General features: G+C 44.6%; 1 protein-coding gene across 3 annotated transcripts; it reads left to right on the top strand.

Moving 5' to 3' along the window:
• Nucleotides 1-9,577: 9,577 nt before the first annotated feature.
• Nucleotides 9,578-64,404, top strand: PAK6 (p21 (RAC1) activated kinase 6). Of its 3 annotated transcripts, XM_048852626.2 has the most exons (11): nucleotides 9,578-11,240; nucleotides 33,637-33,961; nucleotides 35,076-35,150; nucleotides 48,296-48,504; nucleotides 51,909-52,532; nucleotides 56,467-56,958; nucleotides 57,282-57,415; nucleotides 58,519-58,645; nucleotides 58,949-59,074; nucleotides 60,001-60,135; nucleotides 62,487-64,404. In XM_048852626.2, exons 4-11 carry the CDS (start codon nucleotides 48,301-48,303, stop codon nucleotides 62,652-62,654), a joined length of 2,010 nt encoding a protein of 669 aa, XP_048708583.2. In that variant the 5' UTR covers nucleotides 9,578-11,240; nucleotides 33,637-33,961; nucleotides 35,076-35,150; nucleotides 48,296-48,300; the 3' UTR covers nucleotides 62,655-64,404. The 3 variants fall into 3 exon arrangements, with proteins under 3 accessions (XP_048708583.2, XP_048708584.2, XP_048708582.2); XM_048852627.2 differs by lacking the exon at nucleotides 33,637-33,961; XM_048852625.2 differs by lacking the exons at nucleotides 9,578-11,240; nucleotides 33,637-33,961; nucleotides 35,076-35,150 and having other exon boundaries at nucleotides 48,279-48,504.
• Nucleotides 64,405-65,420: the final 1,016 nt, after the last annotated feature.

The following is a 65,420-nucleotide window of genomic DNA, read 5'->3' as shown; positions in this document are numbered from 1 at the left end:
GGGCAGCCACTTGGAGCTCAGACCATACCTTTATCAAGCATTATGCCCTGGATTTGGTGACGAGTTTGGCGACCAAATTCAGGAGAGCACTTTTGCAGTCCATATTTAGCTAATTGTAGCTCAACCCCTTTGTTGATTAGGGAACTGCTAGCTAGTCACCCAAAGTGGGATCCACATAGACAAAGACCGAAGAAAACATTTACTCCTCAGTAATCATGGTTCTCTGAGATGTTTTGTCCGTGTGGATCCCATGACCCACCCTCCATCCCTGTTCCTTCAGAGTCCCTCTCTGCAGTGATTCTGAATTAATGAGGGAACTAAATTTGAGCCATTCTACCCTTTATGTCCTTAGTGGGAGGGCACAAGGACAGGCAGAGGCAGGCACAGCCCCAATAGGCACTGCAGTTCAAAAGATTCCTATCGAGAGTGCCTAAAGCATATATGCCCCATAAGTCGGATCCACATAGACAAAACACCTCCAACTGTTATTGCAAGGCAAAAACTGTTCTTCAAAACTTTCTTCTTTGGTGGATTTGAACAAGGCTTTAAAGAGCTGGTGCCAAGTCTTTAAGAAAGAGTACAAAATAACTTCAGTATTTAAAACCACAAGGATGTTTGTTCTTTCCTGGAACTTTGATGCTTTAGTAAGGTCCTTGAAACTACATGACTGCCACAGTCTCGATACCATATCGCTGAGCTAGTTGTCTTGCAGCTGTTGCTTCCTCTTGAAAACTGATTTGGACTCTGTGCTCTGAATCTGCTCAGCTATTGTTTAAGAGTTGGTCCTAAATTTAGGCAGTTGCAACTGAGTTAAAAGGTGCTGCTTTCACCCTTTCTAGGACCTATCAAGGTTATAGCCTTGTATTTGCAACCAGGTGAAATGATGTTGAAAAGATTAGCTTGCCAACATACAAATATTGCAGAAAATCCCAGTATGGTATTATGTATTTATGACTTCCAACTGATAATCTCAGTATGAATGAGTAAAAACATGGACAGTTACTGAGGAGCAGAACAGAAAAGAGATTAAAAGGAGCTGTATTAAGCCAACAGGGTGGGAGAGCTGAGAAATCGTCTAACAGAAAGTTTGCTTATAAGAGCGCTGAAATGGATCTTTTCAAAGACAGCCTGCAAGCAACCCCAGAAACTAGATTGTTAATACTTCATATCCCAGAAGCCTTCAAACACAAAAATCTGGTTTAGCTAGTAGTACTCATCTGTTGCGTGGTTTGAAAAGAGATTGTATAGTTCAAATGTGTAATACACACACCAAAAACTCAGATCTCGATAAAGCTGCAAATTCTGTCCCTCTGTCATATGCACAAACTCAGTGATCTAAAAGCATTGGTGTTTGAGATCTTCAGTAGATTTAGGAGTATAAGGTAATGAAGCAATTCAGCAGCAGAAACATGCAGCTATTGCTTGGTACTTTGTCAGGTGTGGCCGTGCTTGGTATTGTGGAATAAATCAGATTAGTTACCAAACAAGCTTTAGAAAAGGTTAGGAAAACTAGACTCAGTGCCTATTCGCCTATGTTACCTAAATCGTTGTCTAGTATATAAATTCTATTGATTGATAAGGAGACGGCATTTTATGAGGGTTGATGCATAAAATCCCATGTCACATATGTACAGTCTCTTTTTATAGAATGATGTAATTGTATACACTCTGTTACAGATTCTTGTAACTCCAGTAGTCTATTCAGTAAAAATTTAAAATACCTTTATCTGTTGCTAACTTAATTTAATTCGGTTGACTAAATTGTAAGAATATACTAAATATATATACGAAATATACGTATATACTTATGAAATATACGAAGGTGATCAGTAAAATCATTTCAAGCCAAGAACCAAAGACGACCGCTATGCTCATTGTTCTCTCAGGCCTCAATCCTGCAAAGATTGAAGAACCTGTGTAACTTTACACACATTTAAGACTTAGCAGGATCAGGGCCTCAATGAGTACCTTTTGGATAAATCTACTAGTGGCAGCTTTCTATTGTTTTAAAAGAGACACATTCTGGATATCACAAATACTGGTACTTATTTGAGTCTGTGTGGTAAAAAGGTTTTGAGTTCAATAGAAAGACATTATTCCCTCTAAGACAACAATTTTATATCTCTAACTATTAATTGGTTCCTTATTTTTCCATTTCCTACCTATTGAGTTTCATTTACCCAGATAAGCTATTACCAGCAGGACAGTGGGGTGGGAGGGGGTATTGTTTCATGGTCTCTGTGTGTATATAATGTCTACTGCAGTTTCCACGGTATGCATCCGATGAAGTGAGCTGTAGCTCACGAAAGCTCATGCTCAAATAAATTGGTTAGTCTCTAAGGTGCCACAAGTACTCCTTTTCTTTTTGCAAACTGTACAATAATTGTCTTTTTGTATGAGCACAGTCTATTCATCAGCACCACTGAATTTTTGCTATCTTAATTGCAGGAATACAGTAAAGATAAAAACCTTTAAAAAAAATTAGGTGGGTTACTAGTCTCATTTTTAGATTAAAGCTAAAACCAATTGTAAAATTTACTTTTCATCCATTACATTGTCTATTTACATTTTGCATGTCACTCAGTTTGGTCAATGAAACTAGACTGGCCCTTTTAATTGTGGTGGTGGTTTGCATGCCCTCTGCATATTTCCATTCATGGGATGTGCAGCCTACATAAGGGAACATTCTTATAGTAGTGCTGTTAGAACACTCACTCACACCTCTTACCCCTCCATTCTGAGAGTGTAGCTATAAAGGGGAGTGTCAGCATAGCACTCCCTGTCATCTCACTTCCTTCCAACCACAACAGCACATGGGCACAAGCCTGTTTAGATCTTATCCTTTGCTTAGTAGTGCCTTAGCTTAGTATGCTTCCAAGAAGGGGTGAAGAGTGTATCTGAACAGTCTATCCGTTTGAGATCATTGACATTTTCTAAGAAAGGCACTATATATGAATGTACCAGAGTTGAGTGGTCTCCCTAGCTCTTAAATATTTCCTATTTCACATTCAGAACAAAGCAGTGCAGGTCATCACAGACATCCTGGTTGCAGTGGGCACTACCTAAACAAGCAGGAAGGAGCTCATTCATCCCAGCTGTGCAAGGAAGCAATAGCTATATGGAATTAGTGTATCCACTACACTATCATCCCAATTGTCCTGCATTTAGCGGGCAAGGACAACATAGTAGATCATGTCATCAGAGATCTCCTACAATTACATGTATGGTCTCTAAAGGAGTCAGTGATATAAAACACTTTCATCCTGTGTGGGTTTCTGGACATAGAACTCTTCACAACCACATAGAATGTGAAGTGTCTCTATTTTTTACTTTGGGGGATAGAGACGCTTAGTCCACACTGGATGCTTTCCTAAGTTGGGGAATGGGGCTGTCTATGCCCCATGACTAGATGGTGGAGTACTGCTTGCCAAACCATCCCAGGAGTAGGAATACGCAGAAGGTACTTGAAGAAAAGCTAGAGGTTACTTGCTTGTAACCAGAGTTCTTTAAGATGAATTCTGCATATTCCCACTCCCCTGCTCACCTTCTCTTTTATTCAGAGTTCTTTAAAATCCTGACTGAGGAAGTGGTGAAAGGAACTGAGGTGTCAGGGAGCATCACAGCGCTTCTTATAGCTTTGCTGTCAGGGCGTTGAGGAATGCCAAAGGAAGGAGCAGGAGGGATGCATGAGCACTCTTAACAGGCACTGCTACAAGAATGTTCCACGGCTTAGGCAGCAGAGCCCATCTTGAAGCAGACTGGTTACAAGTAAGTAACCTCCATTTCTCATGCGTTAGCACTGCTCTGTTTTGGTTCATTACACTATCACGGTGTGTTTACAATAATATGGTTTCCCTGAACTTTAAAAAAACAAAACAAAACCCTACTATGAATATATTAAAAAAAAAATACCAAAAAAAATCTAACCATAGGACCTAAATCAAATGGTTTCTTTAGTTTATAAAATTATGAAAACTATAAAATGGGGCGGGGGCTTTACCTCCCATGCAATGCTCTTCTGTCCCTGCCTGTGCAACTATCTAAAGATTCTAAGCCTATCCTCAGCGCTACAGCTGATTTCCCAAATAATAAATAGGCCTAACTGGCTTTGGGCTAAGCTCCAACCTTTGATGCGTAGCACTCTATGCTACAACACTAAGACCGGGCCTACACTACGTGGTTAGGTCAACACAAGGCAGCTTACGTCAACCTAGCTGTGCATGTGCTGACACTCATTGGTCTCCCAGTGCTGTAACCACCCCGCTATGCCCACATAGTAATGCCATGGTCAATGTACTTAGGTTGATGCAGTGTGAGTGTAAACACAAGGTTAGTTATGGCGCCCTGTCTTCCAGCAGCTATGCCACAGTGCCCTACACTGACCGCTCTGGTCACAGAACCCCACAGCCCCCAGGGCTCTCAGAGACTGGAAGCCCCCCCCACTCCATTTAAAACCCTGTGAATTTTTGAAATTTCTTTTCCTGATTGCCCAGCTTGGTGAGCACCTCTAGCAGCTCTCCATTGTTTGGTGCAACTGCCCAGCTGAGCACTCCGGCTACACACTCCAGCTGCTCTTCTGCCTGGAGTAGACAGGAGATATTGGTTCTCCTGGTCTGTGGGGAAAATAGGCGTGCAGGCACAGCTCCTATCCAGCCATAGAAACGTCAACATCTCTGAGCAGATTGCTCAGTGGGTGCAGGAGAGAGGCTATGACAGGGACCAGCAGTAGTGCAGCGTGAAAGCCAAGGCGCTGCGGCAGGTATACCAGAAGTCCAGAGTGATCTGGTGCTGAGCCACAAACCTGCCGCTTTTACAAAGAGCCTCATGCCATCCTGAGTGGAGACCCCACTCCAACATGAATATTTCCTGAGGACCCCAAGTCACAAGCCTCTGCTATGAACGAGGAAGAGGAAGAGTATGGGGGACAGGCAACTGGGGAATTCAACTGTACAGCGAGCCAGGACCTGTTTTTGATTCCAGTCAGTCCCACCAGTCAAGCACAGGAGTGCCTGATTCAGGGGAAGGAACCTCAGGTAAGTGTGTAGATACATTTTCAATTCCAGGGATGGCATCCCCGACGTAGTAGGACACAGTCTTTTGACTTTTCATTAATTTACTCATGCTAGACAAGGTAGTTGTACAACCAAGAGAGGCAGAGCTGCTTTTCATTCCCCTCTGGAGTTAGAAGGTGGAGGGATGCAGAGCAGCGTGTTTATAGACAAATGTTCCTTGTGTCCTCCTGAGATCTCATGGAGCTACTCTACATTCCTCTGCCAAAGGTTTCTAGGGAGGGCTGCCTTATTTCTTTTTCTGTGGTAGGATGCTTTCCCGCGCCACTCAGCGATAACTTCAGCAGGCACCATTGCAGCACACAGGCTAGCAGCATATGGGCCTGGATGACTTCAGAATGCCAGCTACAGCTGTATTGTCTTTGCCTTTGTTACCCTCAAGAGTGAGATATCAGCTAAAATAACCACCGCTTGTGGAAAACGGTGCCAATATTCAGTGACAGTGCCCTATATTAGTAGAATCCTGCAACTGAGCAACTCCCTCCTCATTTCCTCAACCGTTGGTGGGCCATATTCACCATGGCTGATGCTGTGACTGGCAGTGTGCTGCAAATGCTAAAACTGGAAAGGTGTCATCTACTCTTACCAACAAGGAGTCCAAGCAATTGGACATGTTTGGCAGGAAGGCATAATCCTCTGAGGTCTGCTAACTAATAGGCTGTTATGGGCAAGCATAACTTTTCATTATAATCTCGGATGACCTTTTGGGCCCGATTCATCCCAGAGGACATTTTCAAGGAGGGCTGAGAGGTCTCTAAGCATTTCCTGAGGGTCTCCTATGATGTATCTGATATAGGTCTTTGCAGCTATGACCTTTAGCAAACAGTTTTGACTGTGGAGCTCAGGCCTCTTTATCGAGGGCTCCTGCTGAAGTGCAATACTGGGCTAGATCCTCAGTCCCATTAAGGTTGCTTTGCACTCCTCCAGGAAAGCAGCCTTAAAGTTGGCTTAACTGACCAGTGGAGGGCTCCCTTGTTCAGTGGGCATAGCTTTGGGAACGGGCTCTTATTTTAGGAGCTCCTAGGCCGTGGCAATCCTTGGCTGCCAGAACAGCCCTTTAAGGCTGCTCTCCATTATGCCAGTGGACTAGATTGGTAGGTTAACGCAAAGACTGAACCCCACAAACCAGGCCATTGTACGAGCAGCAGTACCCTTAGTGATTTATAGCATCAGCACAGAGCAGTGCTGCTCTGATTGTCCCTGTTGTAACTGGGTTAAACCTGAAGGCAATTAACTTTCTATGGCTTTTCGTTCTCTATGCTACCACTTTCCAAGGAACAAGCCATCCCTTCTCATTCGTTCAGTTGCAGGAAGAGATGGAACTTTCTCTTTCTGTAGGCTGCCATAGTCTCAAATATAACTGGATCCCTGAATAATATTATGAACTGGTAATAAGAGCTGTCATGTTACACTGGAAGAAATAGTGTTTGTGGTCACTGAAGGAGATTTGCAATTTTTAAAACACCATGAACATTCTTCCAAGGCTAAAAGAGACTTTCATGTTTTTCTGTGACCTTGTTTTAGCTTTCATACCTGTCCTTGAGTGCTCAGTGTGTAGTTGTCTTTAAGTTTTTGACCTGAATATTGGGGTAGGTTGTAATTTAGAATAATAGAATATCAGTGTTGGAAGGGACTTCAGGAGGTCATCTAGTCCAACCCCCAGCTCAAAGCAGGACCAATCCCCAACAGTGGATTGCAGTGCCTTGGCTCCACCCACCACTTCTTGCTGGCCCCCACAGCTGAGCTGATACAGAGGGGTATCATAAACCGCTGCTGGAACAGGTTAGCAGCAAATTACTACCTTCCACTAGGCTAGAACAAAAAGGAACTGGACTCAAAGGTGTGTATCTGAGTACAGTGCTGCCTGGGGTGGTGCAGCTTATGTGCCATCCCTAGCTCAAGGCTGTGCCAAAAGAAAAACTCTAACCCATTATTTGAATCGTATATGTATCTTTTATTCTTATAATCTATTTATTATTTAGATAGCACATTGTGAATACTACTGCAGTTCCTTTCCAAATAAAGGAAGGCAAAGCCCTGCCCTAAGAGCTTACAGTTGCTTTGTGTCTAGAACATACCCAGTTTTGGCTACTTTGTAACATGAAACATCTTGAGATAAAGGGCCATGGTCTTTTTTTTTTTTTTTTTTTTTTAAGTAAAGGAATAAACCTATTATCTGAAGCACGGACAGACTACTATACAACAGACAGACAATACTAGGGAACATTCCAGACACACATCCGTTGTAAACTCTTAGGGACAGGGATTTCTGCGGATTGAACCTGTGGTATAAATGACATACATGAAATTTTAATTTGAAAAACTCAACTTTAAGAAGTAGCTAGAAACCGCGTCATACCCTCTTCATATGATCAGGCAACAAGAGTTGGGAATATTCACCCAGAATCACCTTGATGTTTCATTGATTGGAAGAGCTCTCATTGGATATCGGAGTGTTTTGGAAGAGCCCACCTAACGTCTGCAGCACATTGAGTTAAACTCTTATTGGGAGGTAACATAGTCCAATGGATAGGGCACTGGATTAGGAATTGGGAGACCTTGGTTCTTTTACCAGCTCTGACTCTCTGTAACACAGGGCAAGTCATTTAACCTCTTGGTTTTCTTACGTGTGAATCTGGAATAGTAATGCTTACCCACCTTTGTGAAGTGCTTCGACCTCAGTGGATAAAAAGTGTACATGCTCATTTTCTAGTCCTCCTCTGGCCTCTTGGTTTCTGCTGCTCCTAACACTACAGAACCGCTGAATAATTAGCATGTGCAGTGCATTCAGTGACATTTCACAACCAGCCATGTGTTTTGCTTGTGATGTTACTTAGCATCCAGAGAAGAAATTCCAAGGTTTAACAGTCTGTCGCCCTCTGTCGCACCCATTTGTTGTGTTGGTATCTGAACCTTGCTTTTTTTGTGAATAAAGGTATCTGAATGACCGTCAAGTGGTCCAGTAACATCAAGCCAGGCCACCCCAGCTTTGTACACTTTATCCCAGGGCCCTGAAATTAAGTTGATTTCATTCATTTATTGGAATTTGACTTCTAAAATTCATCTATTCCACATGTATAGATGTTACATAATGGAACAAATCACTCAACAATTGGAAACTCTTAATTTAGACTGACATTTGATAGCACCTGCTCATTAGATCAAGTGCTTTTTTTCTTTGGGAGGCTGAATGGTATCCCTAAGTTGGATGGGGCTGTCACCTCCTCCGTCCCGCCACCAAAGAGGTGGAGGGGTGTGTATGAGAGTGGAAAAAGTATGATTATATAATATATATGTGGAAGGACTTTCTCATGTAAATTAGATGTTCAGGATTTTGATCACTGGTACGGAAGGGTGGAGATGCAGAGAGATTCTTTAGCATTAACTCTTCTGTCTGCATGAGTTTGAATGTTACTGTTGTAATCATAATTGACTTCCATACAGTTCCCTCCTCCCACCCCCACTTTTGGGACCTTAAAATCAAAGCTCCTATCTGCTTTGAGTGCATATTATTCAAGGCTAAATTTAAGATCTTGATATCCTGGTTGATATCCTTGCTTAGACAGCGCCCAACTTTTAGGGATCCCACCATCACGTTACACTGAAGTTGGCAGGTGATTGCACTTTTGTTGTGAGCCTTAGGTATATAAATCTCAGCCCCTTGACATCCGTCTTAGCCCCTCCTTCCATTTTCCTGTTTTCAAATTATTCCTTATATCTTCCAATGTACCTCAAAGTGTCCTTTAGAATGAACTCAGTCATGCCCCTAATGTATTACTCTCCCATCCTTTTCTCCCTGGCATCCTGGTATTTGGATCCTCTCTCTCTCTTTTTTTAAATGTTTTAATTTGCTACTAGTTTGTATAAATATTGGATAGCACCTCACACAAATAGGGTAGGGTGAAGAATTGCTTTATAGATCCTGTGACGCTTTTGGATAAGAGAAGATGTTTGACCCAGTGGCCTTGTCAGAAATTTCCTTTCTCTTCACCGTTGTGTAACGTGCAGTGTACTATTTAGCTGCTGCCCCTCGCACCAGAGGTGGCTACATTTTACTGGTGCTGCATGGATCTTTTAGGTGAAAAGATTCATTTCTGAGATTTGCTGACAGGAACATGTAGAATGGAACTGCTGCCTGCCCTTCCTCCTCCACTCCCGCACAGAAGGGGAAAAAAGCAGTTCTTTATAAATAGCTCTGTTCCTATCGTATGTGTAAATTCAGTGCTTTTTGTGTCACTGACATCACCCTCCTTCTCCATGGCAACTCCCTACGATGTCAAAATTTCCAGGCACTATTTGAGAAACTTAAAGCGCTAAATGAACAAGTTGATTCAGGATGTTCTAATTGAAAATAAATCAGAGCAGGAGGCGGCAGGAGGGAGTGTGGATGGGAGAAAATGGGCTTCTCTCAGCTCTAATCCTCTGGAAAACTTGCATCTGTGAATGCATTTTAGAACTCTGCTTGCCCAGTCACTCTTCCTTTTATAACTATCCCTGTCAAAAGGAGGAGGTGGGTGGACATCTTCTTTTCCTATCTCCAGCAGCCTGGAGAGAAACACTGCAGGTGACTAAGCAGCAGGATCCAGACTGACTCACTCCTGAGTTATTTTCTCTTTCGTTGTTTGTTCTTACCTTTTGGCCTGCAGCTTATATTTTTCCCCAGGCCCCAATGAGACAGAATTAGCAGCAGGCTTTATTGTTCCCTAATGTTCCTGAAAATATGTGCTTGTGGTTATACAGGTGAGGAAATAAAACCAAACCTTAATGTCAAGAAAATTAATCATAGTCTTTCTCTTGGCAGCAACATTTTTATTAAAAATAGTTTTTGCTTTGAGTTTTGTCCAGGAAGAACTAATGTGTCTGACACACCGGTGAACTGAAAGGTTTCTTTGTAAACCGACCTGTGGAAAATACATCATTGCCCCAGTGGCAGGTCTACTGGTTTTAACTTGATTGCTGCAGTAATTGCTCTAAGTAGAAGTTGTTCTACCTGGAACCTTGTTTATAGAATTGGATTGTGTTGGGTTTGAACTGGGCTTCAACTGAAATACGAAAGCAGATCTTCAGGTTGGTGCAAAGTTAATGTCTCCCCAGTTACTTCAATGGAGCTGTTCTGCTTTACATCAGTGGAGGATCTGGGTCACGGTGTCTAAGACCCTGGGAAAGTATCCCTTCCTTATATTGCAGTTTTGTGGCATTCCAAGCTCTATTGCTGAAATTCAACTTCCTGAAATGTCAACTCCATATTGCATGTCTGATTTTAAAAATTGCTGGGGACGGATGCAGGACAGTTACACGAGCTGATGTCCATGATGTCTTTCCCTGGATAAGAACCCAGGAGCACTTAGTGAAATGAAAAGAAACCCACCATCTCCCCAAGGAGGGTAATGGAGCCCCATTCTCTGTTTTAGAAGAGCAAGCTACAAGTGCTCACGTTCTCCACTTTTCCAATGTGCAAGGCAAAGGAATCTATAATCACAGATTCTAGAAGTGTGAGGTTATGTTCCACCAATTAACTCCTCCACTTGGAGTAGAGCACAAGTCAGCCATCTTCTGATTTCAAGGCTTAGCTGAACGGAGATGCATGAATAATCTTTATATCCGTGAATCTTGATTAAAATATTGTCCTTGCTTCTGATGCAGAAAATGTCATTCAGCCCCTACTCCCATCCTCTCTTCTGAGATCACAGAATCAGCACATAATACAAAGGAGTCCCAGCAAATGTCTATTCATTGCAATGCAAACCTTAATAGGAGCACATATCTACAATGGGATCCATTCAGTTTGAGCTGCAAGACTTTAATGGAATTTGTCACTATGGTCTCACCCATGCTCCAATGTGAGGACTTTATAACTTCCTTCTATTCTTCAAACACCTTTGCTTATTGCCAGGGAGAGGGGGCGTCTGGCACTTTCATATACTCCTCCACAGCAGCTGGCATCAGGCTAGTGCCGGTGAGTAAGCAGCTGCAAGGATGATGTGTGTTTGCGTGTGTGTGTGAGACACTGAACCAGGATCTTTCTGAAGAAGCTTTGAGATGAAATTGCTGAGAATTTTTGCCTGAAGCAAGGGATGTTTCCCTAATCTAAGACAAGCAGCAGCCTGCAATCAGAGAGACGCAGTGGCTAAAGTCAGTCCAGAAGAGAGACTTTTCACAGATCTTCTCAAGGTAAGACCCCTTTGGGTGCTGCGGTAGGGGGAAGTGGGCAATAGGGTCCAGCATGAGCTTCCCCCACATATGAACACTGGGTGTGATGAGATGATTTTAAAGCTTGGGGAGGTTAGAAGATCATAATACTGAGACAGATCTAAGCCCTTGTCTGACACTCCCTTTTCAGGCTGGAAATTTAAATCAACCAATAGGAACCATCTTCTCTGGCCTGAAGCCACAAACAGGGAAAGACTTTTAACCCTAGAGAGTCTACCTTCAGCCTGGGCAAATGGTGAACAATACTGGCTAACTACACTTCTAATTCAAATGCTAGGTACCAGGATTCAGATACTAGGGTCATAGAACTGTAGGATTCAGAGAGAAAATGTAATTTAGCAAACAGACCAGCTCAGAATTTTTGTTTATTAATGTATTTTGTGTTTTTGAAACACGGGCAGGGTGCTTGGTGCTCTGCAGAATGCAAAATTAAGATGGTCCCTGCCCTGGGAGCATATGTCTAAAAGATTTTTGTGACGCTAACATAAGGTTCTTAATTTGAGACTATAATGTGATGAAATGCTGCTGAAACGAGCTTGAAAATATGTATTTGTACACCTGACTTAGCATTTAGCTGTGCTGACAACTGTTTGTGGAGGGGCCAGTAAACACTAAAGATCTCTCTGTCCCAGCAGAAGGGGGCTTTTGCAGGAACAGTTTGTTTTACTATCCCATATCCTTATTTCAAGATGGAACAAAATGGGTTTTGAATGCACGGAGGTAACTCTCAAAGAAGAACCAGTAGGCAATGGTACTTTACCTCTAAAATACCTTTCCTAAAAGCATGTTTTGTATTTCATATCTAAAAAAAAATTAAAGCTGAAAGCTCTCCTACAACAGAAGACAGGCTGGGAAAAGTATGCTGTGGGATGTGGTTGATTGCTGCCTTTTCATAAATTATAATCCTGGATGAGACATCATGCTCTGCTGCACTTTTTCAAGGTGCCAGGGCCATTAAGGAATACACTTGCTGAGCCTGGAAAGAGAACAGAGTGCAGGAGCATTCTGTTTTTTCTGTCTGTGGACTTGATCCCTATGCGCGTGCGCACACATCTGCAAACAGATCCAATTTCGCTCTTGGACAAAGTAAAGAAAAAAGATCTGTTTGGATCCAAAGAAGTTAGTATAATTGGCTAATTACAGTAGCTAAAGTTGGGATGGAAGAAACTGGCTAAAAAAGGACATCCTCAGAGACAGCTTTGCAGTCAGTTTTCTGTGGGGCAATGTCCAAGTCTTTCTTCGTTGCCACTTCTCTTTCCCCAGCTTGTGTGTGGTGAGGTAGGGAATACTGCCCAGAGACAAGGTTCTGTGCACAGTCACGTTGTATATGGCGGGGTGAGGGCGTTCGGTGAGATTGCCAAAGGAAGGGATCTTGTGCCCAGCTTTCTGTTAGGGAGTCTGATGCCTGTTTGGTTGCTGTTGTTTGGCAGTTTGATTCCACTGTGTGCGCATAGTTAAGACATTGTAATTACTTGCCAACCTTAGAATCAGGAAGAGTCTATTTGTGGGAGATTGAATGAATGTATACTCTTAAGCATTAATCCAGGGCAGCTTCCAAGTATCCTGTTCACTGGAAGACTGGTTAGAAATAAACCAGGGCAGAATGATGGCATAAGGCGGCTGAGATTTCAGAAAAGCAGAGATGTTCAGGATATCTCCTTGTTGGGTGTGCTTGGAACATTTAAAGGAATTCTGCCCTGGTAATCTTTTTATTTACTTTATAATAGAATATTCTGCAGATGGACCCGTCAGGAGCATACTTGTGGCAAGAAGGCAAGGGAGCACTGACAATTGCAGTCAGTCAGAGGGACAGTATAGAAGGTAGACACCACCACTAACTCTATTACTTGACATCTTTTAAACCTACTTTAATTCTACATAAATAATTTCCAGCACCAGCATTATGTTTCAGATGAGATTTCCCTTATTCGGCAAAATTCTCTCTCCATTTTTGTTTTTGGTGCCAGCTTTTATTTCGGGCCTTTTGCAGGGCCTTTTGCTGAAAGAGCTAGAGTAATTAAAAAGAAAAGAATCCTATTTCTAGGGAATATAAATTGTGGTAAGCCTGGAAAAGTGTCCTTTAATTAAATACTGATCGTCCTCCTTAATTAAAACTGCCACTAAAAACTAGGCAGTCCGGTAGTTAAAGTAAATAATAACAGGACATGAGGAATACCTCTCAAATGAACATCAGAAACACAGTTATACAAATGTAATAAAAGGGGTGTATGTGCAGTGGCTCAGAAATGGAACAGAGCTTTTCACAGCTAATTTCAAACATGGTTTAGGGCAAAAATGGAATTGAAATTTGTTACATCTTGGTGACCCCAGACCATTTCCTTGTGAGCAGTTGTTTGGATCACTGAAACCACTGCCAGAAATGGCACCCTACTTAGCAGTCTCAGAAGAGAAGCCAAAGACTGAATGGGCCATGGGGACTGAGCTCCTCCCATGCCCTAGCAGTTGTCCTGTTGTCCCAGAATTATGACACATGAGTGGAGCGATATGGAGAAGCTTGCACTACTACTGTTCAATCTGTGCATATTCTGTGGATAAAATCGAGATGATTTCGAGCCCACGTCCTGGGTTGTGCATGGTGCAACTTGGGGTGTGTAGGGGCATTAAGCCATCTCTATACTCCCTTTCCCTTCTCCCTGCAACCTACTGAACCTGGGGCCACGAGGCCATTCCCTGGAATAAAGCAGGGCAGTTTCAGAGCTGCTCTGCCCTTCTTCAAGTTCAGTCTCAAACCCACCTCAACCATGATGCCCACAAATGGATGGGTGGCAGAGGTTCATTAACTGTGTGTGTGTGTGTGTGTGTGTGCGCATAATGTATAAACTTAACCTCAAAATCTGCAAATTATTCCCACAGTTGGTTTATGATGTTCCCTGTGCTCCTGTTGTTGCTACTCTTGCAGCTTCTCCTTCATCCTCTCTATTGTGTGCTCCTTCCACCTGTTTATAAGACTAAACTCTTCAGAGAGGGGACTGTCTCCTATTATATGTCTGTACAGCACCCAGCATAGTGGGGCCGGATCCTCAACAGGGCCTCTGGATACTACAGTAATACAAATAATAAATCATCATAATCATGCCCTATTTTGTGCTGGGCAATGCCAGCAGCTTGCGTGTAGAGACACTATGCCACACCCCCTTTCTCTCAGGCACACCCTTTATGCCGGGGGCCAGAATAGGGTTGCCAACTTTCTACTTGCACAAAATCCAACACTCATGCTCTGCCCCTTCTCCGAGGCCCCCCTCCCTCTGTCACTTACTCTCCTCACCCTCACTCACTCATTTTCACTGGGCTGGCTCAGGGGGCTGGGGTGAGGGCACCGGCTGGGGGTTTGGGATCTGGGGTGGGGCCAGAAATGAGGGGTTTGGGATGTAGGAGGAGGCTCTGTGCTGGGGGGTGGAGTCAAGGGGTTCAGAGTATGGGAGGGGGCTCTGGGCTGAGGTAGGGGGTTGGGGTGTAGAAGGAGGTATGGGCTGAGGGTGTCGGTTCTGGGGTGAGGCCAGAAATGAGGGGTTCAGGGTACAGGAGAGGGCTCCAGGCTGGAGTGGGGGTGGGTGAGGGCTCCGGCTAGGGGTATAGGCTCAGGTGGAGCTGGGGAGGAGGGGTTTGGGGTTTAGGAGGGTGCTTTGGGCTGGGGATGAGAGATTTGGGGCGTAGGTAGGTGCTCCAGGCTGGGACTGAGGGGCTTGGAGGGCAGCAGAGGGGCTCAGGGCTGGGGCAGGGGGTTGGGATCCAGGAGGGGATGAGGGGTGCAGGATCTGGGAGGTGCTTACCTCAGGTGGTTCCTGGAAGCAGCGGCTTGTCCCATCTCCGGCTCCTATGCAGAGGTGCGGCCAGGTGGGTCTGCGCGCTTCCTTGTCCGCAGGCACCACCCCGACAGCTCCCATTGGCTGAGGTTCCTGGGTGGCCAATGGGAACTGTGGGGGGTGATGCTTGGGGCGGCGGCAGCATGTGGCGCCCCCTGGCTGCCCCTATGTATAGGAGCTGGAGAGGGGACATGCCGGCTGTTTCCTTGGAGGTTGCGCGGCACAGAAGCTCTCAGGGAGCCTGCCAGTCCAGCTGCACGGTGCCGCCAACCAGACAGTCAACAGCCCAGTCAGCGGTGCTGAATGGAGTTGCCAGGATCCCTTTTCAACCGGGTGTTTCTTTTCTCCTCAGAATCTGACTAAATTAGACTGTAGCATCTGTGTTGTCTTATTGACAATCTTCTAGTTTTCAGACTTTCCTCTCTCTGATACACAGTGCCTCCTAATATGCAGTCTTTTTTGTTTTTATTACCCTCTGTTGCCTTTTTAATTAGTTGAAAGAGAACAAATTCCACTCTAATCTGTGCTTGATACTATTAACGTTGCATATGCATAGAAAGAATGATTGAACAGGTTATATTTTTCAAAGGGGGATGGGAGCTCAACCCAGCCTCCCACATTGTGGGCGTGGTTTGCTTTCCAGGCCCCAAACCTTCCATTGGTGTGTGTGTGTGTGATGGCTGACATCTTGGCAGACGCTGGCGATTGACCACGGACTCTCCAGACTTAAAATAAAAGTCTCTGTATCTTGTGCTAAACAATTGGGGACTGTAGCAGACTTGGATCCTCTGTGGATCAGATACGCTAACCAATAGGTTCTACATGCAGTTCAGTTATTTTTAGTATCCAAATAATCTACACTTAAGAGCTAACAGCCTTGTACTGTTTTCTTGTTACCTGGGCCAGTAAAATCAGTGGTGGTCTTCCCATTGACTTCAGTGAGAGCTGGATAGGAGCTGATCCTTCAAGATTGTGGCCCTGGCCTTGATCCAGGAAAGATGTGCACATGTTTAATATTAAGCACATGGACAGTCCCACTGAGGTCTTAGAGACAGATTTCCTCCCTGTCATGTCCATCTTGAACTAGAGATCCCTGTTTTAATGCTCACTGAAGTGTCAGTGGAAAGACTCCCATTGATTTCAATGGACTTTGACTCAGGCCCTCAGAGCAGACAGTGGCCGGAAGTACCTCTTTGTGTGAACAGTCATTCCTGAGCTCTAACTGCTTCAGTAAACTGCCCAATTTAGGCACACAAATGTAATTCGCACACACAAATCGGAGCTCTTGTGCGTGCAAAAGTGGGTATGGAAAATTGGTGTGCACAAATTTAGAGGCCACTATTGAAAATTTGAGCCCTAAAGTAACAGAGAAGTGTCTTTTTGTACATTTTACTGGCACAGATCTATATAAAGTAAGGGTATGTCTTTACTACCAATGTTAAAGCGCTGCCATGGTAGTGCTTTAACATGGCTGTGTAGTCACGACACCAGCTCTCTCCCAGCTCTGTCTACACTGTCGCTTTACAGCGCTGAAACTTGCATTGCTTGTGGGGAGGAGGGTTCACACCTATGAATGAGAAAGTTTCAGTGCTGTAAAGTGGCAGTGTAGACAAGGCCTAATTTTACAGGGACTTTGGAACCTGAAATACCTAAATCAGCCCTAGGACTATGTTTACAGGATAGCCTGAGAAAAGTATCTGGATTGTGACGGTCACTGGGGAAATTTTCCAACTTTAACACACACATTTTTAAAATAGGTACTGCCAAATTTAAAAAAGAATTTTCAAGATGGCCACCCTAATATTTCTAGAGGGAATCTTTGCTCAATACTTGGATATAATCCATGATGATTTGCCAGATTTTCACTTTCCATGAACATTCTGCAGAACAAAAACAATCTCTCACTTGTTATGAATGTCAGTGACAAACAAATCTAAAAGTGTCACAAATACCACTGAGGCAAATTCATGTTATTAATTTAAAACAATTTTTGTGAATATATTTTTATAATATTCAGTGCTACTGAGGATATACAAATTAACACAAATTTTAAAAAATGGTTACATACTTATTAGGTGAAACACTTTATCACTCTCCTAACTAAATTAGTATTTAGTTAGCCACAAATTAGCCACAATGAGAACTTCTAGATCAGCAGAACATGTTGCAGGTGTTCCCATTCGTAACTCACACCTCACACTGATGACATTTTCAGAGCTGCCACAGGTGTTTTCAAATGTGATTTATTCTGAACCTGATTATGTTCTTGTAATATAAATATTTACCTGGAGAGAATCCAAAGGGGATTAGTGGTCGTGCTCTGTACTGTGCTGAAGGAGATACTGGTTCAATTCCTGTACCTAGCCTCTCTCCCCACAGTAGGCCAACAGGGTCCAGAATTACTGCAAAGGAAGAATACTTTGCCTCTTGGGGGAAGGAGCAACTAAAGGCATTAAACAGTGATTGCAACAACCTAATAGCTAATCAACAACTAGCACTGGTGCATTCAGTCTTGTCCCGCTTAGCAGAATGCTATGCTCATGAATACGCATACTCTATTCTGGGCCATACCAATTGGGGACAACATCCAGACATACTCTGTATAACCTGTATGTACTTACTATATCTATAGAATCTGACAATACATACACCTAAGGTGAAGGTGCCAGAGAGTCTTTCTGTTTGTCTTGGCGTAGGTTAGGTTAGAACTCAACTATGCAACAACCAGTATTGTGCTAAAGTAATGGGCCCTGGAGCAAGCAGTGTTTGCTGTATTCCAGGATTTAAACTTCACAGTTGGTAGCTTGGATGGCAGTTGGGGAAGAAAGGAAGGGAGAGGGTAAAAAGCGAGCAAAGGGATTCTCAGGGCTCCAAGGTGAGACAGAGAAATCCATAGTGGCAATGGAGGAGAAAATATTTGCTGGAAGGACCAAAACTTCATATAAAGAACATAGGTTTTACGTAGATCTTATGTAGCAGTTTCCAGAGCAGACAAAAGATGTGTACAAAAGCCCCTTGAAATGTAATTGTATATACAAATCTTTAAGTGATGGGTGCAACCAATGCATCCTTTGCAAACCTACCATTACTGAATTAAAATGTATTCTCTTAGAGATATGTGGAGTGATCTCAAACCGAGTAAGGCCTTGTCTACACCGGCAAGTTTCTACTCAGTGAAGCAGCTTTCTGTGCTGTAACTCCTGAGGTGTACACACTGCCAAGCCACTTAGTGCGCAGAAACTGCGCAGTTGTAGTGCTCTGAAAAAACCACCCTGATGAGAGGTGTAGAGTTTTCTGCGCTGGGGTGCCAGTGTAGACACCGTGGTGATTACAGTGCTGCGATTGGCCTCCGGGAGGTGTCCCACAATGCCTGTTCTCGCCTCTCTGGTCATCAGTTTGAAATCTACTGCCCTGCCCTCAGGTGACCAACCCGTCATCAGCCCCACCCCATACATTCCTTTGCAAATTTGAAAGTCCCCTTCCTGTTTGCTCGGTGATGCATACAGTAGTCTCGGTGCATCTTCTAGGTGGCCATGCCTGCTCCACGCACCAGGTGATCCCCTGCTTGGAGCAATGCCAAGCTGCTGGACTGCATCAGCATTTGGGGAGAGGAGGCTGTTCAGTCCCAGCTGCGCTCCAGTCCTAAGGATTGATACCTAGGGAGAGATTTCACGATGCATGACAGAAAGGGGCCATGACCGGGACAAGTTGCAGTGCAATGTCAAAGTGAAGAAGCTGCGGAACGTCTACCACAAGGTGAGGGAGACAAACTGCCATGCCAGTGCTGCGTCTACGAGCTGCTGGCTCTACAAAGAGCTGGACGCGATACTTGGTTGCGAAGGCCCCTGTGGATACTTCATTGGCTCTCCAGTTGAGAGTGGACCGAACCAGGAGGAGGAAGTCTTGGATGAAGAGCGAGAAGGGGAACCAGAGGCAGAGGATGACTCGGAGGCCAGAGACGCATGCAGTCAGGAGCTCTTTTCTACCCCGGAGGAGGCTAGCCAGTCACAGCAGTCAGATCTTGGTGAAGCGCAAACAGGAGAGGAGGCCCCTAGTAAGTGGATCTGATTTTGGGAATTGCTGAAGCGAGTTGTTGGGAGCAGGAGGGTGCAGAAATCAGGCTTGTCTCCCACCGCATGCCTATTCTGAGTGGCAGAACAGGCTGTTGATAGACTCCATCACTTCATGGGAATCTCCCTCAGAGATCTCCTGCAAACTCTTGTGGAGATACTGGGCAATTCGCTACCGCAGGTTCCTTGGCAGAGCTGCTTTGTTTCTTGCCCCATTAACAATAACTTTCCCACGGCACTTTGCCATCATGGGCCAGGGGACGGGACGGACCATTGCTGCACACAGGCAAGCCGCATAGGGGTCAGGGCGGAAGCTGCAGGCTTGGAGAAGACCCTCCCTGGATTCCCTGTTCACCCTCAGCAGTGAGATATCTTCCATAATGATCACATCCTGTGGAAAGTGCGGGGACAGGAATGATTATCAGGCCCCCCCTACAGTGCTGGCTCTCTCCAAGAGCTAAGTGCCCAGTGTACAGCAGGGTCCAGGAAGAGTGATTTACTCTGCCCCTGCGGTTACTTACCATTTTGGAGGTCTTGTGGCTCATGTGTACTTGCCTGGGGTCAGCCAGTTAGTGACAGGTGTGAGAGTACTGGCTATGTTTTGAAGCATTGAATCAGTGTTGTCTGTGTTGCAAACAATACTGCTTCTGTAAAATGTTGCATTTAAACTTCCCAGAGATGACCTTGAAAGCCCAGCCTCCCTCTTTGTTATCAGCAGCAGAATGGCTGAGCAGAATTAGAAAGCAGCCACGAAAAACTACGGAGGACTTTCTCTGTGAGGTTATGATGCACTTTGCCACTGAGAAACAGGAATTGAAGGAGTGGCAGGATAGCGAGAAGAGGGACCGAAAGGAGAATGTGGCACACTAGAAAGAAGCCACGACGTGGCTCTTAAACGTTATGGAGCGCCAAGTGGGCTTGCTCCAGGTGATACTAGCTCTTCAAACCGAGCAGCTCCACACCTGCCCTCCCCTGCAGCCGCTGTCAGAAAATTTTCCCATGCGCTCTCCATGCACCCCCAACACACTCTTATCAACCTCCTGGCTCCACTCTACCCACAGCATTCCACTCCTCCCTCTTCATAGTCATAGATTCATAGATATTTAGGCCAGAAGGGACCATTATGATCATCTAGTCTGACCTCCTGCACAATGCAGGCCACAGAATTTCACCCACCACTCCTAAAAAAGACCTCACACCTATATCTGTGCTATTGAAGTCCTCAAATTGTAGTTTGAAGACCTCAAGGAGCAGAGAATCCTCCAGCAAGTGACCCGTGCCCCATGCTACAGAGGAAGGCGAAAAACCTCCAGGGCCTTCCAATCTGCCCTGGAGGAAAATTCCTTCCCGACCCCAAATATGGCGATCAGCTAAACCCTGAGCATATGGGCAAGATTCATCAGCCAGATACTACAGAAAATTCTTTCCCGGGTAACTTGGATCTTACCCCATCTAAAAACCCATCACAGGCCATTGGGCCTATTTACCATGAACATTTAATTACCAAAACCATGTTATCCCATCATACCATCTCCTCCATAAACTTATCGAGTTTAATCTTAAAGCAAGATAGATCTTTTGCCCCCACTACTTCCCTCGGAAGGCTATTCCAAAACTTCACTCCTCTGATGGTTAGAAACCTTCGTCTAATTTCTAATCTAAATTTCCTAGTGGCCAGTTTATATCCATTTGTTCTTGTGTCCACATTGGTACTGAGTTTAAATAATTCCTCTCCCTCTCTGGTATTTATCCCTCTGATATATTTATAGAGAGCAATCATATCTCCCCTCAACCTTCTTTTAGTTAGGCTAAACAAGCCAAGCTCCCTGAGTCTCCTTTCATAAGACAAGTTTTCCATTCCTCGGATCATCCCAGTAGCCCTTCTCTGTACCTGTTCCAGTTTGAATTCATCCTTCTTAAACATGGGAGACCAGAACTGCACACAGTATTCCAGGTGAGGTCTCACCAGTGCCTTATATAACGGTACTAAAACCTCCTTATCCCTACTGGAAATACCTCTCCTGATGCATCCCAAGATGACATTAGCTTTTTTCACAGCCATATCACATTGGCAGCTCATAGTCATCCTATGATCAACCAATACTCCAAGGTCCTTTTCCTCCTCCGTTACTTCTAGTTGATGTGTCCCTAGCTTATAACTAAAATTCTTGTTATTAATCCCTAATTGCATGACCTTACACTTCTCACTATTAAATTTCATCCTATTCCTATTACTCCAGTTTACAAGGTCATCCAGATCCTCCTGTAGGGTATCCCTGTCCTTCTCTAAATTAGCAATACCTCCCAGCTTTGTATCATCTGCAAACTTTATTAGCACACTCCCACTTTTTGTGCCCAGGTCAGTAATAAAAAGATTAAATAAGATTGGTCCCAAAACTGATCCTTGAGGAACTCCACTGGTAACCTCCCTCCAACTTGACAGTTCACCTTTCAGTAGGACCCGTTGTAGTCTCCCCTTTAACCAATTCCCTATCCACCTTTCAATTTTCCTATTGATGCTCATCTTATCCAATTTAACTAATAATTCCCCATGTGGCACAGTATCAAACGCCTTACTAAAATCTAAGTAAATTAGATCCACTGCGTTTCCTTTATCTAAAAAATCTGTTACTCTCTCAAAGAAGGAGATCAGGTTGGTTTGGCACGATCTACCTTTTGTAAAACCATGTTGTATTTTGTCCCATTTACCATTGACTTCAATGTCCTTAACTACCTTCTCCTTCAAAATTTTTTCCAAGACCTTGCATACTACAGATGTCAAACTAACAGGCCTATAATTACTTGGATCACTTTTTTTCCCTTTCTTAAAAATAGGAACTATGTTAGCAATTCTCCAATCATACGGTACAACCCCTGAGTTTACAGATTCATTAAAAATTCTTGCTAATGGGCTTGCAATTTCTTGTGCCAATTCTTTTAATATTCTTGGATGAAGATTATCTGGGCCCCCCGATTTAGTCCCATTAAGCTGTTTGAGTTTCGCTTCTACCTCAGATATGGTGATGTCTACCTCCATATCCTCATTCCCATTTATCATGCTACCATTATCCCTAAGATCCTCTTTAGTCTTATTAAAGACTGAGGCAAAGTATTTGTTTAGATATTGGGCCATGCCTAGATTATCCTTGACCTCCACTCCATCCTCAGTTTTTAGCGGTCCCACTTCTTCTTTCTTTGTTTTCTTCCTATTTATATGACTATAGAACCTTTTACTATTGGTTTTAATTCCCTTTGCAAGGTCCAACTCTACTTGACTTTTAGCCTGTCTCACTTTATCCCTACATATTCTGACCTCAATAAGGTAGCTTTCCTTACTGATCCCTCCCTTCTTCCACTCCCTATATGCTTTCTGCTTTTTCTTAATTACCTCTCTAAGATGCTTGCTCATCCAGCTTGGTCTACAACTCCTGCCTATGAATTTTTTCCCTTTTCTTGGGATGCAGGCTTCCGATAGCTTCTGCAGCTTTAATTTAAAATAATCCCAGGCCTCCTCTACCTTTAAACCCATAAATTCTTCAGTCCAATCCACTTCCCTAACTAATTTCCTTAATTTTTGAAAGTCAGCCCTTTTGAAATCAAAAACCCTAGTTGCAGATTTATTTTTGTTAATCCTTCCATTCAGTTTGAACTGAATTAGCTCATGATCACTTGAGCCAAGATTATCCCCTACAACCATTTCCTCTATGAGGTCCTCATTACTCACCAAGACCAAATCTAAAATGGCATCCCCTCTAGTCGGTTCAGCAACTACTTGCTGAAGGAATCCATCAGCTATCGCATCTAGGAAAATCTGAGCCCTATTATTATTACTAGCACTCGTCCTCCAGTCTATATCTGGGAAGTTAAAGTCTCCCATGATCACACAGTTTCCATTAGTATTTACTTTATTAAAAACATTAAAAAGGGCTCTATCCATATCCAAATTAGATCCCGGTGGTCTATAGCACACCCCAAGCACTATCCCAGGGGAGGCTCTAATAGTTTTCTTCCCCAATTTAATTGTTGCCCAGACAGACTCAGTCATATCCATTTCATCGCTTCTTATTTCTTTACATTCTATCTCATCATTGATATACAGTGCTACTCCACCACCTTTACCTTTATTTCGGTCTTTCCTAAACAGCACATATCCTTCAATACCTGTAGCCCAGTCATGACTACTATTCCACCAGGTCTCTGTTATACCTATAATATCTGGTTTCACTTCCTGCACCAGTAACTCTAGTTCCTCCATTTTATTACCTAGGCTCCTTGCATTAGTGTACAAACATCTTAATTTTTGCTGTTTGGCCTCACTCACATTCTGTACCCTATTAGGCACGGTTATTTTACTACCAGTATAACCTATTAGACTTGTATCTACACTGCCCTTCCTCCTACCTACAACTGTATCCACTCTTACTTCATTTTCTTTCCACTCTATGCTAAGTTCTGGCGTGGAGATTACCTGGACATCTCCCAACCATCTCCCCCAAATTCCTAGTTTAAAGCTCTCTTAATCAGTTGTGCCAGCCTCCATCCTAGAAGTCTATTTCCTTCCCTACTCAGATGAAGTCCATCCCGAGAGAACTGTCCTCTATCCATGAATGCCTCCCAATGACCATACATCCCAAAGCCCTCCTTATAGCACCACTGCCTAAGCCATCTATTGATAGTCATAATCTTGTCACACCTTTGTTGCCCTTCTCTAGGAACAGGCAGAATCCCACTAAAGATCACCTGAGCCTCAATTTCCTTAAGCGTCCTCCCCAGCCTAGCATAGTCTCCCTTAATACTTTCCAGCGAGAATCTAGCCGTATCAGCACTGTGGACTCCCACTACCCACTGCACTCAACACCATCCCTCTGCAATTTGGCCCTACTGAAGTACAGCACCTTCTGCACTGTCCTCCAAAGGAGAAGATTGGGTATGATCCCTGGACCTACACAAATCTGTAGCTGTCCTGGAACCCCTCCTCCTCTTGAGACCTTCCCTTCCCCCTTCTCTCATTCCCCTCCCTACTGATGAATTTTTTCATTTGACTCTCTCCTCCAGGGGTTGTCTTTTAATAAAAGAATTGTGTTGGTTTGAAAGCAATCTTTATTCTATTAAGTGAAAGCAAAAAGAGCACTGCAAAGCAACATACAATTATGTTAAGGCTCTTTCTTGCATCGTGTGCACCAATCACCTCCTAGCATTACAAGCACTGCAATCCCGAGCATAGCAACCAATATTAGTGGCTTTCAGCTTCAAGTTGATGCCTCAAGGCATCCCTGATCCTTATGGCCCTGCGCTGTGCCCTCTAATAGTCCTGGTCTCTGGCTGTTCAAACGCAGCCTCCAGGTGCTGAGCCTCTGCCGTCCAGCCCTGAGTGAAGCTTTCACCCTTCCCTTCACAAATATTATGGAGCGTACAGCATGCAGCTATAAGCACAGGAATATTGTCATCGGCAAGGTCCAGCTTCCCATACAGGCATCGCCAGTGGGCTTTTAAACGGCCAACTGCACACTCAACAGTCATTCTGCACTTGCTCAGCCTGTTTGTTGTTGAACCACTCCTTGCTGCTGTCAAGTTGCCCCGTGCATGGCCATGGCATTAAGGGATAGGCGAGGTCTCCCGGGATCACAATGGGCATTTCGACTTCCCCTACGGTGATCTTCTGGTCCGGGAAGAAAGTCCCTGCTTGCAGCTTCTTGAACAGGCCAGTGTTCTGAAAGATGCCTGCATCATGCACCTTTCTGGATCAGCCTGTATTAATGTCTGTGAAATTCCCATGGTGATCCACAAGTGCCTGGAGAACCATTGAGAAATACCCCTTGCGATTAATGTAGTCGGTGGGTAGGTGGTCTGGTGCCAGAATTGGAACATCTGTCACCCCTCTGCAGTTAGGGAAGCCCATTTGTGCAAAACCATCCACAATGTCATGCACGTTGCCCAGAGTCATGGTCTTTCGGAGCAGGATGCGATTAATGGTCCTGCACGCTTCCATCAACACAACTCCAACGGTCGACTTTCCCACTCCAAACTGGTTTGCAACCAACTGGTAGCAGCCTGGAGTACCCAGTTTCCACAGTGCAATCGCCACGCGCTTTTCCAGTGACAGGGCAGTGCTCACTCTCGTGTCCTTGCGCCGCAGGGCTGGGGTGAGCTCATCACGCAGTCCCATGAATGTGGCTTTCCTCATGAAAAAGTTCTGCAGCCACTGCTCGTCATCCCAGACGTGCATCGTGATGTGATCCCACCACTCAGTGCTTGTTTCCCAAGCCCAAAAGCGGCGTTCCACTGTGGTCAGCACCTCCATGGAAGCCACAAGCGATCTCGTGTCATAGCCACTATGCGTGGTGAGATCAAAGTTGCACTCCTCTTGACTTTGTAGTTTAAGGAATAACTTGACTGCCACTCATGATGTGTTCTCAGAGTGAGCAGCATACTAGTCAGCAGTTCGGGATCCATCCCTGCAGCCTGAAAGAGGCAGGGCGCACAGTGCACAAACCATTGAAAGATGGTACCAAATGCAGATGGAAGCACAGGGTTTGCTGGGATGTAAAGCAACGCATCACGGGGCATTGGGACAGGACCCAGGATGCCCCACTCCCCCACTTTGCCACAAGTCTCTGTGGCAGAAGAGAAAGAGGTGCTCTGTGGGATAGCTGCTCAGAGTGCACCGCTCCGAATACCACTGCAAGTGCCACAAGTGTGAACACGCTATTGCGCAGGCAGCTGTCAGTGTGAACGCACAACAACGGTTTCCCTTCTGTGCTCTCTGGGTGGTGCTGTAACTCTGCCAGTGTAGTGGTGCCCTAAGAGAGACACAGAGTGGGGTTGACTTGGCATTAAACGTGGAATGTAGATGTTTGAAATATGGCCAGCAGGAATATTTCATAAGCAGATGTAACTGTCCAGCAGCCCATGTAATATTTTATATGTACTAGGGAAAGGTGTAGGCCAATCGTATACATGAGCAAAAACTCTCAGATGAGTGTTAAAAAGCAACGAAGAAATTAGGGTTTAAGTAGAAGTTGAAGCTGGAGGTTGAATAATAAAACTAATATGTTATAGCTATTAGCAGACTGTTACCATTTTGCTGGCTAATAAAGTAGATAGATTATACTGTATCTGAATTTGATTAATATCTCTACTTCAGATGATTGACCTAGAATAGATGTTCTGAACAGAGGTTACTATAATCTGTGTCCCTGTTTCCTCTGCGAAAGATTTCAGCCTGTACTTCTGTAGCATCTTTAAGGATCTCAGAGCACTTCAAGAAACATGAATTCAACATGAATTAACATGAAGTCTAGTATCTGGGTGGGGTAGGTGTTCATAGAATCATTTTACAGATCTGCACACTGAGCAACAGAGTAGAAGGGATTTGCCCAAGGTGGCACAATGAGACTATGGGAGAGCTAGAACGTACTGACCCTCTGTAGTAACTTTGGCAGTGAAGGGATGATTTACCTGGTAGTTGGGGGAAGCATCAGATATGCCTTTAGTGTAGCTCCTGCCACCCATATCTGGCATGTAAGGCAGCACTGATGTGGTTAAACCTATTGGAACATTTTTGGGACTAAACGTTACATTATTTCTATTGCATCCGATGAAGTGAGCTGTAGCTCATGAAAGCTTATGCTCAAATAAATTGGTTAGTCTCTAAGGTGCCACAAGTACTCCTTTTCTTTTTGCGACTACAGACTAACACGGCTGCTACTCTGAAACCTGTCTTTATTTCTTTTGCAATTCAACCAGCCTGAGAGTTTATTTTAAGGGAAAAGATGTTGAACAAGTGCATGGAAGTGATTTAGAACCAAACTGGGGCAATATTATGTACAGGAACCATTTGCTGAGCTACTGGCATTTTACCAATAGCAAAATGCCATGTATGCTGTCCTAGTGATGGTCTCAAGCTTTTGCTTGAGTGTCATGTCCAGGCTGGATGGAGTAAACGACTCTAAAGTGAAGCTGGTTACTTTCTTGTCCCTTCTGAAGCAAATCTGTCTCCTTATCTAAATGCTTTGTGTTCCTGATGGGAGTCCTGCTGTGTCTGTTATTCAGGCTTGGGCCCTTGTACTTTCAGTAGTCAGGTGCTCCAGCTCCTCTGTAAATAACCTTGGGGGGCCCCCAGCCAATGAGGCTGCTGAATGTGGATGTCTTGTGGTCTCTAGACAGAACTCAGTTCTCCAACAGGGATGAGCAAACTCTGCTAGACTAAAACAATCCCCATCCTTACATCCTTCTGCATTTCAAGAAATGGAAGCAGGATTAAAGTGTAAACTCTTCACCACAGTCCCTGCCTTGTTCTGTGTGTTTTTACTGCACTAAGCACAAATAGGGCCCTGTCCTACTTGGGACTCCAGGGCACTACTGTAATACAAATAGTAAAGAATTAGATGTGGATGGTCTTGCTTAGCTAGATGCAAGTGCTGAAATAGCTTAGGAGAGGCTGTTCTTACACTATTTCTAGCTGGAACTGAAAGCAAACGTGCAAAAAATAATATAATTAAGTAAAATAAATGAGAACACGGTGAGAGGCTCTTCTTGTGAGATTCCCTGCCAGCTGTACAGACTCAAGGTCTGCATGGTTCAGATAAGCCTTGGGTAAGCACCTCAACTTTAGAATGCTTATCTAAATTGCACCTGAGCTCCAAACCTGCTGCTGGATTGCCGCTCCCAGTCTCCAGCACATATCTGGGGCCTGCTGCAATAGAAAGCTCCTTGAGTCTGATCCACCAAAGATGAGAGCGTGGGGGCGGCAGCAGGTGGTGAGTACTGGTGCTGGGTTTTGTGCTGGGCTATGAGGGAGAGAGATAGAAAGGAGACCCACAGCAGCCGATTGAAATAAGGCAACGAGTTTCTCCCTTTTGGAGACATGGTGTGAGGTGGTTCAGATAGTTTGCTGTATTTATAAATCAAATAACCAGGCTGAGCCAGTGAGGGTAACCATTACACCCTGCTGTCTTGTTCCCCAGTTATGGCTGCCATAGGGGAGGCAGTCCTGGGGTTGGGAGAAGCAGTCTGAAAGAGCAACTGGGAAGAGTGATCAGAGGCAAAGGGACAAATTGTAATTGGAGGGAAAATATAGATAACTTCAATCCAAGCGAAAGTCTATTTTCAAAAGTGCATGGGATGCTAGGAATCCAAGTCATACCTAAAAAACCTGGAAAATGTCCTAGTCTTCATCAGGGGCACCACTTCAGATTTTGGTGTGGGGGCGGGGCAACCTTAACCATGATTCCAGGGGCTCCTTAGGCGCTTGAAAACTGTAGTTTTTTTGGCAGATAACCTAACAATTAGCTGACGGGCGCATTATATCTAATTCCTACATAAAAGAAAGAAAATTAAATAAATATTAGACCCACTCAGCTTTAATACTAACATGTTCTGACATCTTGTAGCAAGTCACTTAAGGGACACTGGTTAGGTTTAAAATTTTAATGTATATTCTTACTTTCCTAAGTATCAGAGGGGTAGCCGTGTTAGTCTGTATCCACAGAAACAATGAGGAGTCCGGTGGCATCTTAAAGACTAACTTACTTTGCTACTAACTCTGTGGAGAGAGAGAGACCCCCATCAGGACTCCTGTGCTCTGGGAGAGGAGTGGGGTCTAGTGGGTTACAGCGGGGGGCAGATACATCTGGGTTCTTTATAAGAACATTAGAATGGCCATTCTGCCATGCTGCATAAGACCAATCGTCCATCTAGCCCAGTATCTTGTCTTCTGACTGTGGCCAATGCCAGGTACTGCAGAGGGAATGAACAGAACAGGCAATCATCAAGTGATCTGTCCCCTGTCATCCACTCCCAACTTCTGGCAAACAGAAGCTAGGGACATGCAGAATATGGTGTTGGACTCCTGCCCATCCTGGCTAATAGCCATTGATGGACCTATCCTCCATGAACTTATCTAGCTCTTATTGGAACCCTGTTATAGTTTTGGTCTTCACAACACCCCTGGCAAAGAGTTCCACAGTGAAAGAAATATGTTATTTTATTTGTTTTAAATCTGCTGCCTATAAATTTCATTGGGTGACCCCTAGTTCTTGTGTTATGTGACAGAGTAAATAACATTTCCTTATTCAATTTTTTCACACCATTCATGATTTTATAGACCTCTATCATATTCCCCCTTTGTCATCTCTTTTCCAAGCTGAAAAGTCCCAGTCTTTTTAATCTCTCTCTATACGGTAGGTGTTCCAGACCCCTCATCATTTCTGTTGCTCTTCTCTGTACCTTTTCCAAATCCAATACATCTTTTTTTGAGATGGGGTGACCAAATCTGCATGCAGTATTCAATGAGCGTACCATGGATTTATATAGAGGTGATATATTTTCCATCTTATTATCTATCCCCTTCCTAATGATTCCCACTATTCTGTTAGCTTTTTTGATTGTCAATGGACATTGAGTGGATGTTTTCAGAGAACTATCCACAATGACACCAAGATCTCTTTCTTGATGGGCAACAGCTAATTTAGACTCCATCATTTTGTATGCATAGTTGGGATTATATTTTGCCATGTGCATTACTTTGCATTTGTCAACACTGAATTTCATCTGCCATTGTGTTGCCCAGTCACCCAATTTTGTGAGCTCTCTTTGTAACCATTTTCAGCCTGCTTTGGACTTAACTATCTTGAGTAGTTTTGTATCATCTGTAAATTTTACTACCTCACTGTTTACCCTTTTTTCCAGATCATTTATGAATATGTTGAACAGCACCAGTCCCAGTACAGAGCTCTGTGGGATACCACTATTTACCTCTCTCTACTCTAACCATTTATTCCTACCCTTTGTTTCCTATCTTTTAACTGGAGTGCCTGGCAATGCTTTCAAGATCATCTAACAATCCTTAATTTAATGACAAGGCTTTTGTTATCTTAATCACCCTGCTTCTGTTTATAAACAAACTCCCTGCCCCAAAGGCGGAAGCTGGGAGCAGTACAGAATTCATCACATATCACACTCAAGATGTGATGCAATTAAGAGCTCCCAGCTGAGGTAGGGCATGCACTGTGAGGAGACCTCGGGTACAAAACTGAGAGGGGGGCTAGAGCCGCCCCCTGCCCACCCTAAATGACGCTCCTGGTCTTTATTTAAGATCCAAGACTACTGAGGTTCACGTCAGGCTTTGAGCTGCTCTGGCTCCAGGCCTGCCGACAGGGGAGGGCAAAGAGGGCAATTGGCCAGGGGCCCGGGTGATTTAAAAGGCTTCCTGCCCGCTCTCGCTCCGCACCGCTTCTGGAAGCGGCCGGCATGTCCCTGTGGCCCCTAGGGAGGGAGTCTCCGTGCGCTGCACCTGCCCTGAGTGCTGACTCCGCACTGGCCAATGGGAGCTGCGGGGGCAGTGCCCGCAGGCAGCAGCGTGCAGAGACCCTCTGGGCCCTCTGCCTAGGAGCTGCTGCCAGAGGGGTGTGCCAGTTGCTTGTGGGAGCCACCTGAGGTAAGCACTGACCCCCTGCCCCACTCCTGCACCCCTGCCCCAGCCCAGAGCCCACACCCCACACTCCCTCCTGCACCCCTGCCCCAGGCCAGAGCCCACACCCCCTCCTGCACCCCAGCCCCAACCTAGAGCCCTCACCCAAACTCCCTCCCAGAACCTGCACCCCAACCCTCTGCCTCAGTCTGGTGAAAGTGAGTGAGGGTGCGGGAGAGTGAGCAATGGAGGAGGAAGTGGGGATGGAGTGAGCAGGGGGTGGGATCTCAAAGAAGGGGTGGGACAGGGGCGTGGTCTCGGGGCAAGGGTCTATGGGTTTGCATGATTAGGCAGTTGGTAACCGTACTGGGCAGGCTTGTGGAAGCCCTGGCTGTGCGGGAAGAGTGCGCCCAGCAGCGCAGCTGGCAGCTTGTTGGACACCAGCCAGCAGAGGCACAGCACCGCCCAAATGTCAGGCGGACCGCATCTGCATGGGCGTGACTTGTGCGTTTGTGGGGGCCCAGAATTGCTGTCAGCAGGCTTGTCTTTGGCTCCATCCAAAGTCCTCATTCTGGCAAGTAAAGCCAGGCTCTTCCGTCTGTGGCAAAGCTTGTCTCCATGACTAAGATGTGCCTCTTGTTTTAGAGGGCTTTGTGCAATGCTCCCGAAACACTTAAAGCCGTGGGGGATCAGTCTTGTGTAGATTTAAAGGCAGTCCCAAACCTGGGTGACTCCCTGTACAGTATAAGTGAGATTTCTTTGTGCTACTCTCCCAAACTTACCCATATAGACCAACACTCACGGCCTGGCACAGTGGAGATGCATAGAAGTAGCAGATGTTATTGACAGTATGCAAGAGTGTAACAGACACATCTCAGCAGCAGGCACTTCACTTGCCAACCTGGCAAACAAGGGATCATGCTCTGATCCTCCACATGGCAGCACTTTGCAGCTCAAATTGCAGTCTTCTGAAAAAAACCCAGGAGTACTTGTGGCACCTTAGAGACTAACCAATTTATTAGAGCATAAGCTTTTGTGGGCTACAGCCACTTCATCGGATGCATTGAATGGAACATATAGTAAGAAGACAGATATATATGTACATACAGAGAAGGTGGAATTTGCCATACAAACTGTAAAAGGCTAAGTAATTAAGATGAGCTATTATCTTCTGAAGGGAGAGCTGCTGGAGGGCTAATGCTGGCCCTTCTCTCTTCTGAGCCCTGTTTGGTGTTTGCCATCACTAATAAAAATGTTCCCTTTCTTGGATACAACGGCTCATGGGACTCCCAACTTTACATGCCCCAATAGGAGCAGGCAGGCTAATCCGCAAATAGAAAGGGTCTTGGCTAACTTCACTTCCTAGACACCAAAGAGGCTGCTGGAGCGAACCAGTAGGAAATCTCCTCGGCAGGCCTCAGCAGACAAGGACCTGTAGATAATGTAGGGAAGCAGTGACTGCACTTCCTGTCTCCAGCAGAAAACCTCCTTGTGAGTTCTTGGCAGACTGCCAGAAGCTGTGAAAAGCCGAGGAGAGAATATTGATCCCAGTCATTGTAACACAACATCAAACTTTATTCCAGTACAGGCCACAGTCGCTACGTACACATCCTCACTCTGTCTAAGGGCAGGTCCATGCTACCACTTTAGTTGATCTAACTTACATCGCTCAGGGTGAAAAAAGGCACCCCCCTGAGCGATATGAGTTACAGCGACCTAAGCGCTGTCCATACCCGTGCTATATCAGCGGAGATGCTCTCCCGCCAACAGAACTTCTGCCTCTCATGGAGGGGGAGTAATTATGCCGACGGGAGAGCGCTCTCCTGTCGGCATAGAGTGTCTTCACCAGACACGCTGCAGCGGCACAGCTGCATTGATGCAGCTGTGCCAATGTAGCATTTCCAGCGTAGACCTGCCCTCGGTATTATCCTCATGATTCTCTGTACTACAGTCGTTCCTATAGATCCCAGCTGAGATCCTGGGCCCATTGTGCTGGGCACTGTACATATACATAGTAAAAGACACCCTGTCCTGAAGAGCTTGTAATCTAAATAGACAAGTGAAGCAGTGGGAGGGGAAACTGAGGCACTTGGAGGTGACTTTACCTGAGGGGACACAGCCAGACAGTGGCAGGGTCAGAATTAGGACCCAGGTCTCCTGAGTCCCACTTCTCTGCCCCATCCACTGGGCCATGATATCTGTCCGGGGTGCCCATGTCAGTTTAATTAATCAGGGTTACTTACATCATGGATTTTTTTTTTTTAAATTTAATACCATGTTAGCAAAACACACACACACACACACACACACACACAAAAGGGAGTAAATTACACAGTGAGGGCTGAGGGTATTTTTATCTTTGCTCTTTGGACCTAATCATCTTGGTGTTTAGACTGGCATTGTTTGCAATAGACTGTTGCAATAAGGCAAGAGTCCCCTTTATTTGCTCTAGGGAAAGAGCTGTTGATGGCTTTGGCAGACATGAACTCTGACCTCCTCCTGTTCCTCATCCATGTTCCACCTCTTCCCCTCCCCCTCTGCTGGCTGATGTTCCAGCAGACAGAAGTCACTGACGCAGAAATGTACATTTCCAGGAGTCAATAAGCCCCAAGCCACAGCACAATCAAAGCAACAGGATCATAGGGTGATACTAAACAGTAAATCACACAGCACTGACTCGTGGCAAGCTACAGAGGGAAAGTATTGGCACCAGGTCATGTGCTGCACATCTGCAATGCAAATTAATTATCATCTATCCAGACACATATCAAATGATGAAAGCTCCACCTGCCAGGAATGACTAGGAATTTGTGGCAGGTCCTGAAATTCACAACACAGCAGGAGACGTCGGGATTCATTCGGAACTGCAGCAGCTCTAGGCCCCAAGGCAGTGGAAATGAGAGAAGTGCGGTAACAGCAAGTTGGAGCATTAATAGGTCAGCCAGTGAGGAGGGCTGCAAGGTGGCGACCTTGCAGAGGTTCTTGTCTGAGACCCAGCAAACCTCATTGCTCTCGTACGACTCTGAGCACCTTCTCTCTTCTGTCCCTTCCAGAGTCCAAAGGGAGATGGTGATGAGGAGGAGGAAGGAGGATCTCATGAGGCCCCAGTGTCAACATTCATCATGCTCTTTGCAATGAGAGCCTGAAACTTTCCAGCGCTGAACATTTCTGTGTCTCATCTACCACCACACCCTGAAATCAAATTCACAGCTAGGTGAACCAGGCACTGTACAAACATGTCAGAGCTGCCTCCGCCCCCTTCTCTTCCGCTCTCTCTTGCCTTCTCCTTTCTCTTTCAAGTTTCTCGGAGAGTCAACGGATTCCAGCGTGAGAATATTTCCACCTCACCACTGGTTCCGGAGCAGTGAGAAATCTGGGGTAAGCTTCAGATCGCAGGTCTGGGGACGGTCACTGGGTTTGCTTTTTGTATTTAAAACAACAACATTCTAATGGCTGCGGTTTCATGTGATTTGTTTCCTCTGTTTACAGAGGACTAGGTTTGTCAGTTTAAACTAACCTCTCAGTGGCTGTGCTTCTATGGGTTAACCCCTTCTCTTTGGAGCTGCATTTTCAATCTTAGCAGTGCCAGGAATGCATGTGCTGAGCTCTTGTGTGTTGGCAATACCACTTTAGGGCAATGTGAGAGGAGAGCAGTGGGGTTTGTGGAGCTTTTCCCTTCAGATCTGGTTCTGGAAGGGAAAGAAAACTGGGACCTGGGCTCCTTTGGGAAGGAATTTACTCCATCTTTGCTCCTATAGCCCAGCAACACCGTCCACCAATCGGGTTTGCTGGATGGCAGTGGTAGTTTCCCTGCAGCCCTTTTTCTACTCAGAATTGTCCTCTACTGGCATTCTCACAGTGGGACAGTCAGTGAGATCTCCTTTCTTTCACCTCCCCATCCCCTTTAGACAAGCAAGAATGTGTGTCTCTTACGGGGACGTGGCATTTGGGACCTGTTAGTGTAAGCTGTCAACAACGTGGAGCATGGAAAGAAAATGCCTTGCTGGACTTGGCAGTTGGTGAGGAAGGTTAAAGTCACCCCTGATGATGCTTGGGAAAGCAGACAGCCCATGTCAGGAACATGCCTACTGGTTCTCTGTATGCAAGATGTAACAATATCTCCAGGGAGCCCCTTATATCTGCAGGGACCCTCACCATACCTATCAGAGATACTTATTGATTCACCGGCTAAAACCCCTCATGCCCATATCCCTGCATTTCTTCTTTGCTATGTCAGCTAAGACCCTTTCAGCACAGCTGCTGACATATTGTGTTGTATATCTGAAGTATTAGGAAACTGGCTAATTTCATACTATTTGAAAACCATTTGTCAGATTTACATTGGCAATGTACACACAATCTCTTTTAACCAAGTGATCTCTCTCACACACACACACACTCACACGCGCGCGCGCACACACATGGAGAAGGTAGGTCTGTGTGGCAATTGTCCAGTAATATTTACTGATTCATTTCTCCTCTTGTTTGCCAGGATATTAAGTGACTTAATGTACTGGAGGACCGAACAGTGAAGTAGTCTGAGAAGAAGAAGAGAAGCACATAGCTGGTAAGTGAGTACTCAAAGGTGGGGCTTGGGAATATGTACAAAATGAGGCATTTGCTGAAAAGATAAAAGGCCAATCCCCCTTTTGAAGCCCATCCTAAGACCAATGCCCAGTGCAGCTGAATCCCTAAATTGCTGCTTGTGAAAGGGGTGCTGCTGTACTGGCATTGTATAAATTCTCTCTCCCCGAAGCAGTCAAGTCATTAATCATGTGGTAAGACTGTGTATTGATGCTCACATTGTGCAGCATATTGATATGTATGAACAATGGCTTATAAATAAGCTATTAGTAAATAGGCTGGTCAACTAGTATAAAGACCTGTTTGTGATATTAGCAACTGGGCTTCAAAGCAGCCTGTAAGTGCCCCTCTGTGGTGTGCTGCCTGTGAACATTCATGTGAAAAACATTTTGTGTGTAAGAACGTTCATGAGAGAGAATCTGGGGCCCAGTAGGTGACATTCAGTTAACTGAGAAACAAAATTTGTTTTGTGACTAAACAAAATTCCTTACAGAGGAAAGTGTATGTACTTGGTAAAAGTTCAGCATCCTACCATGGAACAGAAACAACAGCATGCGAGCTGGGTGACCAGTCCCAAACGTCAAATAACGAATTCTCAGTATCCGTTCCTAACTGGATATTTGCTGTGAACAGTTTGTGAACAACCCACAGGTCAAACATGTTTGTCAAAACTATTTGATGTGTTCGTAAAAATCACAATCGGTTCAAAGACAATTCATGAGCAGCGAGAAAGGGTTAAATATGTCGAGTAAACTGTTTGAAACAATTAGACAGATTAGCTCTAATTGTAAGTAAAAATGCATTTAACTACATACATCCCATTCCCCTGGATCATACAATATTTTATTTTCAGACCTAGACTCCATGATTTTTGTTCCTGATAATCAAGGTTTATCTATCTTTGTAGAAGGATGGTATCTAAGGCCCCATGTCACCATAATGCTCCGTTGGTCTGGCTCAGACATAATGCCCTGGGAATCCAGTTAACACTCCTCTTCAGTCAGTGATAGAATCTCTGGTGCTACCCTCCTCAGCCCCAGAGGTTAGGGGAGAGCACATTTATCATCACACCAATCTCAGACCAATCAATGCCAGATCAGGATCTAAACCATGGGACCAATTTTCCACTCTATCACATCTCTTTTGCTCCTGTGCATCTCTGTTGATATGAATGGGTTATATCAATGCTGTCAACATTTGTTAACCTTTATGCTGAAATGTTCCCAATTAATACTGAGTTGTTAAACATAAAGGTCCAAGAAAACCCAGCTTGGTTTTCAGATTCAAGCTTCTAGGTTCGTTTCAGAAAAACTGTTTAGTAGGATCACTAGGCAACACTTTGAATGATACAACCAAACTTTATTAAAAAATAGGGTGACCATATTTCCCTCTGCTGAATATGGGACACCTGGTAAAATTACTCGTATTCAAGTGAGTTCAACGGCCATCAATCAGAACTATGCAGTACAAATGTTAAAATTAACATGAAGTTGACTGAGCCCCCATTAAAAAGAAATACTGCACAGTTAGATTCTTTTTATTTACCTTCTTATCTTTAAGGCTTTAGGGTTCACATAGGGAGGGGTGACACACACACCTCCTCCCCCTCCATGGGGAGAGGTGACACATACACACACTCCCGTACACCTCTCTCACACGGGGGGGTCACCAACCCGAACTTCTCTGCCAGCGCTCTCTGCCCTCCATGCCTGGCTGGGCCCCTGGGATGGACCTGCCTCTCCTGGTACATGGCATTGCACCTTCCCAAGGCAACGTGGTGGTGGGGGGGAATGAAGGCCCCCAAATTCTACCAGCGTTTACACCAGAATGTGGCCAGCAGCAGCCTTTTGGCACTGTTCAGGAGGGAAGGGATGGGAGCTGCTTCCAGCCGCAGGGGAGGAGGAGAGGAGGAAGGGATGACCTGGCTTGTGTCTTTGCAGAGCTCATCTCTTCTTCTCCGCCGTCCCCCTCCGGCTGGAAACAGCTTGTTCCTTCCTGCCCATACAGTGTCGAAAGGCAGCTAACACCTCCAGGCTGCTGCTGGCCACCGACATAACCCAGCTGCCTCCTGTTGCCACCACCTCCCCACTGGCTACAGGAAGAAGGGAAGGGGCAGGAAGGGGTTAAGCCCTAAGGCTGCATTGTGCACCAGGGCTCAGGGAACCTGACTGCAGGAACTTCAGAAAATGGGCCAGAGAGGTGGCTCAGTAGGGAAGGGTGCCTAGGGGATGGAGCAGCCCCGCGCTCCCTTGGGCAGGACCCAGGGCAGGGGAAGGGGGGTGAAGAGGGGGGCTAAGCTCCTGCCCCAGGGCTGCCGTGGAGTCAGCAGGTTCGGGGTGTGAACAGGCTGGAAATCACTTCCCCCGCCCCACTCCAGAGCTTAGCTGAAGGGCGGAGAGGCTTCCCCGTACCAGCGCTGTGCGGGGCTTTGGCACATGCAAGGCTCGGCTCCTCCTGGCCAACATCCCAGGCCGGAGGCTCTTGGGTTTTCCCAGGGTGCCGGCCCAGCCAGAGGCAGTGGGGGAAGGAAGGAGCCTGCCAGCCAGGCTGCTGGTGAGCTGAGCGCTCTGACCAGAGGCTGGTTCCCTGCACAGCTCTGGGAGCGGGACACGCCCCGCCAGGGGGTTATGAAGGAACAGCGGGGCTGGGGTGTAGGGGCGAAGGAGCAAAGCAGGGAGAGGACAGCAAGAGGGGGAGCACGTAAAGGGCTGATGGGAGGGCTACAGAGGCAACACGTAATGGCTGCTGCCTGGCACCTGCCCATTCTCACCAGCCACCAGAGCTCGCAGTGTGCAGCCAGTGCTGGCCAGAAACAGGATGCAGGGCAGGGCCCTGCTAGCTGAGAGCTGGCTTGGGGTGGGGGCTGCACTGATGGACCAGCATGAGAAGCGGCCGACCCTGTGTGCTGCATCTTCACCCCGCCACCAGCCTTGCACACCCACCCCCATCGTCGGCCACTAGACACCCCCTCCACTCACTGCTGGCATAATGGTATCCTTTGGATGCCAACTGCAGCTCTCCCTTCCAATTTAGCAAAACTACTCCTTTTATACTCTATTATAGTACTCATTAACGTTAAACTGTCCTCTACCATAATTCTATTTCTTCCACCTTCTTATTGGCTCTTTACACTGCACATTATTTAAATTGACATCTGCACCAATGTCCTTCGCATACTAGCAATATAGATAACATTTTAATAAACCATTCACAATTTTCATAAACATTTATTAAAAACGTTGCTTAAACCAGTTATAATCCAAACATAATGGTAACAAAGCCCTGGGTCACGTCCTTGCTCACTCTTACTTTCCCATAACACACTGTCTCCAACTTATCTTTGCCTTTTCTCACACTAGCAACTTCAATTTCCCCTACTCCTCTACACCGAGGGTTTGGACCCACGTTAGCCTAACTTCTCCTTCGCTTCTTAATCCAAACTATCCTTTTGGTTACAGTGTAAACCAGGTGCACTGGAGGGGAGAATCGGGCCATATCCGTTTAACGTGGCTCCTGCACGGTATCTAAAGGGCAAACTCAGGTTCCTGGGTGGCAGCAGGTTTGTGCTGCTACCTTGCTGAATTAACCCTTGAGCAGTATTGATATTACTTTTGTTTTTAGATTGATTGCCTTGGTCTTACATAAGAGTCAAACATTAACATAGTTGGATAAAATAAAAATCCAGGCTCCTGGTCCCTTCAAAACCCTTTATAAGAAATGTGTCTTCGCCCTATATATGATGATGTTGTTGCCCTTACAAATCAGAGGCTCCTCCCATTCCCATCCCTTCTGTAGTCTAAGAGCTGGGTGACAAAATAACCGATACCTGAGAGGAGGTGTGGTCTGAATTGTGGCTGCAGGGTCATTTTAGTGTAGTGGGTACAGCAGGGGGCTGGGGATCAGTCAGGGTCTAGGTTCTAAGATCAGTTTATATGACTCACTGTATGGTTTGGGTAGGGTTGCCAATTTTCTAGTCACACAAAAAAAATCCTAGACCCGCCCCTTCCCTAAGGCCCCCGTCCCCCACTCACTACATTCCCTCTCCCTCGGTGGCTCCCTCTCCTCCACCCTCACTCACTTTCGCTGGGCTAGGGCAGGGGTTGGGGTGCAGGAGCGGGGTGAGGACTCCAGCTGTGGGTGTGGGTTCTGGGGTGGGGCCAGAAATGAGGGGTTTAGGGTGCAGGAGGAGGCTCCAGGTTGGGGGGTGGAGCAGAGGGATTTGGAGTGCGGGAGGGGGCTACAGGTTGAGGCAGGGGGTTGGGGCTTGGGGCGTGGGCTTACCTCGGGCGGCTCCCAGTCAGTGGTACAGTGCGGGGGCTAAGGCAGACTGCCTGCCTGTCCTGGCACCACACTGTGCGTGCTCCAGAAGCAGCCAGCTGGTCTGGGTCCTAGGCGGAGGGGAGTGGGCACGGGCAGGAGGCTCCACGCACTGCTCTCACCCGCAGGGATCACCACCACCCCAGCTCCCACTGGTCAATGAGAGTGCGGAGCCAGTGCTCAGGGGCGGAGGGGGGCCTGTGGACCCCCCCACCTAGGAGACAGACCTGCTGACTGCTTCTGGGGCGCAGTGCGGTTTCAGCCAGGACAGGTAGGGGCTAACCTGCCTTAGCGCCGCAGCACCGCTGACCGGACTTTTAACTGTCTGGTCGGTGGTGCTGACCAGAGCCGCCAGGGTCCCTTTTCTACGGGGCATGCCAGTCAAAAACCAGACACCTGGTCACCCTAGGTTTGGGGTAAGTCACTTTACAGCTCTGTGCCTCAGTTCTCCATCTGTAAAATGGGGATAATACAATTGACCAGTGTCACAGGCTGGTGGCAGGTTTAGTGTTTTCATAAAGCACTTTGAACTGCGTGACTGCAAAGCAATGTGTTATTACCTACATTATGACAAGTGGGGAATCAACTTGTCTTTATTGTTTGGAAGTCGTTAAAATTGTCTCCAAAACCTTGCTAGCCTAGCTACTGGTGTCATCATGATCAGGTGGCATGCTCCTGCCATCTCAGCACATTTCCACCACATTGCTAAGGCACGCATCCTGAGGCCTGAGTCTTCATTGCGTGGGCAGTTACATCTGGGCACAGTGAGTGTAAAATGCTACCATTTTGATTTGGTAGCACCCTTTGCACAGATGTAGATGACTTCGCAAGGTGCAGGACAAATGGAGAATCAGGGCTTGGGATCTTCCTGCCCTTATATAGTGAGTCCCAAGGAAGGGCAAGCTTAGCAAATGTCTCCACAGTGTCTTGAATTAATGAGCAGTCTGTTATGATGGCCAGTGGAGAGCATGTGAAAAAACATGATTTTTTAAAAATGAAAACAATCCATCTTCATTTTTGGATGCACCTCAGGGAATCTACAGGTGGGCTGTGTGGTGCCTGGAGTGTCCACTGTGAATGGAATGGGACTGTGAATGTAGGGAAGTGTCCATCTGTGATTCAAGGCAAGTGAGAGAGGTGGCTGAAAGGTGCCCCCCTCTCAGCAGAGCTAATTGAGAGTGAGTCCTGTGGATCGATCTCTGAAGCTGGGAAAAGCAGTGCTGGTGTTACATTGGTATTTGCTAACCCTAATCCTCCAGTCGATCTAATAAGAGGAACAGAAAGGCTACGTCTACACAGGGATAAAAAACCTGTGGCCGGCCTGGGTCAGCTGACTGGGCTCGCGGTGCTCGGGCTTAGGGGCTAAAAAGTCGCTGTGTAGATGCAAGGGTTGAGAGTCCCAGAACTCAGCTCCAGCCTGAGCCTGAACGTCTACATCTACATCGTGATGTTTAGCCCTGCAGCAAGAGCCTGAACTCAAAGGTCTCCACAGTGATTTGTAGCCTTGCAGCCCAAGCTCTTCCAGCCCAAGTCAGCTGACCTGCGCCAATGCAGGTCTTCTATCCCTGTGTAGGTGTACCCAGTGAGGCTACTCTTCTAGATCTTGCAGCTAAAGTACTGGGCTGTGACTCAGGAGATCAAAGTTCAGTCACTGGCTGTGCTACAGGCTTCCTGTGTGAACTTGAATAAGTCATTTAATCTCTGTCTCATCTGTACCTGAAGATGATAGTAGTTCCCCTCCTCCCAACTTTTGTCAGTCAAATACAGCCTTATTATTTCATAAAGAAAGAAGCTGGCTAACGTTTGGGTTGTGATAGTATTAGATTTGCACAGTACAAAAGCTCCTTCCTTTCGAAGAGCTTTTATGTCATCAGATGTAAATTTGGCCCAGTATGTCTAAAAACCACAGAGGAGCATGACAATAAATACTGTTCACAATAAGCTCAGGAAAGACATATTTATTATGTGGCCTATTTTGCTCTTAATGGATGAGACAAGAAAAGAAAAAAACCAACAATTTAGTTTCATGGTCCTTCCCATCCTTTTGGTAAAAGCCATGTATCAAATGTTGGGAGTTTGCATTTCCTTTCTCATCTGTCACAAAATAAACCCAGCAACATAACAGATAAGTCTCTCCTAATCTTATTTCTAACAGAATATTAATCTGTACGCCTGGGTATGTGTTCACACAGGATTTAGAGCATTACATCAGTCTGCAGTGCTGTTAGGTTGCATGGTGCACCCATCTTGCCAGACATACAGCTTTATTATCAGAAAAAAATGTAGGACTTGAAACACTGAAAGTTATAGTGCAGCAGCAAACGTAATCTCTTCCTTTAGGGAAGCAAAGCACCTAAACCAACATTTCCAAAGCCCAGGGCCTCAGATCAAGGTGCAGAGAGGGATCACGGCAGGACACCGCACTCTCAGATCCCATTTCAAATATAGAATCATAGAGATGTAGGGTGGGAAGTGACATGGAGAGGCTGTCTGGCCTCCTGCCATTAGCCCCCACCTTTTTCCCCCTCCACCCACTCTTTACTGGTTGTTAGCCCTGGCTGTATAAAGTTTCATTTAGATTTGAAAACTCTTAGGGAAGGAAACTGACAGTTTTGTTTGTCTGCAAAGTGCTATGAACGTCTATGACATGGAGTAAATAATGATCATGTCAGGTCAGTAAACATTAGGATTCTATAGGGCTTGGAATGCAATAAAATACTTTGTGTGTATTATACATACCCAAACACATGGGTAATTATCTTGTTAGCATACACCATACTTGAAATGTATTACACTGTTGTGACTTGCATCTCAGTGAGTTTTAATGGGGTTTTCCTTTCGTTTGAGGGGTTCTCTGGGATCCCTCCCTGTGCTCTCTGACTCCAACTTCAACTCCCCCCTCCCGCCCATCACAGTGACTCTGCCTGCAGCCTGGCTGGACTGGATGAACTCCCGCAGCCCCTCTTTGTAGTCCTTCAACACTTTTCAGAGCAACAACTGAGGAGTCACTTGGGGACACTGGATTGATACTTTTCCCCATCCAGTATCTAAGAGTTCTGTGTTCTTGGTCCAGGGAGGGCATGACCCACCAAGCTTGGTAGCAGAATGGTGATGCCCACAGGGTAGAACTTCTCAGCCAGAACGGTGTTTCAGTTGCTGTAAGAAATTGTTCTAAATAAAAAATAATCAAGTAAGCATCAGACACCCTGCTACCTATTTCTCTCATTCACGTTGAGAGATTGAGAGAGAGAGTGTGTGTGTGTGTATACACATACGCACACACACAATGACAGTCATAGTTTATATACCTGCCCTATGCACCAGTGAAACTATAATTATATCAGGGAAGCTGATGAAATAACAAAGCACAAGAGCAAATTTGCTTTAGTATCTGAAATGCTGTGTGATAACAAGGAACAATTCCTGCTACCATTTACTTCCTTCTTTCTTCTGACCAGCTGATCATTTTCTATGCCCCTCTGTTTCTCTGTTGTCTCCCAATCCCTCCTTCCAACTCTGATTTCCTTTCCTTCTTCCAACCTAATTCCCCCTTCCTCTCATCCGAGCCTAACCCTTCTCTCTGCTTGCCCCTCCTTTCCAGCTGATCCCTCCCACTGCTCTGAATCTGCCGTCTGTGATTTTTTTCTCCTGCTCGCTAGCAGATGTGACAGCTTTTGGAACTATATTATCTGTGAAAAGCTATATCTGGAGTTAAAAAATCTGACGTGGTTTCCTAGGCAGCAGAAATGGATCACTGAGAGAATTTAAATCTCCAGCTGCTTTTGTCTCAGGGTAGTGACTTTTATTATTTATGTTTATGACATTTCTACCAGTAGGACTATCAGGAGTGAATGAAAAGACTAGAGTCTAGTAGATTACTATGGTGTCAGTGTCCTAGGATATGTATGGCAGATTAAGGGGATGTTGTCTAATAGTTTAAGGCTAAAGTGTAGGTTTTGTGTTTATTTACAAAATCTAAGTCTTATATGATAAAAATATTCTTATTAATTTGTTTTTGGATAACAAAGGGCATGTTTTAGTTTTTCTTATTTAAACATTCTCCTGATGGAAACTCAAATATTCTAGCCAATACAGAAGAACAAGTGTAACTGACCACTCTCATTTCACTGCCCAAGCTGAGTAAAATGGAAAACCTAAAGGATTATTAAAGATGATGGGAATTTAGATACCTATTTTTAATATATGATTTTTTTTATCCTGACCGTGTTCATTTAAACTACAACCACCTGTCCAATATCAGACTGTATTTATAATCAAAGCAATCAATGTAAAGCAAATGTAATTGGAAACCCAGAGGTACACATAGGTTTCCAGGGTTGGATGCATTTTATCATTATGATACTCATACTACTAGCCAAAAAGACACAAAGACCAAATTTTCAGACAGCTGCTGTAAATGTGACCATGAACTTAATGGATACATATTTCTGCATATGTGAACCATACTTTTGTCTATACCAATGCAGTAAGTTCTTTCAAAAGGGTGATTTGCAGGCACAATTATCTAATGTGAATGCACCAATGTTTTGTTTATGTACATGCAAAGTGATATGCTGGGGTAGATCTACTTTTGAAACCTGGTTGAAAATTTGGCCCCAAATGGAAAAGTGAACATTTTAATTCCGTAATTCACACATAAAATCCAATCATCCTGAATCATAAAGGAATGCAACTAGTTATTATTTATGGATTTATTTTTACAGCACCACAAAGTGTGCTAGGGGCTTTACAAACAAATAGAAAGCCATTGTCCTTGCCCTGTAGATCTTACAGTATAATTCACGATCTACCAAATTCACCGCCCATTTTGGTCAATTTCACAGTCATAAGGATTTAAAAAATAGTAAATTTCATGATTTCAGCTATTTAAATCTGAAATTTCATAGTGTTATAATTGTTGGGATCCTGACTCAAAAAGGAATAATGTGTGTGTGTGTGTGGGGGGGGGGGGGGGTTGCAAGGTTATTGTAGGGGGGGTTGCAGTACTGCTACCCTTACTTCTGCACTGCTGCTGACGGCGGCGCTGCCTTCAGAGCTGGGTGCCTGCCGAACGGCTGCCACTCTCCGGCCACCCAGTTCTGAAGGCAGTGGAGAAGTAAGGGTGGCAATATTGAAACCCCCCTAAAATAACCTTGTGACCCCCCTGCAACTCCCTTTTGGGTCAGGACCCCCAATTTGAGAAACACTGGTCTCCCCTGTGAAATCTGTATAGTACAGGGTAAAAGCACACACAAGATCAGATTTCAAGGTCCGTGACACGTTTTTCAGCTGTGAATTTGGTAGGGTCCAAAGTATAATTATGTATGGGATGCAATGAGGGAGGCTACAAAGAGTAGGGAGGGGGTAGATGAGGAAGAACAAGGGTTAAAACAATACGATCACTTGGTTACTCAGTTTAGGAATGTATGTTTCCTTCCTCATGGCTCAGTGAAGAGGTTTTATTTAATAATTATTGACACACTTCTTGTCCCAGCAGAGAGTTGAGATTTAGAGCACTTTATCCAGTCCTTCCCACTTCCTGATTTATGTCAAATGCTGTGGAGCCTCTCTAGTAGCCCCACCTGTCCTCTGAACAGTGCCAAAACGAGTAGCTAGCAGGTCACTTCCCTTTTCAAGGAAATCTTCTGTAGTTCTTCTCCTTCAAGAATTGTCTCCAGAATTATTTCTCATTATTTATTATCTGAATTGCAGTAGTATTTAGGAGCCCCAGTCATGGACCAGGACCCCACTGTGCTGGGCTCTATACAGATACAGAACAAAGACCATCACTGCCCCAGTGAGCTCACCATTAGAGCATATGTGCCCTGGGTGCCATTGGAATTACCTCCAAAGCAAAGAGGGCTCTGGCAGCGCACCCTCTCAGGTGCAGAAGTGTGGCCTCACAGTGCTTCTCTAAATGGGCTTTTATTTGGCTGGCTTTTCTCTACATTGCTTCTCTGTTTTTCAGATGGAATAGTAAGTCTGGGGTCTCTTGTGAGCATTTTGATGCAGCACAGTAATGCTGTGTTTGCATTTGAAAAGTCCGTATAAATGCCCTGCTGTGATATACAGTGTAAGGCCCCGATCCTGCAAATGCTTAATGCACATGATTAACTTTACTACCGTAAGTTGATTGATTCCATCCCCTCCCTACTGTTTCAAGGGAACTGTGCATGGTAGTAAAGTTAAGCATGTGCATACGTTTTTGCAGGCTCCAGGCCCTAAGTACAGGAAATACAGCAGTATGTTAAATAATCACTTTTTAACCACTGTACACTGCTTTAAACTGTAGCTCTAAATGTAACAATGTGAATTATGTACAGCATTATACCATTAAGGGAGCATGATATTGAAGTGTATAGCATGTAAGGAAAATATCACCAGAAATGTTTGTGTCTCTACTGTGAAACAAATTATTTTCACTATATTCACTGTTGTCTTTGACCCATGAAATACTTTTCCCTCAAAATAATCTAAAGCTGAGGTACTGGGAAGGGAGAAAGATCTTTCTGAAGTGTAAGAGCTTGGTGGGGGTCCAAAATCTGCTGTTGGATAGAGGGAAAGATCAGGAAGTGTCTATGTACACCAGTGGTTCTGTACAGATAATACAATAGTGCATCCAGCACTAATGTAATATTAAGGTTGGGAAATTGAACCGCAAATTTAGGAAAATCCAGAATCTCTACTTTCTCCCACAATGTTAATAATAATATTTATTTATTTATTGTAATTCAGTAGCATCTAGGTGCCCGAGTCACGTGCTAGGCACTATACAAACACATAAGTAAAAGATAACTGCCCATCCTATGTATTTCCTGTATGTATTATCAACAAACAATAATATGTTAAGGTTTAAATTGAACAAGAGAAAGAGATAAAGAAAATTCTATGTATGCAACATAATCAACTTCTGGGAATAACTTTAATTTGCAGGACTGACGTCCTTTTGAGTGCTTGATTTTTCCACCTTAACATAGTATTAGCACTATTTTTTCCTTTTAATTTAGAAAAATGAAGAGCTAATAAAATAACTAGATCTGGAGTTCTTTGGCCTAGGAAACTGTAATTGTGTGTCGGTTTCTAGAACCCAGCATCAGAATGCAGTGTTCCTTTGCTGAGGCACCCTAACTTCAGGCGTTAATACCTTGAATAAAGGAACAGAGTAATTACTTCTGACTCATGCTTGTTCGCTCTAAATGGGATACAAGAGTGATCGGGGTGTCTTTCTGAGGGGAAAAAGGCAGAGGACCAGGACAGAGGAAGTCCTGCAAGGAAACCCTAGGGACAGTGAAGCTTGGGGAGAAAGTTTAGGCTCAAGTTTGTGTTTTGGTGAGTAACCCTCAGGAACTTTGTTGAGGAACCCGTCAGGAATTTCACCCATTTATTATTTGTTCATGACAGAGTCTACTGTGTGCAAGGCCTTTTTTAGACATTCAGGAAGTGACGGTCCCTGCCCCCAAAGAACTCACAATTTAAGGACAGATAGCCAAGTAGACAGAGGTTACAGGAAGGGGCACAAAAAACAGGGATTTTCTTCAGTGGAGATTATAAATTGCTTAAACTAGGGCTGCTCAGCTTATGCTACAGAGCTTTAGCACTGAGCCTCTGCTGAAGCATTTTACCTAGACTGAGCTATCTAAAATGCTAGGCCTCTGCTGAAGGCTCCCTGGCTGTTTCTCTCCTCATGACCTTTCACAAGCTGCATTTCTAATATTATCATTCTAACAGTGGCATTCTTGACAGTTTGTAACTTTCTTGAACTGGAGATACTTGATTTATGGAATTTACAGGCTCAAGCAGCTTTAGGAGGACTGTAAAGTGTCCCTGCTAAACATGCCCTTAAAGCCCCAAATAGAAAACACTCTAGGTCGGATACGTGAAATTGCTGACTTTAAACATTTGTAACTTTGAAACCAAAGAACCAATTTTCCACTAATTTTTTTCCAGACTTGATAAAATCTCCTCAGCAAGTTTGACCTTGCTAGCTATTTGTATTGAGGTGGTCAGGAGCTGCAAGTTTGGGATTCAGCTTTTGAACACCTCAAAGTTCAAAAGTATTGGACTTGTGGCTTTATTCTCAGCCTATTATAAAAATAGGGGCCATTCACAACAATCAAATCCAGCTCTGGATTTAATACCCTACCTCCCCACATCCAGAAAAAGCCCCTTTAAAAATACAGATAAAACTGAGCTTTTGGTTCAGGCCTATCTCAACTTTTAAAGTTACCTGCAGATAAAAATTTGGCTCAACTTACATTGCTTAAATTAAAAAAAAAAAAAAAAATCTCTTTGGTCTTCTCTGCTCTCGGGAGAGTAGGAGCAATAACTCGCTGCCGATGCAGCTCCCCTGGCGATGGCAGTGGAGGCAGCTATAGATCAGGCTCTTTTTCTCTGTTATCTCACCTTATTCTGAGTAGATTTAAATGCAAAGTCATAAAAACGGCTATCTACATTCTCCCCCATTACTCCCAACGGGGTAGCTACATCAGTAGTGACTTATGGATCCTAGTGTAAGCTCAGCTATTTAGGGTAAAAGACCAAGGCTGGAAAAACTCAGGTGAAAAGGAATTTGCACGAGCAATGGAAAAAGAAGGGTTAGACTGGAAATTCGAATGCAGCTATAACTGTAGGTTTGGTTGACAACCCTCCAGGATTGTCCTGGAGTTTCCAGGAATTAAAGATTATATCATGTGACGAAACCTCCAGGAATATGTCCAACCACAATTAGCGACCCTAATTGGAGCCGTACAATAACTACTGTGAAGACCATATAAATGACTAGATCTAATGCATTTGATCTCTCTGATTCAGGCATCATGTTCCGCAAAAAGAAGAAGAAACGACCGGAGATCTCTGCTCCGCAGAACTTCCAGCATCGGGTCCACACCTCGTTCGATCCAAAAGAGGGTAAATTCATTGGCCTGCCCCCTCAATGGCAGAACATTCTCGACACCCTGAAACGCCCAAAGCCAGTCGTAGACCCTTCAAGAATCACCAGGATGCAGCTTCAACCTATGAAGGTGAAAGAGGAAAGTTAATCCTTCCCATTCTCTCAAATGCAGTGCAGCCCAAGTGAAGCAATGCCTTCTATGTTCTTCAGAATAAAAATGTCCTATTAATGTTACAGGGTGATCTGTAAGGAGACCAGGGAAGGTCAAGGTATAGGTTTTGATCAAGTTTTATCTTCTGTGAAGGCAGAGTAAAACCTCTCTTGTTTTAAAGAAAAAACAGGGTCAGCAGTAGAACCTCAGCGATAACTAAAACAACTACACTACTGCAGTTAAACTAACCCAGGGGTTCTCAAACTGGGGGTCATGAGGATATTATGTGGGGGTCACAGGCTGTCAGCCCCGCGCATGGCAGGTCTCTGGCTCCAAAGGAAGGGTGACAAAATAGAAGTTCGCCCAGAGTGCCATTTTCCCTAAGGCCATTCCTTGGACTGAGACAACATGAGAGGGCTTGATTGTTCAGCAGCTGAAGAGCTACATTGAACTGCAGATCCATCAGAACACTGAGACTGGCAAACATAAACATGTAATTTATAATTTAACAGTCAGACACACAGGCCGGAATGGCACTGGGGGAGGCTTGCAGGGGCTATAGCCACCCCAAAATTTGCCTTCGCTCCCCCTCCCAGTACAAAGGGCAAACATTACAGAGACGAAAGGGTGGCATGGTATAGCATTGCCACCCTTACTTCTGCAGTTCTGCACTGCTGGTGGTGGCGGCACTGTCTCCAGACCTAGGCGCCCAGCCAGCAGCCCCGGCTCTCTGGCCACCCAGCTCTGAAAGTACCACCTGCCGCCAGCAGCAGCACAGAGGTAAGGGTGGCAATGGGGCGCTAAGTCCGCTGTGAACAGTGATATTGACAAAGTTTCTTCGCCCCCTCTCCCAGTATTCATCAGTAACTATTTAAAAAAATCTTTTCTGCTTATAACAATGATTTGATAAATGTGTTTTAGTCTTAATTTAAAAGCGGTGAGAAAAAGTAAATTCATTTATAACAATAGGGTTATAAATTTAGCATTTAAATATAAAAAATGTGGTTTTTAATATAATTATAAGTGGGGTCACACTCAGGGGCTTGCTGTGTGAAAAGTGTCGCCAATACAAAAAGTTTGAGAACCACTGAACCAGTCATTCAACTACCCTTCTGTAAGAAATGGACCTTGGAGAGCTCCCAGCATATCCATAGGGAATATGATCCTAGGTTTGGCCTAACAAATTAGTGAACCACCTGTGCATCTGAAAGGGATGAAAGAGCAAGTCCCATATCTTACTGCCCCATTTGCAAGCCTGAGTGATGAGTTTGTACTGTCCTCCCTGTGCTTCAGTCAGGAGGAGGAGGTGAGGTTACATTGACCACAGCTTAAGCTAGTGGATCATTTAGAAACCATTACTATTACCCAAGTTTGCATTGCTGAGGTAAACTATAAACACAGACTGCTGAGGTTTAGGAGTGAACTAAAATGGTAATTTAGGCTTATTCACCCTACTGAATAGACTCCTGGAGCCGGGTTCCTGACCTTTTTTTTTTTTTTGGCGTGGAGGTGGGGCTTTTCCTTTTCCTTACTTTTGTGTAAAGGTGGTGGAACCAGTTTGCAGTCAATGTCCCAATCCAAGTGGTGATTGACAGAGCAGTTCAAACTGAAGGCAGAACAAGAGATGCATGTACACGCGAGAAGATGTATTACCACAGCAGGGAGTGGAGAGATGAATTTGCCTGCGTCTGAGCTATTGGACACACAATTAAATGAGTCTGAGTGGCCTCAACTCGCCTGTAATTGATAGGATCTTTCTCTCCTGTATTTCCTTCCTTAACTCGCAGCGAGCCTGATTCTCAGCTGGTGCAAGTCAGTGTTGCTCCATTGGAGCGGTGTCAGTTTACACCAGCTGAAGATCTGGCCCAGTGTAAGTAATTCAGCATGGTTGGAGGAACCCAAGTTGAGATAACAAACAGGAGATTACCTCTCACTCCATGGGAAGATTTCCTCATACAGACTGAGATTCACACAAGGGGTAGGAGTGATATTATACTGTGTCTTCTTGTGGAGAATAGATGGTTTGAGTTCCTAGCACTTAAGCTTTTCACTTCCAAAATAAACAAGTTGGCTAGGCTGCTGTATTGAGCGTATAGGGCGTGCCTTTCATACAGTATGGGTGGTTGTTTGGATGGATGCCTTATCCTTCTTCATTTGCCTACAAGGCAGTTATGAACTGCTGCAATCCTTTTATTTCCAGTAGTGTGTTCACTATTTATAATTGCAGTGGCTTGGCAGAACAGAGGAGGGACCCAGAGATAGAACAGCATGGGTTTTACAGGTCAGGATTAAGTAACATTGGCAAAAATTGTGAGGAACCAGAATTAGAAGCAGACTAAGAAAGGCAGGATTTTGAATGTGCATTCACAGGCGCCAGCTTCCAATTTTTCCCGGGGGCGCTCAACCCCTGCTCAGCCCCAGGCCCCACGCTCACTCCACCCAAACCCCCACCCCACCCCACCTCTTCCCACTCTGCTCCACCCCCCAGCCCTTCCCCCAAAGCCCCATCCCCGCCCCGCCTCTTCCCGCCCCTGCTTCCCTGTCCCCTCCCCTGAATGCGCACCATCCCCACTCCTTTACCTCTCTTCCAGCACCTCCTGCATGCTGCAGAACAGCTGATCTGCAGTGGGCGGGAGGCACTGGGAGGGAGGGAGAGGAGCTAATCGGCGGGGCCGCTGGCAGGCAGGAGGTGGCCGCTGGCAGGCAGGAGGTGCTGGGCAGGGGGGCAGCTTGGCTGCTGGTGGGTGCTAAGCTATGTGTGCATTGACAGACCTGTACGAGAAGAGGAGGACCTTGTACTGGAACAGAAAAAAGATTTGTAGGTAGAGATTAAAATGCACTGAGATTTGTTGAGACTCAGTTTTGGAAGTAGTGCCCCAATAAATAAAGAGGAAACTTTTGTCCAGTGCATTCAAAATCAAAGTTCTTAACACCCAACTCTCAGGACTAATTGCTAGTTCAATGTAAAATTTTAAAAGTGTGTGTGTGTTCATAGCTTCTTTGGCTGCAGTTCACAAGTGAGGTGTGGTTACAGAATGAAGTGGAGCCCAGAATAGCAGCAGGAATAGAAAATTCAGGACTGAAGTAGGTGCCCACTCCTGGAACTAGTAGGAGTGTGGCAAGTCAGGATTGAGATGCATTAGAAAAGCAGTGTGAGGAACACAGTGCCTCCCTGCTCTGTTATTTTAGCTAGTGCCACTCTTTATCACAGCAATATATAGTTCATCAAACTTTAAGAAAGTAAAAACAAAGGAGAAGCCAACCATTCCCCCCTACCCTGAACTTCAGTGACGAGCCAGACACAAAGTTCAACCCCTGCCCTTGACGTCCTGAGCCTCAGGGGTTAAAGCTCTAACTTTGCCTTTTGTTTGTGTGTTTGACAGACTGTCGTGAGGGGCAGCAGCATCGAAGTGGAGGGATATATCTCTGGGATACTGAATGATATTCAGAAGCTTTCTGTCATCAGTTCCAACACTCTAAGGGGAAAGAGCCCGACCAGCAGGAGGAGAGCCCAGTCACTTGGACTTTTGGGAGAAGACAGGTTCCCAGACATGTATCTTCAGAGCCCCGAGGTCAACTGGGAAGACAAATATGGAAACTATCTCAACTGCAATGGTGGAAGCAAAGCAGCCCGAAGGCAGACTATGTGGCCAGATTATAAACCCAGGACAAATGGGCAATCTCATCCCAATGGTATGGTAATGAAAGCAAAGTCCCTTGGGCCTTCAGAATTCCAAGGTGAGGGTGGGCGCTGCATCCAGCTCACTTCAGTTTTGCAGCACCAACAGCGCACCTATGTTCTGGCTGGAAAGAGTGACAAGGCAGAAAGAAGCAGCTCAGAATGCTGGCCCCAGCCTTGCCTGGTGGCACAAGTGAATCCCAGGCCTTCTGGGGCGGGAAGCCCTTGCCCCAAATCGAGGGAAAACAGCTTGAAACGGAGGCTGTTACGAAGTGTGTTGCCCTCATCTGGCGACTCAAATAAGTCAGGTCCCACCCTGCAGATAAAGGTACATTTATTTACTGCTTAAACCTAAATACGCTGATGACTTTTTATCGTGCTGCAGTTTACTTTCACATTCAAACAATTCTGAAGAAAAACAACATCCCTCCCATTAGGTTAATGATGGAGTCAAAGAAGTCCTGGCCAAAAATACAGAACCAAAGTGGAAGGAGAGCTTAGTCCATGCAAAGACAGATGATGATGTTCCTCACAAAATAGGCTGCTGAGCATCACTCAAAGTGACAGCCAGGTATAAAGTGCATTTGCTCAGTATAGCTCAGTTTGATGGGGCATAACTTATACTGGCAAAAGCACTCTCCTGGGAGCTGTATCTACAAGGAGGACTGACTGGGATAGCTGTGTTGGTATATCTATACTGGCAAACCTTTTCTCAGGGCTTGTCTAATTGAACAGTTAGTGTGCAGGAAGCTGGGGTGTAAATCAACCTTGCACTAGTGTGCCCACCAGTGTCCGAGTGGATCCTGCTACCACATACTGGAAGTTCTCTAGTGTGCTTTAATTTACTCCATTTTGAAATGGGAGTAGATCAAAGCACACTAGGGAACTTTTAGCACATGGCAGTAGGGGCCACTTGTGCACAGCAGACTAATGCAAGGTAGATTTACACCCTAGCTTTTTCACACACGGTTGATATAGACAAACCATAAACGTAGACTAGGCCTACAGATGCAAACTGACCCTTTCCGGCAAGAGAATTGGGCAGGGCTGGGGCTCACATCAGGTTCATATCTTTTGTTCCTGAAGTTCAGGCTTCAGGGTGTCAGCCAGCCACCACCAGGGGTCAGGAAGGGATTCCCCCGCAGTGTATTCTGGGTGGTTTTTTTAATCTCCTTCCTCTGAAGAATCAGTGATGGCCATGGCTGGAGATGGGACACTGGATGTGGTGGGCCAGGGTTCTGAGGTGGCACCAAACATTCTCTCAGGTGCTTGGCTGGTTGGTGTCCCTTCCTCAGATTCCAACTGATGGCTATATGTGGGGTCTGGAAGGAATTTTCCCTGGTGTCAAATTGGCAGTGAGCTTGGGGGTTTTTCACCTTCCTCTGGAGGGTGTGGGTCACTTACCAGGATTATATGGTATATGTCATTTAATCATCTCCCTGCCATTACAGGGGCCTTAGGCACTGGTGCACCTTGGTCCCTCCAGTTCTCTGCCTGTGGCACATAATAGTCTAGTCGCCTGTGGGTCTCTCTTACTTTGGTCTCATTTCCATTGCTGGGTTTAGTGTGTGGGTGCTGGATAGTGTTGGTGCCCTTTGATAGACAGGAGGTCAGACTGGAAGATTTAGTGGTGTCTTCTGACTTTAAACTCTGACTTTAATCTATTTAAGCACTACTGTTGATGGGGATGGAATGATTTACAACTATTCCATTCCCTGGAAGCCTCTTTGTTTTGAGTGTATGACTAGAATAAAAAGCAACTGGTGCAATGGCTCAAGGCACTGATAATGGCTATAGAATAGAAAACCTCTGGATCACTGTTGTCAATTCAACTGAGGTCATTACCATCTAATAACTGTTTGGTGCCTTCTGTAAGATGGGTTGGTTCCCTGCAGGTCAGTTCTGAGTTATTGCTATGTTCCTTTATTCTGAGGAAGGTGACAAAGGCAGATGGGGACTGGAATCTCTGACCCAGCAGAACTGATTTGCTATAATATGCTGGACGGTGGTGCCCTTCAATCAAATGAGAACAATCACAGGAATGTTCTTCCATTTTCTTAAAGAATGGACACTTAATTTTCAAATACAGCTCTGTGTCTCTTGCTTTCTCTGTCCCTCACTCTGTCTCTTTACAGAACTCTCTCTCTCTCTGGGCCTGTTTTCTTTCTCATTTTGTGCACAAATCTATCTGCCTGTCTGTGAGTGGCACTGAAAGAAAAACAGATCCTCACCTGGCGTAAGTCAACCTAGCTCCACTGAAGTAAATAGAACTATGCTGATTTACATCAGCTGAAGATCTGGCTCTAAGCCACTGTAAGGAATGACCATCTCTGCCCGCCCCTGTAGAAGGAAAAAGGACCTGTCTGAGATACCTTGCTCTGTATTCTCACAGAAGTGTAAGTGTGTGTGGAAGTGGGGAAAAATAACATGTACATCTAGGGAAATGTGTAACTGTGGACAGATTGACATGGGAATACAGCTGGATAAAAATGGGAATGGGTATGCCTAGACAGACAGACAGGGAACAAAATGTAAGGATGGAACAGTGTGGGCTTGTGAGCCTCCAGATAGATGGACCCAGGGAACACCCACAGTTACCAACCTAGGAATGTGTATATACATGAGGTGATAGAAGGCTGGAGCAGGAAATGTATGTGCATGTGGTTAGACAGACATGTATGAGCCTATGTGCATATAAAGGTCTTTTGTGTGCTTTAGGTTATAAAAAAACCCCACCCCTATTCTTGTGTAATAAAACAAGAGTTCAGAAATAAATACCTTCCTGTCAGGAGCATGTCTGTGCTGGAATGCAGGGGTAGAGCTGCTATGGGAGCAGGAAGTCATTGCTAACAGGCAGTTACTTCTGTGTGTATTTGTGCTCTCTGTGTGCCAGTGACTTCACAGCCATGGTTGCACACATGGGTGTCTGTATATGAGTGCCTGAAAATGAGTGAGCGAATGGAGAGGTTACACTTCTGTAGTTTTTATTATCAACAGAAATCCTTAATAAAAATTCAGGCTTATATAGTTAAGGTCTAGTATAGTCTCTCTCTGAGTGTCTTAAGAAGATTTCTAAAAGTGAAGAATTCTCTCTATAGCGGTAACTATTATCTGCCTTTCCCTCTACGCCTGCACTATCAGCTTTCAACTCTCCATCTAAATAATGACAGATAAAGGTTTGTTGCCACTGAATATTTGTTTACCTATAAATTATAAATGATTGATTTGCTATTGATGGGCAATGGAAAGTGTTTTGATTAAGCACTTTCCGGTGAAGCTGATACTGTGAAGTATAGCTGGAACAGGCTCTCTCATTTTGCAGCTGACCACGCTTTATGTTGAATTTCAATTAGTCAACATCGCCTGGGCGACCGCTGATGCTTAGACATCTTAAATCCTATAGAATTTATCCTTTCTGGAGATCTATCCATTTTATTAGTGTGAGTGAGAGTGTGTGTATTCTTAAGCCATATCACTGCAAGCTGTGATCTTATTAGCTCTCATAACCTGAATAGGGTTGTGCCTGTTTAGTACTTGAGTGGGAGGTCTCCAGAGAGAGCCCTGAGTACTGCAGCAAAGAGTGTTGGTAATTCAGATTCCTTTTGAATCAGACCTGAGCCAGTGGCATAGTAAGGTGTCACATGACTCTGTGCTGCTGGGGGTCTGACCTTTCCAATAAGACACTGCCCATTTACACTATTAAAAATCCCATGGCACTTTTCCCAAAACAAAGCGAGTTAACTCTGATGTCTTGGCCAAATTCCACTTTGGGGAATTACATTCTGCCTACTTAAAACTCTCCCTGCACCCGTAACTGAATACTTACAGAGCACTTCTTATCTATCTACCTCAAGTGATTTACAATGTATGTAGGATTCATTATCCCCCATTTTTACAGATTGAAAAAAATGAGGCCCAGAGCAAACCATATTTTTCAAAAGTGCCTCATGACTTTGGGCGCCTCCATATTTGGGTGTCCAATTTGAGACACTTTCTAGGCACCTGAGTTTTTTCAGAATATGCTTAAGCTCCTACCCTCTTGAAGTCAGCCCCTTGAAGGTGTCTCAAGATGGACACCCAAATCCCTAGTTACTTTTGAAATTATTGGCCTGTGTGACTTGTCCCAAGTCATCCCATAGGTCAATGGCAGAACAGGGAATAGTACCCAGCTCTCCTGACTCCTAGTCTGGTGCACTATCCACTGGACCACACTGGCATAACATACTAATCTAATCAACATTTTTTTAATCCACTCTTCTCAGTCTAATGCTTTCTGCAGGCCCCAGCAATGGGGTTCTCCACGCAGTCCTGCAAACAAAGCCCAGTCTCTTCCGCCTGACCAGCCAGCACCAGATTTAACCAGGATAATTTCAGAAGCTGGTACCCCCCAGAAGAGCCCAACAACTGAGAAGGCAACTACATTGCCACAGGGCAGGCCATCACCAGCAGGATCCCCCCGAAACAGACACACTCAGAGCAGTTCCAGCAACCTTCACCTGTCCCAAGACTCTTCTGCTAAAGGACAGTTGGCCAGTGAGGACCCTGTGGTCGTGACTCATGAGCAGTTCAAGGCCGCCCTCAGAATGGTTGTGGACCAGGGTGATCCCCGGACATTGCTGGAGAACTATGTGAAGATTGGTGAAGGGTCCACAGGCATTGTCTGCATCGCTCGTGAGAAGCACTCTGGGCGACAGGTGGCAGTAAAGATGATGGATCTGAGAAAGCAGCAGCGACGGGAACTTCTTTTTAATGAGGTGAGGATGGTAACAGGTGAGCGGTGGACTGTTCTTTCTGTAATGAAGCAAGGACAGCGATAGGCTCATCTTTTATTTTTCATGGAGGGAAAATGGTAAGGAGATGAGGATAGTAAAAGGAGGAAAGAGAAGGACCATCTTCCTTTTTAATGAAGTGAGTCTGGTAATAAGAATGAGAGGGGGCATGAGAGTGCTTCAGTGAGCTTATGTCACATGTGAGACAGAAAGACAAATGGAGCCCACCTAGATCTTTGGGGGAGGTTTTTGCTTTATGGTTATGGGTGATGTAGTTGTGTGGTAAAACATATTTCCTACTTTCTCAGGTGGTGATAATGAGAGACTATCAGCACATCAATGTGGTGGAGATGTATAAAAGTTACCTGGTGGGAGAGGAACTCTGGGTGCTCATGGAATTTTTGCAGGGAGGAGCCCTCACAGACATTGTGTCTCAAATCAGGTATGAAGTACAAAGAAAAGAATGCTACCCGATGGGCAATAGCATGACTGTAAGGCCTGTGTCATGAAATTCATTTGGAGAACTTATTTTTTGTTCTGATCATGATTGCAATGCCTTATAATTATAAAATTTTATAACTGAAGCCACCAATTCTTTTGAAATAAGTGGTGGTTCCTCTGATCTAGGAAGTGGGAAGCACCTAGGTTCATAAGACCCAAAGCTGTCTCTGCTGGTGACCCAGTATTTGAAATATTGCAAATAAAAAAACTGTGTGTTTTAATTAGATTTGAATGTAATATAGTAGAACCTCAGAGTTGCAAACTGACTGGTCAACCACACACCTCATTTGGAACTGGAAGTAAGCAATCAGGCAGCAGAGACAAAAAAAAAACAAATGCTGTACAGTACTATGTTAAACATAAACAACTAAAAAAATAAAGGGAAAGTTTTAAAAAAAGATTTGACAAGGTAAGGAAATTTTCTGTGTGCACGCGCGTGCGTGCGTGTGTGTGTGTGTGTGTGTACACACTGAGGATGTTGCCTGGGCCGCAGCTGTGTTCTGACTGGGCCACAGGTTGAGAACAACTGGCTTAGCGTACCAGCTTGGAATATGAATTTGGGGACATGGCTCTTGTTTAAATCTAAAATCTGTTTTACAAACATGATTTGTCTGAATGTAATGCTTGTGAAAGATTCTGAATCGACAGCCCTTGAGACAAAAAATCTACTTATCAATACAAAAGGGATTCACAGGGCAGTGGTAGTACTAGCTTTTCCACACTGCCCTGCTTCAACCCTGAGCCTCAGGAACCACATAGGGGTGAAATTATAAAGTAGTTCAAGCTTCAGGCGCATCTGCTTCTTGGCTTTTTTTTTTTTTTTTTCAAAAAATTACCCACAACAGTACCACTTCCGATCGCACTCATGTTTTTTGTGATATGGACACTTGGTCATTGTGAACTAAAAGTAAACATCTTGAAAAATTACTGATAACAGAAAGGGAAGTTGATTGAAGGGTCACACTGCACTTCTAGGAGATTTTCATTGATTTAACCTGTGTGGTCAAATGTGAGGCAGCTTTACAATTCTGGGTTTTATTTCAGGCTAAACGAGGAACAAATTGCAACAGTGTGTGAGTCGGTGCTGCAAGCCCTTGGATACTTGCATTCCCAGGGTGTGATTCACAGAGACATTAAGAGCGACTCCATTCTCCTGACCCTTGATGGAAGGGTAGGCTTCCTGTGTTTAACTTCCTCAGTGTCCAACTCACCCAGGTTCTTTCCTTTGACCTTTCCCATCAGCCTCTCCTTCCCTTTCTCGTCTTTTCCTAGTCTCACCTTCTCTTTTATCTTCTGCTGCTGTAACCTTATTTAGTCTCCTACCCTTCTTACTGTTTTTCTACTCTTTTGCTTTTCTCTTTGTCTTATCCAGTCATCTTCTCTCTGTCCACTTGGTCTTTATCTTTGTCCCATCGTCAACTCCCTCCTTTGTTTAAAGATTCCAGTGATCTTCCTTCTTCCCCCTCTCTCACAGGTGAAACTCTCAGATTTTGGCTTCTGTGCTCAGATCAGTAAAGATGTACCAAAAAGGAAGTCCTTGGTAGGAACTCCATACTGGATGGCTCCAGAGGTTATTTCAAGGGCTCCATACACTACTGAGGTAATCTACCGCTTTCCTAATGCAAGAGCTAGTAAATAACAGTCTGAGATATTACAGGGACTCACTGAGATAACAATAAGAAAAGGAGTACTTGTGGCACCTTAGAGACTAACAAATTTATTTGAGCATAAGCTTTCGTGAGCTACAGCTCACTTCATCGGATGCCATCTAAGGTGCCACAAGTACTCCTTTTCTTTTTGCGAATACAGACTAACACGGCTGCTACTTTGAAACCTGAGATAACAATCTATTCCTCTTCTCAGGAGACAGTTAGGGCCCATACCAACATAAACAACTATGACAGAAAACTTGGTTACAACATAGTTATTCCCTGACATGGTTAAAACATAGTTCAGTCTGGTAATGTAAACAGGGTGTAACTAAATTTTAACTGTTACTGAAACTTGCTACAACCCTGCATGTGTGGACAGACTCTAGCAAGGAGAAGCTTGGGACATGAATTGGAATCACTGAATTAATTTATCCTATTTTCCAGGAGAGATGAGGGAAAGGGAACATGCACACGCATGTTTTATGAAGCAGCACTGCAGGTGACAGATTCCAAACTGATAAGCCGTTATTTATCCATGGAACAGATAGTCTGAGCAATGACTATGCAGTTATCTCCAAACTACATCATCATTGTGGCTCAGTCCCAGCCTGGGAGGAGCAGCCTCTTGGGAGGGCCAGTCTCCATAGTCCATTCAGTCTTAACAATCTATGCTAAAACAGTATGCAAGGGGTCCAGTTAGTGCTAATCTGAGTTAATATTTCACTTTTTCAATAAGATCAGAGAGCTGTCTGAGATGTTATAGCACTTGCTTTAGAGATACAACCTTTTCTTCACCCGCAAAGAGATCAAGAATAGAGAGTAGTAGGCTGTTGTTATTGACTGTGTTCACAGATGTAATACTCTGCTGCTGCAGGTGGATATCTGGTCTCTAGGGATCATGGTGATAGAGATGGTGGATGGAGAACCCCCCTATTTCAGTGACTCCCCAGTCCAAGCAATGAAGAGACTCCGTGACAGTTCTCCTCCCAAACTGAAAAATTCTCACAAGGTCAGTATGTCTGCAGGCACTTTGCAATCTGATAAATCCCTGATTGCCATGTGGGGACTGAGTAGCTGAGGTCCAGATAGACTGTTTATTAATATATCACATCTGGCTATGGAATCCCAATCCCACCAGGACATTGTTTCTTGGGAGGCACTTTCATTCCTGTTCGATGGAGGCCACAGGCTGGTGGATTTATCTCCGTGCTTCTGCCCAGCTCAATAGACACTACTCAACGGTCTCTTTCAGATCTCAATGCCATGGTAAGTAGTGACACCTAGTGACACTGACACCTAGTGACTACTATCCCTAGTAAAAACAACGAGGAGTCCTTGTGGCACCTTAGAAACTAAGGAATTTATTTGGGAAGTCTCTAAGGTGCCTCAAGGACTTCTTTTTTGCTGATACAGATTAACACGGCTACCACTCTGAAACCTATCCCTAGTAAAATACCTTTGGTTACTGTAACGCTGCTTGCCTTATATGATTAGATCAAATCCTGGTCCTGGCAAAGTCAAGAGCAAAATACTGCTGAATTCAACAGGGCCAAGTCATCACAGTAGCGAATGTGAGGGTCCTTGCACCTGGTGTTTTGAAATCTTCCATTTTAATGGCACTCTCAGCTGTAAAGCCACCTCATGTTTAAAAGAAAGGAATGGTTCTAGGTAAATGATGGCTCATGCAATGAACTGCAGCCACTCTGATAATTAACCTAACTTGATCATTACTTATAGAAAATTAGCACTAATGTTCAGAAATAGTGATTTCCTCTTCAGTCACGAGTTAAATTGCTGTGTTAGTTTTTTGCCTTTGCAACACTAATATTAAAAAATCAGGACCAGATTTTGGCATCAGAGAATCCTTAGGTGACATACAGCCAGTTCTGGCCTCCTCCCTCTGTGCACGCACTTCTCCCTCAAGAGTGACCCCTTGGGGGCAATTACCAACCAGCACAATTTATAGCCTTTGAGTTCTCTAAATTGTCTTGGGACAGGGGAGTGAACTGATTTACAGGAGACCTTGGGACCAAAACGCGGACCATAAAAATACCTATGATCAGGACTCCCTCCAGCCATGTGAGTGGAGCTCAGTTGTAACTGAGGATTCAGTGCTCCATTACTACAAAAAGAAAAGGAGTACTTGTGGCACCTTAGAGACTAACCAATTTATTTGAGCATAAGCTTTCGTGAGCTACACCTCACTTCATCCGATGAAGTGAGCTGTAGCTCACGGAAGCTTATGCTCAAATAAATTGGTTAGTCTCTAAGGTGCCACAAGTACTCCTTTTCTTTTTGCGAATACAGACTAACACGGCTGTTACTCTGAAACCTGCCATTACTACAATTAATTGTTACTATGATCAACTAGTGCAGTACTGAGTTGACCAGATTAAGCAGAATTCACCTCTTCTTTCAAAACAGACAGCTTTATAGACTAAGTACTAAGGGCCAGATTTTGCCACCCGTATTTAGTTAAGTAATGCCTCACCCCTCAAGTAGCCCCAATTAAGTCCATGAAATTACTCATGCAGTAAAGTACTACTTAATGCGAACAGGGTTGGCAGAATCTGGCTGTAAGTGAACTCAAACTGTGAAAACGTATCCCTATATGAAAACAAATTTAATTAGTGACATTAAAATAGATGTGTAAGTTGTGATTACTTGTTACCTACTTTTGATGTTGATATAGAGAAGTAAATGTCCAACATGTGACATTAGACATCCAGCTCCTGTTGTTAATGGGAATTGTACATATCAACATGTCCCCCTATTAGAAATGATTAAAACATTGCAATGGTGTTCAGATCTAATGTTTAAGTGTGTGCAGATGTATTCATCTTCAAATACCAGCTGTATCAGATTTCCACTCCAGATTCTGAATTGTTTTCAAATTTGCTATCTTGTGCCATTTCCCCCGGTTCCTCTCTGTGACCAGCAGGAACAAGGCTTAATTTACTAAAATCCTAATTTCTGAAGGGATATATATTGTCACTTCAGAAAACAAGAGTTCTAATGAGTTTTTCCTTGCAATCCACACACAGTAGAGCAAAGAACAGAGGGGCAAAAACTAACATAAATCTGGGGACAATGAGAGACAATCCCATACTCCCCATTTGCCAACTCCAATAAAAATCATGACCTACACAAATGTGAAAATATAGCACCTAGTGTTAACATGAAGTACTGCAGAATATCCATAAGGGATCCTTCCCCTCTTAAATTTTTGTTTGGGAACACCTGATTTTTCACCTAGAGTTAATCAGATGCAGGAATCTTCTTTTTTTTTTAAACCCACTATTATGTAAACTTAGATCTGATTCCGTAAGTTGCTTGACCTGATTGGTTCTTTTTCCACAGACTTCTCCAGTTCTGAGAGACTTCTTGGAACGGATGTTGACACGAGATCCCCTAGAAAGAGCAACAGCACAAGAGCTTCTGGATCACCCCTTCTTGCTCCAGACTGGACTTCCAGAGTGCCTGGTCCCCCTTATTCAGCAGTACAGGAAGCGCACCTCCACCTGCTGACTCTGAGCATGGGGAAAAGCCAGTATCCCAGCACTGGAAATTCAAGTTCTCTTCTGGAAACACTGGTTGTACTTGACCAAGAACTCAAGCAGTGTCACTCTGCGAACAGTGCTTAGAACTTGTCAGTATTTTTTTTTTTTTTTTTAAAGGATGAATGTGAAAATTCCCCCAAGACCTTTAGCTGCTTCCCTTTTGCTGAAGACAATCAAGTCAGACCCAATATCTTTCAAGAACAAAACAGAGGCATGACATGGCTTCTGGAATCTCGTATTTCTCTTACAAGAATGGCATTTTAAAGATGTTTGAATTTGTATATTGAAGTGTCTGCAAACTCTGGAAAATTTTAACTACTGGCTATCAAATTGGAACTGTATTCCCCAAACAAAAATGTGATCTTTGTTTTTTAATGCTAGTTGTACACTGAGTCCTGAGCTGACCCAAAAGAGATGCATTTTGAGGCACCAACGTTCTAAAAAATCCTATCTTAAACAATGCACAAGGATTTCAACACTTTTTTGAGACTTTTCTCTTATTATTTTATCTCATTCCACAAGTGTGAACATCATTGGGCCTGGAAAAGAGCTACCTGGAGGGCAGATGTAATATATGTTTGGTTGCTTTCCAACTTCCTCCTTTGCATCAAACTGCTTCATTTCTATGGAGAATATATGTGGTTTAACAAGACAAAAAGGTGGTCTGTCTTGACTCGACCGCATGATCTTAGATATGTGGAGGGATGATGATCCTTGGCAAAGGCCTTCTCTAAGTGTCTCTCTCTCTCTCTGCTCTATAGAGAAAGTACTGCCTGCCACCAGAATCCTATGGCTGAAGCTTCATAACATGTGACACCACTACCTTTTCCAACACTGACTTGAATGGGAGGCAAAATGGTGTTCTCAGCAGGAAGGTTTTAAGAAAGCTTGTCCCAGGATCTAGATCCCCCTGGGTACATTGGATTTATATCAAGAAATGCTGCCTTGAAACAGCTGTTAGGTAGGACTTTGTACCATTGTGAATTCTGTAACAGGCTCAATAAAAAATTGAAGATGTCCTGTCTATCCCATTGGAAGATGTTTGTTTTCTTGGTGAGAAAGTTTGGCTTCCACCTCCCATGTTTTGTTACAGTGAAGGGTGATGAGGGGAGGGAGCGGTTGTGTGTAGTTTGTAATTGGCATGTCCACCATCCTTGAAATGTCTGAAGGTTTCTGTTTGTGTAAGGAGCCGCTTCAATCTTTTTTAAAGTAAATTTAGAATTTTTGTACAAGCTCACTGATCAGTGAGATAGTCATGGTCACTTTGACTCCTAGGTCAGGTTTTAACATGTACAGTAATGTGTTTAAAGTCATGCAGATATCTGGAACTTAGTCTTATCTGTGAAACTGGGATATCATTTTGCAGCCAAATTATAAAGATCATAGAAATTTGGATTTTTTTAGGGCACCCCAACTACCCAAAAAAAAAACCTAATTATTGAATTTTCTTTAGGATGTTTTTTATCCTCCTCTTTCCCTCTACCACCTTCCCTGTTACAGATTTTGCAATAGACTTTTAGCTGTAATAAATAACATGAAATCATCTAGCCGCCTGGATGAAACTTTGATGCAAAAAATTTCTGTATTTCCAAGTATCCTGTCTTTTTATGCAAAAGAGCAGAGCCTTTTTAAAGAGGCCTATACTTTGAAACACTGTCTGTTTGTGAATTGGTTGCACTTGTGTTTTAAATTAAAGTAGATCTTGATCTATTCATTAAGCAGTTGCACTTTTGAGATCTTTTAAAATGTGGTTACAGTTTTGAGATGGAAGGAAGTGGGTAAGTGAGCGAGCCACAAGTCTGTTCTAATACACTCACCTACTTCAGAGGGGATGATTTCATAACTAGGGGTACCACAGCAAGAAAACTGAACCTTGAAAGGAGGGCTTGATTGGACACAGGTTGGAGAGTTCAAATTCAACAGTAGGATTTGAGCTTCAGCCCAATGCTGTCTAAAAAAGGTAGAGGGGAAGGGAGGCTGAACTCTGAGCCCTGGTCTATACTACGAATTTAGGTCGAATTTAGCAGCATAGGGTCGATTTAACCCTGCATCTGTCTACACGACCAAGCCTGTTTTGTCAACTTAAAGGGCTCTTAAAATTGATTTCTGTACTCCTCTCTGGCGAGGGGAGTAGCGCTAAAATCAACCTTGCTGGGTTGAATTTGGGGTAGTGTGGATGCAATTCGATGGTATTGGCCTCCAAGAGCTATCCCAGAGTGCTGCATTGTGACCGCTCTGGACAGCACTCTCAACTCAGATGCACTGACCAGGTAGACAGGAAAAGTTCCAGGAACTTTTGAATTTCCTGTTTGGCCAGTGTGGCGAGCTCATCAGCACAGGTGACTATGCAGAGCTCATCAGCACAGGTGACCATGGAGTCCCAGAATTGAAAAAGAGCTCCAGCATGGACTGAACGGGAGATACTGGATCTGATCGCTGTATTGGGGAGAAGAATCTGTGCAGGCAGAACTCCGTTCCAAAAGACAAAATGCCAATATATTTGCCAAAATCTCCAAGGGCATGATGGACAGAGGCTACAACAGGGACACACTGCAGTGTCGTGTGAAAGTAAAGGAGCTGAGGCAAGCCTACCAAAAAACAAAGGATGCAAACGGTCGCTCTGGGTCAGAGCCCTATATACGCCGCTTCTATGATGAGCTGCATGCAATTCTAGGAGGAGCCCCTACCACTTCCCCACCACTGTCCATGGACACCTGCAAGGGAGGAGTCTCAC

The sequence above is a fragment of the Caretta caretta genome, chromosome 6, assembly GCF_965140235.1.
Source record: "Caretta caretta isolate rCarCar2 chromosome 6, rCarCar1.hap1, whole genome shotgun sequence".
NCBI classification, from domain to species: Eukaryota; Metazoa; Chordata; order Testudines; family Cheloniidae; genus Caretta; species Caretta caretta.
Note: the sequence above shows the minus strand (reverse complement) of the source record. Positions and strands in the feature narration are given on the sequence as shown.

What these genes read in the sequence shown, in the direction of transcription:
- PAK6 (XM_048852627.2), top strand. Translation starts at nt 48,301, where the DNA reads ATGTTCCGCAAAAAGAAGAAGAAACGACCGGAGATCTCTGCTCCGCAG. An exon ending in GTCCCACCCTGCAGATAAAG is followed by an intron (nt 52,533 to 56,466) that starts GTACATTTATTT and finishes CACTCTTCTCAG; the next exon opens with TCTAATGCTTTCTGCAGGCC. An exon ending in GGGCTCCATACACTACTGAG is followed by an intron (nt 59,075 to 60,000) that starts GTAATCTACCGC and finishes CTGCTGCTGCAG; the next exon opens with GTGGATATCTGGTCTCTAGG.